The sequence below is a fragment of the Lichenostomus cassidix genome, chromosome 5 (genome assembly GCF_008360975.1).
Source record: "Lichenostomus cassidix isolate B80296 chromosome 5, HeHo_3.0, whole genome shotgun sequence".
In the NCBI taxonomy this organism is placed as follows: domain Eukaryota; kingdom Metazoa; phylum Chordata; class Aves; order Passeriformes; family Meliphagidae; genus Lichenostomus; species Lichenostomus cassidix.
Genome location: NC_139486.1, coordinates 9,525,588 through 9,593,124, shown reverse-complemented (window position 1 = coordinate 9,593,124; position 67,537 = coordinate 9,525,588). Strand labels below are relative to the sequence as shown.

Below are 67,537 nucleotides of genomic sequence, written 5' to 3'. Positions count from 1 at the left end.
CTGCTCTCTGTGGTGGAAGATGAGCTCCCAGTTTTGAAAATCTGGAAGCAAGCAAGTGGGAATATGGCAGGGGCTATTTTGAGAGAGATTCCTGTGGAGAGAATTAATGGTCTCATATGACTTTTCTGACTTTGCAAGCACTTGCTGGTGCAACATTGAGAAGAGCTACAAAGAGAGCAAAAATATGTGCTCCTTTCCCACAACACTCACCTGGCTCCCTGCAACCTACAGCTCAGGGACACTCTCATTTAGGGGTCATATCTGTGTGTTTAGTAGCCCTGGGCATATTTGCCTTCAGTGAGTTTGACTAATTCTTCTTGAGCCTGTGTAACCTTGGGGTGACGTGTGCCAACCTTCATATTTGTGTTCAGGGAATGTGCAGGCTGTCTCCTCTCTGCTCACTTGGATTTCAGAGTCCTGCCCCATTCCCCTGTGTTGCCCTGAGCACTGGCTCTTTGCCTGGGCCAGGACCATCTCCTGGGCCAGGGACAGGTATGCTGGGAGGAGAGAACAAAAGAGGAATAGGTCCAAGTCCTCAGCCATTAATGGAAACACAGGGGCACGAGGAATGTAATTAGCATCTTGGCATAGTGTTTGGGAAAGCCAGAGAGGCACGTCAGAGAGGGGAGGAGAAAGGGATCAGGGGATAAGCCAGGGAGCAGAGATCACAAAAACAAACAGCAAAGCACAGGGCCAACATTGTGAGACCCTTGAAGGCTTGGGCAGCTCCACCGTGCCTCTTCTGGTGGCTTCAGGGACCTGTGAGGCCTCTGTGGATATAGGAGACAAAGCCTACGGTGTGAAAGGATTCTTCAAGGACCTTGGAGTCCTTTCCAAACCCCTTCTACCTGAATGCCACTTCTGTAGTTTCCATGGAAATGTTATCACCGGGAGAGTGAGCAAAGGTCCCCACGTCCTGGGTGGGAAGGGCAGGACCAGCAAGAGCAGTCTCACTATCTTGCACCTATTACAAGTCTAAGCAAGTACATAGATGCAGATTAGATAGGAGAATTTCTCACTGCCCTGACACTTGCAGGAAGCACTGTGGAGGTTTACACATGAGACCTTTGCATGCTGGAGAACGGCAAGAGGAGATGGAGAGTGAAGGGAATGGAGAGCTCCTTACCACCTCCAGCTGAGCTCCCCAGGGGCAACATAGTCCAAAACAATGAGAAAACAACCACTTTCTACCCTCAGTTGCATAAGCAGACCTTCAGCAAAGCTTTGAGTTGGTTTAAATTGCAAGAGTGAGCTGCAGCTCAGCTCGCCATGGCCACTTGTCCTTGCTCCCTCCTCCACACCGCAGTCTGTCACCCCAGCACTGCCACTGCCTCGCGGGACAGGGACAGAGCAGTGGTGTGACAGTCTGCAAACAGAAGAGAGAAGGCTTGGACTTCACTGCTGAGTGTTTATTTGCAAGATTCTGTTGTGTTTGGATAGAGCTCCAGGCAGGATGTGTCTGCAGTAAACACAGGAAAAGGGCTGACGCTGGAGTTGAGTGGAAAGGCTGGCGACAGTCTCAAGTTTTAATTAAAATGGCCCCTCTTGGGGTAGCATGTGATTCCTGAACAATGGCTGATAAAGGCAGGCCAGCTGCCGAGGGCTGCCTCCTCAGGGTGCTCTGGAGGTGCCTTGGCCTTCTGCGTTTTCTTTCTAGGAATGGCCTAAGGAGACACCAGATACATCTGGGAAAATACACCCATTCATTTAAACACTGAAACATCTCCTGATAATTTCCTTCAACCTCAAAACCAAGTGTGTATCTGAGTCAGAAACAAAGCCTACATTGTGCAGAGAGAGTTGTGCACAAGCCTCTCTCCATTGCAGTCACCATTCCCAGACAGGGAGCTCGAGGGATGTTAAAGAAGCTCCAGGCTGCTACATCAGGCCCTGCAATGTCACAATTTCCATGCTCAAAATGGCTGAAGGACGGTGGATGGATTTTCCATGGAGCACTGCCCCCTGCTGTGGGCTCACCATTCCCACAGGTTTCACTCCTCACAAAACCTCCTGGTAGGAAAAAATCTGCAAAATCATGGTGGCCTCACAAAACTCTGGGCCATTCACTGCCTGTGTGTCTGCTCGATGTCCTGGGGATCTACCACAGAGCAGAGGCTACCTAAAAATGTGAGGAAGAATTCCTACAAAATTATGCATAATGTTCATTAACAACTTGGATGCAGGACTGGAAGGAATACTAAGTTTGCCAACAGTAAATTAGAAGGAGCTGTCAACTCCTTTGAGGGCAGAGAGGCCTCAACAAGTTAGAGATGGGCAATCACCAACTGCATGAAGTTTAACTAGGGTAAGGGCTGGATTCTGCACCTGGGATGGGGCAACCCTGGCTGTGTGTGGACTGGGGCGTGAGAGACTGGAGAGCAGTGCTATGGAAAGGGACTTGGGGGTCCTGGTCGATGGCAAGTTGAATATGAGCCAGCAGTGCCCTGGCAGCCAGGAGGAACATCCCTGTCCTGGGGTGCTCTGGGATCAGAGCACCTGCCAGGGAAGGGAGGGGATTGTCCCACTCTGCTCCGCACTGGGGTGGCCTCACCGCATGTCCTGTCTGCAGTTTTGGGCACCAAAATATAAGAAAGACATAAAGTCATCAGAGAGCTTCCAAAGGAGGGCCTGAGGATGGTGAAGGGTCTGGAGGGGAATCCTTATAAGCAGCTGAGGTCACTTGTTCTGTTCAGCCTGGAGGAGACTGAGGAGAGAGCTCATAGTAGCCTTCAACATCCTCACAAGGGACAGCAGAGGGGCAGATATTGATCTCTTTGTGACAGGACCCATGGAAACAGCATGAAACTGAATTGGGTGGTTTATGTTTGATATCAGGAAAAGGTTGTTCACCCAAAGGGTGGTTAGGCACTGGAACAGACTCCCTAGGGAAGTCACAGAGAATCCTCACAGAGTTCAAGAAGCATTTGGACAATGGTCTCAGCCACACAGTGAGATCCTTGGGGTGTCCTGCTCAGGGTCAGGAACTGGATTCAATGATCCTGAAGGGTTCCTTCCAACTCAGTATATTCTGTGATTCTGTGAAAACAAAAAGGAGGAACGAGGGATAAGGAATTCAGTCAATGTATCCCCTTACCTCCACAATATCCCCAGCTGATACCTGAGATCTGGGGACATCTGGGTCTGCAGCAGCTGCAGCCCAAGCCCTTGACACCAGGACTTACCCTGCAGCGAGGCACACAGCGTGTCTAACACAGCCGGTGGCGACAGATGGGACCAGTTGAGCCCAGCTGCAGATATCACTGTGGCAAGCCCACATGGATGTGAAGAGCTTGATTTTTCTGCTCAACAGGGATGGAGAAAATACTCACCTCTAAAGCATCCCTCGCCCTAGTGGTAGCGAGGTGCTGGCACCAAGTTGGACCTTCAGCTACGGTGCTTGGGGAGTTACAGCCCTGCACAGCAGTGGGAGAGGCACCCCTGGAATGTTCAGGCTGCTCACAGGGAGCTGCTCTCTAGGAGCTGTTGTTTATCACGGTCCGTCAAAGCAGAAAGCTGTGTCCAACAAAATGCTGCTGTCACCAAAATTCTCCCAACCAGCCAGGACATAAGAATGCCCCCAATGACATTTGCAGCCACCAAATCTCTTGCTGCTGTGGAGCACATTCATTTGGAACAACAACATGGTTTTCATACTATGATTCTTTACTCAGCATTTGCCAGGACTAATGTGTAAAGCTCAGGGTAAGTGTGGTAACTCAAAAGTCTGATTTCTGGTAACTTGATCTGCTGTTGAGTGAGTGGTCTGGCTGCAGCTGTGCTGCTGGACAGCCTCATTTTTACGGTGGATAATGTGTTTCAAAGGTGCCCCCATATCCCATGGAGGTGATGTTGGTCTTCTCATTTCTGGTAGATGTGCATGGTAGCTAAAGACCCAGACCTTCACCTGCTGAAGTCCATCACAGCTTTGCCCTTGTCTTCAGAAGAAGCTGGTGGCAACTTTTAGTTAAAGAAGGAAAAGGTAGAAGAATGAAATAAAGTCCTGTTAGAATCCAAGCCGCAGGAGGAAAAGCTGGTATTTTTATAAAGAAGACACAGAGATCACAGGAAATTTTGGAAACCGCATACATTTTAGATTAAATGAGCTTAGTGTGCATTTACTCTGAATAAACCATGAAATATCTTATCAAAAGTCTACCCTACAGTAGATTGTAAAGTATTATATGGTAGATTATAAAATGACTAGTGGGAGAATACCTTGATTGGCAGATAAGAAGAGGTGGCTGCTGTAGTGAGATTCACAGAACGAAGCCCCGGGGCACTGCTACCTACAAAGAGCAATTCCACCCACACCACAAAGACATGGCTTCCAGCAAAGGGAAGGGAGAGGAGTTTTACACGGCTGTAATTGGGACCTTGGGGAAGCAGAGATGGAGATGGCTCTGAGAGAGAATTTTTTTAGCCAGGAAGAAGGCTTTTTTGGTTGACGTTCATACTTGGAAAACCTGTTGGTGTTGGTGAACTGCCAAACACTCTGAGAACCATTGCATCATTCCTTGTTGGTTTGGGAGACACAAGGTTGGATTCTCCCACCTGCCTTCTTATTCCTTATGTCAGCAACTCCCAGCAAAAGGTTGAAAATTTATCTTTGCAGTGATATCTACAGCTGAGCTAGGAGCTGAAATAGCAGGTTCTGAGTAACCGCTCTGCTGGCCTGGAAAAGTCACCAAGGTTGTGCAGTGTAAAGTGTATTTCTGCATCCTTCATCCACTTTGCAGTCTGCCTGAGACAGCTAAAAGAAAAGGTTTAGGACTTCTTTTTTATCCCTTCCACCATTTGTTTTCTTGATGTGGCTCAATCTTGTCATTAAATTAAATGTATCCAGGTTATAGGAGAGTGAATTTATGCAGGGATTAAAATAGGCTAACATTATGCCATTGAAAAATTCCTTAGCTTGCTACTGAATGAAAGCTCAGTGCTGACCTGCACAAGTATTTCTGCCCAGGAACAAAAACTGGTCTAAAAGACAGAACTGAGAAGACAGCTGGCAGGATGAAATGAAAAAAGAGAATGTCAGCTGCCTCTCCAGGGATCAGGCCTCTTTGAAATGAGCCTTGACAGACAAAATAGAAGTCTTGTTGCTGGGCTCTAGCAAAATGCTAGCAAAGGCCAGATCCTGTAAGCCTCAAGGCTGGGGTATATCACTGTAAGATAAAAGTGGTAAGAGTGGGTGGAATGTGAATGCTCCAACTCAGTACTAATGCTCATGTCTCACTGGTCTCTGGTCCTCAGCACACCCAAGAGAAAAGAAGCATGTTTGCCATGGCCCTAGGACTGGCACCCATCAATGCTGAGAGCAGTCCCTGGTGTCTCCCTTGTGTTACCCCCTTGCAAAGGACCAGGGGCAAGGAATTGTGCCCAGGGCATCAGGAAGATGAGAGGGACAGCCAGGATGGGTGTTCTCCCCACAGTGCCATGATGATCTGCCTCAAGTTTAAATAGGGTTTCTCACTGAGAAGCCACTCCGTTAGCTGGTGTAGGCGGACTCCACATGAGCTGAGGAGCTTATTGAAATTCCACCAAAGAAGAGAAAGGTTTTTCCTTTATCTGGTATGACTGAAATCTTAAAGCCAGAAGGGGTTTGGATGGAAGGAAGGATCATAACCTACCTCTGGCCAGAATTACCTCAACACAGTTGTTCAGACAGGGCATGGGCACTCCTTGTCCTGCCATAATTACTTTTGCAAGGTAGTTTTTTTTAATTTATATACCCTGGAAACAAACTATATAGGAAGTTCCCTGTTATAGGATTCACATTGCTAGCCATATGGGTCCATACTGTGTCTGCTACATAGGACAGATTAATAATAAACCTGTACTTACTTCTGTATGGATAAGAATAAATATTCATCCCACTAGCTGGTAAATCCCATTTCAACTACCCTATATAGTTATATGACTAATTCCCTTAGTGCATAAATTGTTCTGGTATAATGAGTATATGTATTTTAGACAAGAAGAGTTATTTCATTTATCTGCATGAGTAGATATCCCAATACAGATGTATTTATACCAGCACATCTGCAAGAGAGCAGACCTACCCCACTGAAAAGGAGTTTTACCATGTTAACTGTGTGCAAAGCTCAGCATGAGGGCACCTTCCAGTCAGCAGAAGCTGTCAGAGAAAATAGTCTGCTACAACACGTGCTCCTCTGCAAGACACAGTGAGTTCCTTTCCTCCAACAATACAGAGAGGTGAACAACAAGTAGAGACAGTGTGAAAAAAAAAAATATAAAACAGATGACCTCTCACATCAGGAGAGCTTTCTTCAAAGAAATCGTGTCTTTCCTCCAGTGGGGAAAGTAGAGTTGTTTACTCCTCCTTTGGTCCAACAGCAGTGCGTGTAATTAAGGGCACAGACTGATTTGTTTGACTCATTGACAGCCTGAACAGCCACCTCATGTTTTGTTCGACCATACCAGAAGTCAGACCGTTTTGCAGGCTGGGGTTTAATGGAGCCTAATTCTAAGGAGCCTCTCTTTTCCCCCGAGCCACCATGTTCTTTCAGCATTTGACACTTCCATAGAGCTTCTTTCCCCTGTGGATTTTCCATATTGCTATTTTTGGGAGATTTCAGACTTGCAGCACAACCTTCGCCTGTTCAGCTTCTCTCTGACTGTAATAAAGCCGCCCTGCACCCCTAATCATCTCAGTGTTTGGTATTAAATTATCCATCAGAGCTCCTTTGGTAACAGAGGGAGTTGATTGTACTGTCTTTACAGAGGATAAAAATAGCAATCATTGCAGGCAAGGGCACTGGGGAGGGCTGAGGCAAATGGAGGAAGCATTTCTCCTGTGACTGAAGTTGGTGCCTTCACCTGCAGACAGTGGGGATTGGTAAAAAAAAGGATCCAGTTTCTGTAACAGATTGAAATATAAATGGCTGTGTCTGAATTCATGCTGATGACTTTGATCTGTTAGGCAGGGAACGAGACACTGGATACTGAAAATTTCCCCGCAGTACCCTGAAAACTCCAAGTCACCAGCACAAAAACCCTGCCTGCTTCTTCAGCTGGCTCCCTGCTTCCCTTTCCAGTGCCAGCACTGCACCAAGCTTGCACACCCCAGCCTTCCAGAGGCACGATGAGCTCCCTGGGCTCTGACAGGGGAAAAAACATCTTCTTGGAGTTTCTGAAGCTTTTAAATAAGTGGGACATCCTCCTGTGCTGCCCCGATGAACCCCCACCCGCTGCAAACCCTCTTCCAGCTGCTCCTCTCCTAATCCAGGCTCTGACATCCCTGCTCCACCACGCCCGTTGGTATCATCGATGCAGTGTGGCAGCTCTCTCTCCAGACCTTGCTGACAAACTCACTGTTGCCTGCAGCCCAGAGGCAGTGTTGACATGCAGAGTCAGGAGTCATTTGCTGATGGCATGTCCTGAAGTGGGGAGGAGGTGGGATTTGTCTCCTGAAGTGGGAAGGAGGTGGGATTTGCCTCCTGAAGTGGGGAGGAGGTGGGATTTGCCTCCTTTGGCCCACGCAGCGGAGAGCCCGCAGTCGCCAGGATGTCGTGTGCCGCTTTCCCTGCTCCCTCAATGGGCTGGCCTAGGAGAGCACAGCCATCTGGCAGCTCTGATGTGTGAATGATGCTGCTAAAAAAACGAGGATTTCACATTCAGATCCCTTTTTTTTGCAGAAGTGCCAATCAAGCATGTGCTACTTGGACTGGGAAAATGGCTTAAGAAGTTTGCCAGGATTAATGGAGCTTCATATCAGCTGAGTGGAAAGAAAATCAACAGGAGCACATTTCCCTGCAAGTCCAGCTAATTTTGAGTCCATAGTTCAGTTATTCTGGGGCTAAAGGTGTAGAAAGACCCCAATTATCAGGAGTATTCCAGGAGACAGCACAAGAATACAGTGCACGTAAGTGCAGATCAAAGTACACCTTTGGGTAATGGGTTTGTATCTTTCATCTAGAGAAAGGGATGTGCTCTGGTAGCAGACAAGAATCAGTTCTCCTTTTCACTAGGATGAAGTACTGGTGCCATAAATTTCAGGGATCTGAACCTACATCCAGTGGTACAATAAGAGGAAGAAAAACTAGGTAGTGAATCCTTTTCTGTTTCCTATCACTTTCTGGGTCACTGTCAAAACTTATGCCCCCTCTCAGATACACAACTGTTCATCAGGACCTCACAAGGGGCAAACCAGTTATTGATCTGTGATCACCTTCTTACAATATTAAGCTCCTGTCAATAACTGGATGACTGTGTCTCAGAAATACTGATGCTCTGCTATTTCAGCACTGCACATGCAGCCAAGGCAGTGAGCCCAGTCCATCCCCACCCCATGTGCCTTCTGGGAGTACCTGTGCTCTCCTGGCTCAAGCAGTCTCTGAGAGCACATCTCGTGCTTTCATATGCGAAAAGCTGTGGATACCATTGGAAATGAGACATGGTACTAAATTCCCAAGGACTTGCTTGGGAGGCACAGTGCCAAGCCACTAGTGGCAGTGCTTCAGGCCAGATCCTGAGGCTATGATTCATGGGAAGAGAGCTCAGTGGTCCTGCGTGGGTGCAAAGGAACACAATTCAACATGTGCAGACATCTGCAGTATCAGATGGGACCCAAACAAGGAAAATCTGCCGAGTCCCCCATCCTGCCAACAGCTCAGATGTTTCCAGGGTGAGTGCTGAATGCAGAAGACCCTGGGGTGAGGGGAGTGAGTGGCCACACTTGGGCTGAATTTGGTGCACACAAACTGTGAGAATCTGCCTTTGTGTTGTATAGCTGACCACAAGTTATGTACTCAGCCCTAGCAAAGTTTTTTAACTGATGAAGACAGAGAGAAACAGTCCAAGATGATCCTGCTTTGCTAAAATTTACATCTGCAACTTATAAAGCAAATTGCCATGGTAAATAGCGATCAGTGAGGCTGAATCATCTCCCCATCCTCTGCACATTTTCACTTTGACATTTGTTGTCCTTCTTCTTCTGTTTAATGAGCGAATGAAAGATATTTGAAACTCAGGTCTGTGCCTCCTAGCAATTGAAAAAGTATTCTAAAGAAAAGAAATACTTTTTAAAACTGGTTAAAGCTTCTCAGTGTAAAGAGAGTAAAAAGAATGATTCACCTATGCTATTAGAAATTTTATTCTGGTCTGCAGGAAGTCAGAAATAATAAATCTGAAGATCCAAAGCAATTAATGCACTGTTTTCTCTCTGCCTCTCCTTTCCATCAAGTCCATTAAACTTTGCTTGGGTAAATTAAGCTTTGATACTTCAGCTTTACATATTAGGCATAAAAGAAATACATTGAGATACAGATATATATAATCTCTCTCTCCCTCCTTCTCTCTCTCTCTCTCTATATATATAAAATTTCTGAGATAACGAATGTATAAATAAGTACATAAAATAATAATAAAAATAAAGATACAATTAATATATGTAAATTCTGAGATATATTATTTAGGAGAAAACTAAAGTTTCATTGCACCTGTAAAACAGATGAGCATTTCATACAGATGAGTTTTGTGAAGATAGGAATGTGATGATTGGCCTCTGGTTACTAACACTCCATTAGCCCTTTTTCCAGCCTATTACTCATGTCAGGAAAAATGTGTCTTTCTGAATAATCTTCATTTGAATGCCATGTCACCCAGATTTTCATGAGGCAAATATCAAATGCAAGGAGCAACAGCCACTGGATAAGAGACTTTATATTCTCTGCAAATGTCCCAGTGGTGTGCAGACAATCTCTTTCCTTTTTTAAATGGGAATAAATTGTTGCAGATTCAGGGCCAAAGTCATTGCCAATGCAAAACTAAGCAACTCTTCACTGACTTGAATAACTTCCAATAAAATATGGCAGGACCAAATCAGACCTAAATTCAGCCTGGAAAATATGGAAGAGCCAATGCAGTTTTTGCAAACATAGTCATCAGAGTTGTCAGAGCAATGGCTTGCTCTGCAGAGAGGAGCTGGGACATGATGCATAGAGCTGCAGGCTCAGGTATTTATGGACCCTTGGAAGATTGGTGGGGATCTTTGTCAAAACCTGAGAATGTGTTGAAAACATGGAAAAGAAGCTCATTATACTAATAAGGAGCTCTGCTTGTTACCCAGTGCCAGCAGGACCTCACCTGTGAAAACCTCTAATATGTTTTCCCCGACTCCACAAGGTGATGATCATGGAGCATTGCACTGACACAGAACTAGGTGACTAATGCCACCTATGGAATTACCTGTTCCAGTGTGCAGTGCAGCTGCACGGATTGATTCCATGCCTGTGCAGCCCTGCCTGCCTGGCCTGCAAGAGTTAGTGAGACACTGAATGAAACAGAGCACAACAGTGGCAGGGGAGCCTGTGGGACAGAAATTCCATCCTTGTGACAGCTGTTTGTGGCAAGCAGGAGAGCTGCACAGCCAGGTGGGTCAGCTCAAGGGAAACAATGGTGAATGCAAGTAGGAGAGGAGGAGGGATGTGCGAGGCATGGTCTGAATCAGCTATCACTGTTGCTAAAGTGCAGATTCAAACAACAGGTGGATATACATATTTATAGACAGTGCATAGCTGGTAACTGCCTGCATTTGGCTGGTTCCTCTCTGTGTGAGAAGCAGAAGATGAGCCTGGACAATTATACCTTGAAGGGAGCCCTCCAGGTAAGACTTTAAGTTATTCACTACTTAATTCTAGACACAACCAGCATTCAATTCCCTGAAATTCCAGAGGGACATCAAACTCCTCCTGACACATCCACATCTTGCCCAAAGCTTCAGTGGTTACCATGTCTTGCCCAGTGATATCTCCTTGCCCAGAAGCATGTGCTGCCTCGTGAGGCACAGGAATTGCAGCACTTGAAGCTATCCATTTTCCATGGGCAATTTTGTTCCTCATACCCAGAATGCCCTTTTATTTACAAGGGGAAGAAGAAAGAGTGCTTGCTCCCCAGCCCAGGGAAATGCTGCAGTCAGGTCGTACATCACTGCATAAGAAAGTCAAATAATTATTTTCCTGACAGAGGTATGACACTCTCTTTGCTGAGATGCTCTGCACTTAGTTATTATGCCCCAGGCATCACACTTTTCCAGTGATAACATATGGCAGCATATTTATCCCAGGGCCTGTAGGGCTCCATGTTATTCTTCATAACTCACAGGTATAAAATTTGTCCTTATGACCTCATGACATTTCAAGCCAGCACAAAATCAATAAAGCACATTGAATCATCAACCAACTTAAAAACCTAACCCAGCTGCAAGCATCATTGTAACAGCGACAGATGAGCATTACTATTAAACAGTCAGAAGTGTCATTTGTCCCCAACCTGCTCCATTGCTTTGGTCTTTGGGGTATTTCAGAGCAATTCCTTTCCATCGTGTCACTTAAGCAGTAAAGGGGAATCTTTCATAAGCTGAGAAAGGGCTGTGGTAGCAGCTGACATGATTTATGTTTAATAAGGGCCCTTTAGCGCCAGGAAAGAGGGGCCCTGCCAAATCTCAGGCGTCTCTCGAGCCGCTGCTATTGTCCCTGGGGCAGGAGCACTTTTTAGGTTCCCTCTCCATCCCTGTGAACAAAAGGACAGCTGTACGCTTGGCTGGCTCGGGATGGGGCTCTTTGTGCCCGATTAGTACCCTGTGCACATCATTCATGGCTCTTGAATAAAGATGACCTCTTGCAGGACGGGATGAGGAGAAAAAAGCCTCTTTATTCAGCAGGGCTTGAATTAGCATAAGGACAAGGCAACCGTTCCTTGGAAGTCACAGGATGAGCTAGATAAATAAACAAGCAAACTACAGGTTCCCTGCAAATACTCAGTGTTCAGGAGTTGGGCCTGGGAACTGTACAATCCAGGGGAAGTTGTCCCCACTGGCAGTGGCTCCCGCGTGTGCCACCCTGGCTCTGAGCGCCCTATGGCCCAGATGTTCATCTGCAGCTGCGGAAACAGCTCTGCCGCCGAGGTTGTGGCCCTAAAGGAGGACAAATGAAGCATGCAACATGGCCAACGTGAGCTGATTTCCACCACCTTGATCTTTCCACCTCCCCAGCCCGCTGAAGCGGCGATGGCTCCTGGAGTGGCAGTAATATTTGCCTTTATTTTCCCGTCCTGTGTGCACACTGGCGGGTCAGGCAGCGAGCTATGCAAGCAGACAATGACAGACTGAATTTTTTCACATGCTGGGTTTCCCGGCCGATGAAAGGCAATTCAGCAGCTTATCACCATGTATGCTGCTGCAATTAAGAGCCCTGGGAGCAGTGGCAAATGAAGTTCTCCTCCCCCATCCCTCCCCCCTGCCCATAGAACAGGCTGTCTCTCGCCACCCACCACACCAGCACAATTGCAACCCTTATGCTCCGAGCTGAGCTCCACCGAATACTCTGTGACCCAGTAGCCAGGGGCATGGCAATAAGCACCAGGGTGTCCTCCAGACCCAACCTTCACTTCAGATTAGTTTTCGGCTGAAGTCCTGCTGTGTCAACTGTAATGGCCCTTAGAAACATGAATTTCTCCCCTGGAAATCTTAGCAACAGCAGAGTTAGCTTGGACAAAAATTAGGTAAAGGCAGAAGACAAGGAATGAAACACAGTTTAAAATTAAATTAAATTCCAAAACTGTTTTTAAAGCAGTATTACCACTTTCTTTGGGTTTATCAGTGCTCACTGTAGTTGCTGCATGTTTCACCTCTTGAAAATTATCCCATCCCTCTTTTTTCCTTTTTAATTGCACCCTTTTTGCTGAAAAAAAATTGAAAATGTGGCACTGGCTGTAGCTGGAGGCTCCAAGTGGAGGAGGCAAATGTGAAAAAATATGTATCATTTCTGGACTTGTGATTTTCAAGTCAGTCTCATCACTTCTGGCCCTCTGCGGCCGGCAGAACACTGAACAAATCAGAGTCTTCACTGTTGCTCTTGTGTTCTGTAAAAGTTTTGTGAGTCTCCAAACAATCTGCAGCAGAAAAATTCACAAAAGCACAAAACAAGGCCAGTTAATGAGATGGCATCAGCCTCCTTCAGTGGTCTGGGTTACTTTGGGGTAGAGATTAACACAGGCCAACTCCAGTCATAGGCAACAAAGTGATTTACAGGGGTGGGCATTATCCCCCTCACTCTTAAAAGCACAAGAAACCAAGAGTTTTGCCCCAAGGGTGTGGTTTGTCACTGGAAAACTAAGTAGTTGGACATTACCATTCCATGTAAAACATGCACATACATGGAAGAACGTGACACATTGAACACTTCTGACAGTGGGTGGTCAAGAAATATTGCTGGAGTAAAGACATTTCCTGTTGTGCATTAGTCTTTGTATTTTAAATGACAGAAAATGAGCCATTTGAAAGATATTACCATGTAAACCACTTGCTTGTTTCCTCCCACTCTTGCCTTCTTCCAGCTCCCTACCCTGCACCTCAAACGTGTCTTGTTTGTTTCAGTTCATCTCATGGGGAAAACAAGAGTCTGAGTGTAACTGAGGCTAAACTCAACATCTGCTGCAGGAACCACTGATGGATGTGATAGCAACACACCTGCACCAGTAACAGCCATGCTGGAGCTGCAGCAAACAATGAATGAGTCCACAAAGGAACTGGAATACAATAAAAATTTCTGAATGAAGCTATGAGAAAACTCAAGTGCATCAAAGGGGATGCACTAAAACTGAATGAAGGGACTTCTGAGGAGAGTAGCTAGTGAGAAAAGATCATTAAAAGTGCCTGTTATTTAAGAACATTATTAATACAAGGGAACTCCTGCCATCCTTGGAGGTACTCTGCCTCTCTGTTTCATTATGGAAATGCTTCCCTCAGGCCCCATCTGTCTGGTTTTCTGCTGCAGATGAAGGTGACCCAGAGGGAATTCGTTACCACACATCTCCTACAGCAAAGCAAGCCTTGCTGCAAATCAGGCAGCACAGCCTGGCAAGCACTGCCTGAGGAGGCTCTGACAAGCACAAGGCTGACAGGACACCACCGTCAAAAGATCCCCATGTGACAGTTTGTTCTTCCTCCTCATGCAGCTGGATGTCTTGGCAGCAGGCGGGGAGTTTGGGAGAGTGATATGACTCATGTAGGGCTTTTTCTGGGAACATGCTCCAACAGGACACAAATTATAGTGTATGCTTGGATTGGGTACTATCCTGGATGCAGGCAATACATGAGAACTACATACAAAGGAGATGTTCCTACCCGAGAAATCAGGCAAAATGCTGCAGGTCCCAGTAAGGGAATATATATATTTATGTCTCATTTTCCATTGCTCTTCTAGAAGCATCAACAGATTAACCATGCAGTACAGCTGGGAGTACTAAAGCAAGCTTCACTAGTCAGTGTAAGTAGAAAAAAATGGGGCATAAAATGTGAAGTATTTCATTAAAGGCCAACAAGAAGTCATAAACAGACCTCCTGCCTGTTTTCCAGTACTCATGACAAAAAAAAACCAAAACAACCAAACAAAACCCAAACAGTGGAGTTAGGCTTTGCCAGCTTTAAAGGGAAAGATAAAATACACAGGGACAGACTTGGCAGTAATAGAAAATTCCCAGGTGAGGCAGAGGGGTGATGAGTAAAGCCAGGGCCCACACAACAATCAGATTTTGAATACATGCACCTTTTAAATATGCATGTGAATTAGACAAAATTAATAACCTCTTCGTTTATGTGTGTCATAAATCAGGAACATGAGAGGTGGGTAGCTGTATCCCAAGCACTGACTTTAACATGGAGGATCAGGATTTTCTGGCAACCCTCATGCCATGTACAGCTCACTTGGGTCAAGCAAGAATTTGAAGTGAGTGTCTTGCCAAAAGGCTCAGCCTCATAAAAACTGTTGGTAGTGTTACACGCCCATATGACTCAGGCTCTCAGCTTCTTCAGCTTTATTCCACAACAAAAAGAAACACAGATAGGCCCTTATGGCTTTGGCCAACAGTATTTACAAGGGTCTATCACCCTGCAGGTTGTAGTGCCAGTCCAGCAGCTGACTGACATCTTTCCACTAGTTCTTGGAACTCCAGATGGGATGTTGGACATACAAAAAGGAGATGCTCAATGGCTTTGGGGGACTTTTCTCTAATAAGCCCTGTGGTTCCTCTGCTGCTGCTTCTGCTGCTGAGAGGGCGAGGGCCTGGCAGAGGAGACATGGCATGAGCCAGCAAGTTGCCAGGAGTATTCCCAGCAGAGGATGAGCTCAGCACCTTTTCCGGCAGGATGTCAGGCAAACATCAGTTCAAGAGAGGTTTGGGAAGGAGATTTCCTTCTCCCTCAGGCATGCCTGCTCCAAGCTATGGAACGCCACACCCTGTGGGTTACCCAAGGAAGGCCATTGCCCCCTCTCCAATGTGCAAATAGTTAGCAACATGCAGTACTTGGTTTTTTGACATATCCATGGAGCTGTCTCCCTGTCTGGCAGTTTTCCATCTTTTCTAAACCCCAGCTGAGGGGTGCAGCCTTGTGGGGTACATATGGGAGCAGGGGGAGTAGGAAGGGCAGAAGCAGCATGTGCCCTGCATGGGAAAGCAGAGTATATGCTGGATACTCCACATCACCAGTGGGACAGGCAGCCTGGAAAAATGGGATTTCAAGTGTTGTTTTCTGCAGTCTGGATTATAAACCTTTATAATCTGTTGCAGGGGCAAAATTGTGGTGCTTTGTGTCTCCTGCCAGCTTCATACGGACTTTCTCCAGCTTCTTGAATGTCTAACCTGGCTCTTGCTTAAAAGCCTTGATTTCGGTGTGGGGCCATGAACTTGGCCTGGTCTGTGGCACAAGCCACATGAAGAGCTATGGCAGAAACTTGTGTTTTCTGGTGAGATGGCATTTATGTGTCCCTGGATGGAAAGGGATGTTCAGGATGCACCTCCTTCACTGCCCTTAGCTGTGGCATGTTCAGAGCAAAAACACAGGCAGACTCACACAACCAAACCAGACTTTTTGGATTATGAGTGGTCCTCAAATACCTCATTAGAAAGAGATGTATCTCAAGCCTCAACACAGGTTTTAAAGCGCTGAATCCTAAGCTTTGCTGTAGTATGGCAAATTGACGCAGTGTTTACAAACATTTGCAGGCATAGCAGGATAAAACAAATGCCACCAGTCCTCCAGCAAAATGCACGATTTATTTTCTACTTCACACACAAATATTTGTGCTGTTCTGTCTTTGAGACCTGCTGAGTGAGAGCAGTGAAGCAGCCTCTCCAGCCGGCTGAGCCAGGAGCTCTGCCTGTAGATGACACCTCCAGCCCCATATGGGCACAGAGATAATGTGAGTGGTCAAACTGGGACCCAGCCTGGCTCCCACAGTGGCAAATCATCCTGTAAAAATTCATTTTGTACAGGCTGTTACCTTTCTGAATGGGAGGAAAGTTATATTTATACTAGGTAAAACCCTATGGGAACTTTTTCTTTCTTTTTTTCTTTTTTCTTTTTTTTTTCCCCAAGAAATAATAAGATAGACTTTATAGTTCATCCAGATAGATTTAGTGGCAGATAAATGAGGGAAATTTAATGAAAAGCTTGTAAGCCTCTAAGTCTATGTAAGACTATTCAAAATTCCCCAAACTGTCCAATCCATCCTATCCTTCTCCTACCTCCACTGCTGCCTCCAGCATTGCTCAAAGGGCTGAGGGGCAATGGGGAGCATGCCTGGTCCCTCTGCCTCCAGGGAGGAAAAACCAGCAAGCAAGCATTTAATTTCTTCTCCCACCCTCCCAGCACTGAAGCAGCTCACAGAGGATTGCTGGGAAAGACCGATCCCACAAACCATCAAACCACCAGCTAGAAAAAGTGCAAATAAATGCAAACATGGTTTCCTTCCTGTCCACAGCATTGGTAAGGGGTTTTTGCCACAAGCGGATAGGATGGGATATAAATACATTTGCAGCTCAGGGGAATTTGCTGCATCACCTCCGCTGCTCCAAGCCTCTCTGCAGGCTCCTGTTTTAGGGAGATTATTTCTCCTAGGTCCCAAAGAGGGAGGTTGCCCTTGCCAGGGTAGGATTTATGTGAGTATGTGGCTGCAGAGAGAGGTCAGCTTTGGGAAAGCCTGGCACCCTCACTCCAAAAAGTCATCAGGGGAGACAGGGCAGCAGGATACCAGCACTGAAGAGCAGAACACCCAGCAGGGTTGATGCAGGTCAGTCCAGCATCCACAGGGAGACACGGGATGCAGGGAGGGCTCAGCTCCATCAGTCTGGGGCAGCTCCCAAAGCTTCTTTGGTTTCGTGCAGACAAGAACTTGGCCTCTATTTCTCCCCTAAAGCATATTTCCACTCGTCATCACTTCTGTATCCATGCTCCATTTGCTTGGACTGATGACACGATGCCTGTCTGTGTGGTAACCACTCACATTTACTGACCAGGACAGGCTCAGATGGGGAGGGGATGAATCCCCTCAGATCTCTGCTGCTCACTACGCACTTTGGTTCCCTTCCCCAGACAGACTCAGGCAGCTCATCCCTCCATCTGGGCACTGCTGGGAGGATTAGTTAGCATACATGACATGGTTACCTGAGATAGCCCAGGGCTGGATTCAGTGGCTGAGGAGCTCCCTCTGTTTCTAATGTTTGCACAGACTTTTAAGCCAGAAGCACTATGCACTGCACATAAATGTGCAGGAAACTGTGTTTGCTGAGGGCCAGATGCTTACAGCAAACAGGGATGCAGCTGGGGAATGCTGCCAATGCATATGATGAGCAGTTGAGAGGAAGGGGTTGGAGTCTGTCTGTTAGCAGGAATGACATTACAAGTACAGCTTTGATTTATTTCCCCTTGCAGAAGGTGCATGGGGTGTGGTTTGCACGCCAGGCTCCCTCTATAGCTGTGGTTGCAGCACCCTGGGATGCTGCAGCTCAATGCACCAGGCATTTGACCTGGTGTCTCACCTTCAGTGACCTTCCCCAGGCTACCCACACCTTGCCACCATCTCCGTGACATTGCCATGGCCAATGAACCACGGGGCCCCTGAAGGGGCAGGCAGGAGAAAAGGGGAGATGACAGGGACAGTGGCAAGAGAAAGGGGGTGCCTGAGGGCTGTGGCAGCCTTGTACCCCAGCACCAACTCCAGCCAGGGATTGCTTCCCATAAAGCTTGGGTTATATTAGTCAGACACGGGTGACATTTATTTCTTTTCCTGCCTGAGCTGTGTCTAAGTGCCTGCCCATATGTTGGCTCGCTGGCAGCTCTGGGCACCCGGGGTGCAGTGTGCCTGTGGTCAGATGGCGAGTGGCTTCACCCCTGCAGGGAGCTGGCTCTGAGCTGCATCCTCAGGTGTTGGCTCTGCTCTCCCATCTCCCATGTCACCAGCTTTCACCACAAGCCAGCCCTGATTATGGCATTATGCCCTACCCAGTGTCACTGTGGGACCCTACCACAGCTTCCAGACCTGGCTGTATTCACATATTGGCCTCTTTGAGATGCTTAAAATGAACAGATCAGCCTGCCCTGTTTTACAGAGAGCTGCTGCTGCGAGTCCCAGTCCTGCTCTCACGCTTAACTGGGAATTTGCCTTCCTCCTGTGATTGCTCTGTTTCTATTTCCATGCTGTGCTCCCAACATCCCTGCCTGAAGATGTAAATATCTGTAAAAAGCAAACCCCTTCATTTCCAGCATGTCCCATAACTCTGAATAATACTGAACATGGGACTGCTTTGTGGTCACTATCCAGCTGCGACTTTAAGGGGCCGAGAGGGACGCCATGCTAAAGGTCTTCCCACTCGCTTCCCGGGAAGAAAGGAAAGAGAAAAGAGAACAACTAGCCCTGATTAAAGGCTTTTTTTCTTTTTTTTTCCCCAAGCGATCTCCGCATGCAAAGATTTGGTTCAAGGAGCATTAAAATCACTGCTGTCAGTTGAGAAAGAAGGGGCTGAAGGGAATCTGGGCCATTGGCATTGTGCGAGGGTTGCTATGGCAATCCTGCAGAAAGGCAGCTTAATAGGCTTTCTTCCCAGGAAACCCAAAACTGCAGCTCGCAGGCTGCAAAGCGGCGCGTGCAAAAATATTTTCATGAATAGCATCTCTGTGGAAAATTTTGTTGGCTGTTTGCACCCTCCCTTCGGAAGCAGGGCGGTGAGGAAGGTGGCGGAAGATCACCTAGTGGTGGCTGGTGACACGAGGAGGGGACAGGGACACTGTAGGGACCCACGGCAATGCACAGAGAATGGCAAATCTCTCTGCGCAGCACAGGCGTTGTGAGCGACTTAAAAACACAGACGATGCTGATCCGCCTTGGCACACCAGGAGATGCTTTAGTAAACAGGCAGGACCAACAAGCTGGTTGCCCTGAATTCTCTGTCTCCATTCCGTGTAAAATTCCCAATGCAAAGTTTCGCTGCCTCTCCTCTCTCCCCTGTAATATTTATCATATTAAAAAAATAATGGCATCAGCTAAAATATTCATGAATGCTAGTTGAACACATTGCTTTTTACAGAGGAAGCTTCAGAGAATTCCAGTGATTCAGGGCTTACCTGAAAAGCCCTTAAATATTGTGGATTAGGGAAACATATTTTATCTTAATGGAAGGAAAGGAAGACTGAGGATTAAAACATGAGACTGTGAGAGAGGATATCTCTGGCAGACCTGCATTTCCTGACGTCTGGCGAGTCACATAAATCCCTCTGTGCTTCTGCCCCTCCCTGCCACCTGTAAGCTGGTAATATAACAAGCAGTTATTTACTTTCCTGGGTACTACAAGATTTCGTTGCTTTGATGTTCCTGACTGCGTAATAGTTATATAATATATAATTTAACATAAAGAAATTCCAATCAAATATGTATGTGTCCATCTTGTTGGAGAAAATACAAACAGCCCGCCAGCCTGGCATATGGCAAGGAAGATTCTCCCTTTTCCTTGGCAGTAAATGCTTTGTGCTTTGGAGCAAAAACAGCTGAGCATCTCTTTGCTAAAGCCAGGAAATTCCAGTTTATCACAATGTGTAGCACAGAGCTAACCCACAAGTCTTAAAAGGTCATGAGTTAGGTTTAAGCTGCTGTACTTTTTGCTGTAGCTCTATTTTCCATTTCATCTGCAACTCCAGTGTGGATCTCTCGCAGGGCACCAATAATTCTCTCTCGATAATTAGTGCATTAGCTGAATAAAATCTGCACTGATTTCAAAAGACAGATGTGTGGCCAGGAGAAAAAAAATTAAACCAGAATTACATTATATTTTAAAATCAGAAGAAGCCATAGAAAAAATTACTTGGGATAAGTCAGGATAGGAAAACAACAGATAAGGGTCTGAATGCTTTGCTCCCCACTGAGTTTGCAGCCGTCTGGCAGAATTATGCCATTTCCTCATGTTATGTAAAGGGATTACTGCCTTCGCAACATTAAGAGGAGAGTCTGAGCTCCTAATTTTTAGATCCAAAGTCAGGCTCATGTAATGAAACGGAAATCAGAAAAGGGTGAAGACTTTGGCATCTGTGACACTTTTTTGTAGGCTCATCTCAGTTATAGGGAAGTTTAACAACTAATTACAAGGAAGGGAAAAAAGGGTGTGCATGCTTTTTACTTCTCTCTGTTAACTCAGATGTAGGAAATCCCAAACAAGCTTTAGCAGCCCTTCCTCTGTCACTAGCAGACTGTGGTGCCACGTATGTAACAACACAATAATTTGTAATGGCTGGGGAAAATGATGTCTGGAGGAGCAAAGCAATTCCTCAAGGTCCAACAACCTGTGAAAGTTTCTTCAACTTCTTGAACTTCAATATCGAACTTCTCTCTTAATTCCATTATATAACTTAATGAGATTATGTACTACTAAAAATTCAGAACTTGGTCTATTCTTTAACCTATGAGGTAATGAAAAGATGGCATGGAGGCAGAGCTACAGTTGCTTCACTGTACCCAGGTGTACATTGGGAAAACTACAGGCTGGTTAACTCTTCTTTGTAGTGAATGGCTACAGCACAGTGCCCTCTGTTTATCTTTCAAGCCCTTTCAGGTTGTTAATGCACAAAAGGTATGGGCTAATTGATTTTTCAGGAGCCAGGCAGCACATTAATAATTTTAGCAAAGTCTTCTGCCTTTGAGCCAAAGCTGGAGAAGAGATTATAGACCTTTAGGGACCTTGAGCAGGTCTCTAAATTGAAAGCTACAGTGAATCCAATTGAAAAAAAAATGCAATTTACATGTGATTATAACTCATCTGCATAAAATGCAGTTGTTTCACTGCTATTTTTGGCAAGCTTAAGCTTCAACAAGTCCTTTTCTTCACACTTTCAAAATTACTTATTTGCATTTCTCATTTTTTCACCTTTGATTCCCCGAAGCCCTGAATGTCGGAGGATCAAAGGGTTATCTGGGTTGCTGGCTGCGGGGGTGTCTGAAGCCTACACTGGGACCTTGCTTCCCTGAGCCTCCAAGAGGTGCTGTGTTTGGAGCTGAAACGCCACGGAATTATCTGAATAACCGGGGCTTCCCTGCATTCAGAAAACCTATTCTTACGGCAGCTACGAGCACTTAATCCACTCAGTTTTGCTCCCTGAAGATTCAACCAAAGTTTATCCAGTGCTGGCTTGTCTGAAGGCATTCAGAAATTGCCACAAAACCTCCTTTGGAGCAGCAGCTAAAGCAGCCGGGTGATTACAATGGATGAGCTCATGCTTTTCCCTGTAACAAGCAAGGCTTTGTTCACAGCTCTGGGGATGGGAGCCATGAATGGCAGGGAATACACCAAATACCAGGGTCAGATGACGCAGGAGTAAGGAATTAAATTGTTTTCGGTGGTGAGTAGGTCAGAAAAGTTAAAAAATATGTTTTACAAATATGCTGGGCAGAAGGGGAGAATATTGTGCAAAAACCATTCAGCCCTGCTGTCTTCTGCGTGTGAGTAGTATTTGCCATCTGCTACAGAGCCTGATCTCTCTCCCATTGATGCCAGTTACAAAATCCTGGCTTCAAGCTGCAGAACAGTGATTTTATAGTCTGCAGTGCTGTTCTGCAGTGCTAACCACGAGTCCTTTCATTTCACCCTCCAATTGCTGTCACTACAATTTTTCCTGCAGAAGCCCTAATGTAGAACCAACACACTAATAATAAACAACTGCTAATATATCAAAGTTGAAAATGCTCTACTGCTAAAAAATTGTCAAGGAACAAACCAGGAAGGCATTCGAAATATTATGTTTTTATCTAGATGTGTAATTCTAGAAAAAAAGGCTCTCAAGTGAAATTCTTCCAAAGTGAAACCTCATGCAAAACAATAGCAGAGACTGCAAATACGTTATATGGCTGAAAAGGTTAAGAAGGGATTTATGTGGAAAAAAAAACCCTGGAGATCATTAATTCAGGTTCCTACTTTGAGATCAGCTTCATGATAGGAAATTAAGACAAAGGCACAAATTCAGAACAGATGCCAAGATACGCTAGTTTACTACAAAGAACAAATTGTGGAATTATTCTGCTTTGGGAAAAATATTAAGCCACGTCATAAATATTTAGATAAAGAAACATTAGGAAAACATGTCGTTTCTGTACTTCTTTTCTTAGGACTCCTGTGTATTGAAACAATGCAGTAGCTGGATGATTAATTTTGCAGGAATAAAGAAAGGGAGTTAACCTGAAATGAATCACAGCTCACGAAGTTTATGTCATATTCTTGAATTGAAGGAATTTCCTCCATCCCAGGAACCTCGTGAGTGACATCCCTGCAGAACAGCATGCTTAGAGTGCCACCTGATGGCTAAACCCTGCTTTTTCCTCACCCAGCTCCCTCCAAAATGTAACAGAGCCATCCATCCCTAGGCTCATCACTGTTTCCCTAAGTGACAAGAAAAATATTCTGCTTAATTTGCGAATGCTCCTTTGCTCTGGAAGGAGTATCCTTGGTGTTACATTCCCACCCACAACTGCCAGTCTGATAAAGTAGGCTGGTCCACTCTGGATCTTCAGTGGGAGCATTTGGGGGACACTCAGTGGCACTCAGTGGGCCAGGGACTGAACCGAGGTGGGGGACACTCCACCATCCAGGGAGGACAGGCCTGGGACATCATTCACAGCTCCAGGTGACCTCCAGATGGGAAGGAGACAGCTCCAAGCTTCAGAGAACCAGAGGTCTATGGATTTCAAAAGATACCTCAAAATCCACATTTGTGGATTAAATAAAGACACTCTCAGTTGATACTCCATTCTTCTAAAGATCCCCAGATTTGCAGTTGAGGATGACTTCTGGGAGCATATGCTGGGTGAGCCAGGTCACATCTACTGAGCTGCAGCCTGGATCTGATTCCTCTGTATTGATGTTGGAGGGAAAACATGAGATTGTTGCCCGACCTCTGCCAAGTCAGCAAGAGCAGCCTCTTTATTCCTTCGGCACTCCACATAGAAGTGAGACATGATCCTGTCCTTGAATGCCTGGTGGAAACAGAGCCATGCTCCCACCTTCCCTTGCATTCATCTGCAGGTTTTGACAGAGGGAAGGAGAACATTTTCTTCTCCCACTGAGAACAGCAGGTAGAAACTTGCTTTCTGAGGAGGGGATGTCCAGGTCCTCTTCCAGACAGAGGCACAGTTCTGACCGACTTCCATTAAAAAATGATCTTGTTCCATTTGACACCCAGTTTTAATGTAGAGGGACTCCACTTTGCCACCTGCATGGGCCAGCACCTGGCAAGTCATAATGCAGCCTGAGGTTTGACTTTGTACCAGAACAGCTGCAGAGGCTGCTGCCAGGATACAAAATAAGAATGACTGAAATATTGCTTTGTGTTCTTACATATCTCTGGATCTCGGGAGAAACTGCAGGCAAAGCTTACACACAGCAAGCCATGGTTTTATCTTTCCCAGAAGGCAGCAAGAAAGAAGATCATAATTTTTTTAAAATAACTATATTTAGTCTTTAAAACAGTGTCTCTCATTCCTCTCCTAGGGCATGATCTGATAAGATTTCAGAATAAGCATTCATTATGATACTGTTTGCAGGAAACCAACATCAAGGACAATCTTATTTTAATCCTTGGGGGGTAAAACACAAATACCTCTAAGATCTCACACTCTCTACAGAAAAAAAGAAGAGGCAGCATTCATACAAACCAGGTATAACAGATGAAGATATTGATTCAAGCTGATATATAACAAAACAATATTTCACTATGACAATAGTGGGACACTGGAGCAGAGGCCCAGAAACAGGTGGACTCTTCATCCCTGGAGAAAATTCAACTAGAAAATGCCTTGAGCACCCCGATCTTAGTTCAGTCAGACCTGTTTTGGGCAGGAGGTTGGGGTAGAGACCTCCAAGGGTCCCATGCAAGGTAGATTATCCCCTATTTCCATGATGTGGACAAGGAGACACCCTCTCACTCTGATCAGCAGCCCATGAATGTCACATTGCCTCTCTCTCCAGGGTAAAGTTACACCAACCCAGAGCCACTGAGTCGCTGATTCACCCAGCAGTCATGTCAGGCCAAGTCTGCAGCATCACCCTTTTGGAAGCTCCTCTAGCTGAGGCTGACCAACGTGCCTGTGTGTTGTCCCACATTACAGTAAAGTCACAGAGGTCATTACCATTAAGAAAACACAGTGTTTCAAATCCAGCTGACAAAACAAAGTTTGGGGACTGTATAGCACACCCTTTCCTTTTGAAAATCCCCATTAAATCTAGGCACATTTCTTACTCATCACAGTAGCTTTCCCACGAAACCTTCCTCCAGTCTTTACATCAGAAATTGTCCTCAACATCCAACAGCAAAACTTTTTCATTAACTGCAGCTGTCAGCTCATTCAGATGGGCAAAAATGCAGGTCTTGCTGGGTCTCTGTTAAACTTTCCGCTGCTTAGATGGCCTTTGTCTTCAATTGCTTCCCTAAAGTCCTTCTGAGATGGACAAAATATGAATTTCCAAAAGACTCCTTCCCCCCATTCTCTTACAAAAAACACTCCCAAGGTTCTCTTCAGGTCAGTTTTACATTTATTATCTAAGCTATTCCTGCTTTGTCATTGCAGCCTGTGAGCACATGGCCCTATGAACACAATTACATTTGCACAGTGGATCTCTGCTCTGTGTTTTGACCAGTTTGGATTGGAAAATTCCTGACCTAACACCTTTTTCTGCTCAGTTTTCACTTTACAGTTGCCTGATTGTACCGCTACTCAGAGTTAACCCCTGTGCACTGCAAAGCCCTTTGTGGTCTGAAAACCTCAGAGATGGCCTGTGGAGGGGCACAAGGACATGCCTGGAAAGGCACTCAGTGTCTCCTGATGAATGGATGATGGTTGACCTCACAGATTTAAGCTTCGTGGTGCCCGGAGTGAGCAGGAACCCCACAGCATGAAGCACATGGATGGGTACTTGCTGCAGGCAGGGCAGGCTGGACCTCTCCGTGACTCTGCTGCCACCAGGGCTCCCCAGGATCAGAGTAGATCTGGGTTAAGAGCATCCACTGCCTGCCCTCATGACCCTGCTTAAATTACTCTCACGATGCCAGATATGACTCACAGACCGTGAAAACCAGAGGGAGTGTTGCAGCACTCTAGTGTGACTCCTGAGTAGCCCAAATCAAAGTCTCTTCCTCTAACCCCAGCAGCAGAGAATTATTTTTAACTTGTGATGTGGACAGGTATCTGCTGGGACTTGAGCTCGTGACGTGCTGCCTCACGTAGAGTTACCAATAAGGAAAATGAATGGGCTGTGTGTCATGCTCAGAGTTTAATTAAATGGGTATTGAGTAGCCCAGCTTCCTCAGCCAGCAAAAATCTTCAGGAGGTATTGGGACACATCAACCTCCAGTAATGTGTCGTGGTGACATTGGTCACCATCCTCCCTCACCAAGGTCACCAAAGCATTTGGCAATGCACCAGAGTTTCCTACCCCCTCTGAGAAGAGTGTGACCAGCAGAACCACCAGCTGACACCTTGTTCTTCTTCAAAAATCTTCACGTTTCAATAGGCAAAGGAAGGAAAGAGATGAGCCTGTGTGCCCTGACACTTCTGTTCACTCAGACACAGGTGGCTGAGGGCTTGTGTTTGCTCCTCATCAATGCACACTGGAAACAAACCTGCCAGCTGAAACACCTTGTCCTTCATGCAAGCCAAAACCAGTACCAGCCCTGCAAGCACTGGCTTTATAACTGACTTCACTTCTTTCCATGAGCTCACACAAACAGCCCCAAGCCATCTCCAAAAGTCACAGCCCTGACTTCCACGGAGGTGAAACAGAAATGAGGGAGATAACCTTCAGGAGCTGGTGGCAGAGGAAGCTTGCAAAGGCAATCCCTGGCTGCAGGAGTATTAATATACCCACAGAACATGTTCTTAAACAATTTCAGCTAGCCCCCTACTAATCCTCAATTCTGAAAAATCTGTGGAAAAGCCAATAACCTGTACAAAGTGCAGAAGGGCCAAGGCATGGACAGTTTGTGCTCCTTCAAGCATCCCTAGGGCCCATGGAGCCTCCTGGCCATCATGCCACTGAGGCAGGGTTGAGCTCACCCAGTACTTGGGACTCAGTCTCTCCCTTTGGGGCTGCTGGGGCACATGTCACTCCCCATGCTGATCAAAATAGCTATGGGAGAAGGTGGAAATGCTGGAGGGGACAGAGGCAGGTGGATGAGAGGGCCAGGGTTGCAGTGGAGTGCTTGGCTTGCTTGGCTGTGAGTCTAATGGGCCTAAACACCTTGATTAAACACTGCTGAAAAGCATCTGTCATGTCTGCCACTGATTTGGCTGCTTAATTCAAGACTCCTGAGTAGTTCCAGGGCATTGTCTCAAAACCAGAGAGGATATTACATTTGTTGCTTGCAGTACTAATGAATTGCTGCAAAACTTTTCCTTAGGGGCTTGGGAGATAGAAACCACTTAGAATGGAAAATACAGTGGATAAAAAGTGAACTTAACCTGAAGGATGTAAGTGTGGACTGCCTCATGGGAAGCACAGTGCAGAAAATGCAAGTAGAGGGATTCAGGGAAACACAAATTTATTGCTGCAGCTCATGGCATGGGGGTAAACTTTTATTTTGTACAGAGCTGGTGTTTCTGAGTCCCTTTTTCATTGCAGAGAACAACAGAAAAGGCCATCTGCAGCAGATAGCACATCTCAGGAGAGCTGGAGCCTGGGTGTCCCACGTCACTGGAAGCCCCTGGAACATCCCCAACCTCCTGTGGGCTGAAGGGGCATGGAGCCACACCACATTGGCTTGCACCCATCACTTCCTTTCCTTTTATTGTGGTTTCCTCTTCAGAAAAGAGAGGTGATGGCTGCACCCTCTGTGCAAAAATGCTTTGAGAACCCTGAATGCAGAAGTGCAAAGGGGAACAGGCAGCTGCTTGCTGCTGTGGCTGCCTCTGCTGCTGTCCTTGGAAAGGGAGGCAGGGCCACCAAGCTGAGCCTGATGGTTTGTTAGCAGCTGAATGTGCAAACAATAATTAAATATATCTAAAGCAGAGAACAGGCACTGAATTCCTTTAGTTTATTCTTCAAAAGTACATTAAAAAGGCCTTCAGATTTCAGCCACGGGGAAGAATCCAGGAAGAGTCTGGTTTTCCTTCTCAGCCTTACCTGGTTGTTCATCCTTTTCTGCCTTGACATTTGCCAGGTCTTCTTCATATCCATCCCAGCCACACAAACAAAGCTCTGCTCTCTCTCCATTCCTCCAGTCTCCCCTACCTGGCACTCGAAAGTACAAATACAAAGCTGCTATGTGACTACAGCTGCAGCTGGAGCCACAGCTTGCACAGTGAACAGACCCATCACTCAGAGAATTAAAACCCAGGACAGAAGGACTGTGACATTGCAGAAGACACTCCTGGAAACAAGTGAACCAGTGGTTATCTGCCAGGCCATGCCTGCCCACTTCCAGACTGCTCTGAATATCTCACACCAGAGCTCTAAGAAGCTCTGTGGCTATGCAGGGAATGTGGATTTCCCTCTTGAGCCTGGAGCCACAACCACTTGGTGCCTGCAGCAGGAGTAGCCCTCTCTCCTCACAGGTGGAGCTAATGTGCTAAATGACCTTCGACCATCTCATGTTTGCAGACAGGCCTGTCAGGTCTGGCTGTCACTTGTCCTGCAAAGTCTCTGAGGCAGACCAGTGTTGGCAGAGAGATGGAAAATCGCTGCCTCCCTTCTTAGCTTTTATTCAGGGATGTTAAAAAAAATCCTGCTGCTTACTGGCAAAATTTGTGGAGTTAACTACAGGAGATCAATGACTGCTAGATTTTTGTATTGTTTGAGACTACTCAGCACAAGGATAACAGCTGCTTTTTGCTTCTGAGAAAGGTCTGGAACGAAATCATCACTCAGCTATTCAGCCAGGTGCTTCTCATCAAATGAAAAGTCATTTGCTCCATAGGGAAATGCTTCTAAATTTGGATTCACCTCATCAGGAGGGCACCAGGTACTTGCACACTGTACTGTGAAGGTCAGAAGAAAAATCCATACCTCATGCATTAAATACTGGGCTAGAGAGGGTAGACATTGGTGGGGTTAAAAAATTAGGGAATGCAATTTCAACAAAGGTAAATGAACATTAAGCAGTGCTATGTGCAGTTACCTGTGTGACAGCAGTACACTCTCTGTGGTAAGCCCTGTACAAGCCTATTTTTATCCCTCTTCTTTGAGTCAGAAACAGCAAACACAACACTCCGGCGCCGTCTCCAGACAGTAGGGCTGGTTCTTCAAAAAATATTCCTGTTAAAGCATCTGCACCTCTCACACCTACCCACTTATATTCAGCATCTCCAGAGAAAGTGGGCAGTTTTCCAGCCTCCTGTGGAGGAGCAAGAGGATTCACTTGTCTCAGTGCCCTGGGCATTAGCAGCTGTGTGCAGCCTGGTTGGTGTCACAGAGGCAAGGCTGGGGCTCTCCCAGGGAAGTGGGGATACAGTGGAGGGCAGGGACACCCCTGTGTGAGTGTAACTAATGCACTTTGACTGGCCACTGTGACACAGCCTGAACTCACAGCGAGGGACCAGAGATCACAGTAGGTGAAGTAGCCAGGAATGAATTAGTGAGCAGATAAAGCTCTTTCTGAGGAAACATGAGAGACCTTTGGAGAAACCGTGAGAAAGTTGTTTGTTGAGGAACATGCAGGCTGGTGAAATGTGCCCACATGCCTGAAGACAAAGACCCCGAGGAAACCCTACACAGACTGTGCTGAAACACAAGCCACAGAAACACAAGCCAACCCAGGGGAGGATGTGATTTTGGAGCTAAAGGCCAAAGTCAGCACAAGGACAAATGGTTCGTTGTCAGCAATCATAGGTGGGACACTGCCAGACTGCAGCTGGCAGGAAGGCTTAGGACCAGGGTGATGAGAGTATTTTGGGAGGAGGCTTAATGAGTTAAGGGAGGGGATGTGTAGGAAGTGGCGTTTGCCACAGCCAGGGTCAGCAGGCAGTGATCCCCCAGTGGCAGCCAGCACTACACAGCTGCAGGTTGGCTCTGGTGCCTGGCTGGTGGCTAAGCTCTGTGCCTGGCCGTGAGCCCTCACCCCTCTCTGGCCAATTTCACGTGAAGGGGCTGTGCTCACAGCAGGCAGCTCTGGAGCTGGAGATAGAGCCCAAGAGCTGGAAGGGTGCCCTGGGTGTGTCCCACTGCCTATCACGCCACCAAGGGCCTCCGATTGCCCTCATTTGCTTACCCTGCTATAAAAACAAGATGGACAGCAATTCTTGGAAGTGCTGCCCTTCTCCATATACTAAACCAGCAGGAGTGGAAGAACAAATCAAGAACAATCCCGGGTCAGCATGTTGGGATTCAGAAGTACAAATCAAGCAGAAACTCAGGATCAAATTTTTGACCAAGGCTTCCTGTGGCCCATTTCTGTTCTGGCCATGCTTACATTTTGTTGTTGTTGTTGTTGTTGTTGTAAGGCAAATCTTGTTTTATCATCAATATAGGGTGTTCTTGGTCAGTAAAAGCTGACTTAGTTGGGTCTTCAGTTCATATTGACCCTGAGGTAAAAACTCACAGTCCCAGGCAGTGTTTGTTCTGCTAAGCAGGTCATAATGCTGTCACCATCTGGCCTTTCATGCCATATCCTGTGCATGGGTTTGCACATACAAATGACCTTGCTGGCTGAAGTAATAGGGTTTGCATTTATAAGCCAGAAACAACTGAGAGACAAAAAAAAAAAAAAAAAAGCTGGCCAAGCATTTGTGTCAGGATATCTTCTGAAAGGAGATCTATTAACCTAAACTTCCTTCTGCTCACTGAGTTGGTTAGTGCTTCTGCTGCCATTTACATTTGAGAAGGTCTTTTTTAAAACCCCTTCATTGACAGCATTTATGTTGATGGGTTGTATTTAAGAAATATACTCAGTCTGAAATACTCAGACACATTCATCTTCTTCCATTTTAACGTTTCATTTTTGGAAAATCACAATCTTGTCTTGACTGGGCACACGATGAGAGCAGCTGCAGTGCTCTGTCTGAGACATTTATCAGACCCCTCACAGCCTCACACCTACAGGAATTTAACACCAGTGGCTGAAGACATATCAGCACACTCTAAACGTCTGCCAGTGCTTTCTTGGCACTGAGCAGACAGGTTCTCCTCTCCCTCTGCTCAGACCAGGCCACTTGAGGTGAAGAGAGGCTGAGGATTTTGCAAGACTGCATTCCAGATAACTTTGGGGAACCATGTGTTTAGGGATGAAAGTCAGAGCTGGGTTCTTTAGACAAGTGAAGGACCTGAATCCTCTTCCCTACATAACCACATGCAATAATCCCTCTGAATTCCTGCACTGCCAAAATGCAATGTTTGTTTTATTTGCTCCACTTGTTGTTTTGAAAAAAGGTGAAGCCAACAAAGAAGTGAAAGCCCTGCTTCTTTCAGTTAGAAAAGTGACAAGTCAGGTTGGCAATAAAAGCCCTGATAAAAGCTGAGGAACTGCTTTTCCTGTTCTGCACCCTGTGACAGTACAGCAGCCAATAAGTACTGCAGCTTATTTTGAGAAGTGTGTCATGCACTCCAGTTATAGACAGAAAGCAGCAGATTAGGTTTGCCTTGTTTCTTTCAAGACTCTCATGAGATTTAGGGGACCAGGCACAAGTCTGGTGCCCAAGCACAGGAGCATGGCGGACAAAATGGGTAAGTAAAGAAGAAATGGAGTTTCTCACACCCTGCAAAGCAGGAGCCGTGCACAGCAGAGAGGAAGGAGATGTACAGAAATAGAAAGCTGGTGCTGTGCCTCCCCCTTCCTTCCCAAAGGAAACCTATTTGCACCAAACTGCAGTGACACCTCAACCGGGACCCCGTGGCTTCGTGCTTCAAAATAGAACCATCCTGGTGAGATTAAAAGGTCACAGCAAATGCCAAATCAGAAAGAAAATCAAGGAGCGGCACGAGACACTGCAAGGTGTTGTCAAGGATGGGTTTTCCACCCACACGGAGGAGGAGAGATGAGATATCCTACAGCAGAGTGTTGTGCTGCCTTGAAGGAAAGAACAATGGTCCAGGCAGACAGCAGACACTCCCAACACACCCAGCAGTTCATACAATGCCTGGAAGTATCCAAGTGCCTGTTGTAAAGAGATGAAGGGTTTAACCCTTTGATGTGATGGAAGGGGTTGCTTTTATCCCTAGTCAGAGGTTTCTGCCTGCACGAAGTCTGCAGTTAAGAGTTACAAAAAGGGATGGGGCTGCATTTTGTAGTCCTGCGTTTCTCCAGGTAGGCTGATGCCCTTTGCATCCACAGTGGGAGGAGGGAAGGAGCTTCCTCCTACAAGGTGACTTTATGTGAGGGAGAGGTTGGGATTAAGCTAAGGTTGGCAACCAAAAGCAGGTATTGCAGAGCAGGTCTTTGCGCAGGAAGGTGAGAATTTCATGGAAAGGTCTTGGAGAGACCAAGGCTGACATCTCAATATTCACATTCAAAACTCGTGTTGAAAACAGGTTCAGTGATCTGTGAACTGCTTGACCCCTGGGAAAGGTTGCTCTGCTGCCAGTTGTGGTGGCTTATCTCTGCAGTGGTGGCTTATCTTTGCAGTGCCTCCATCCAGACCCACCCAGGGTTGGAGCTGCAGCAGGACACTGAAGTCAGGCTGGAAACTCCAGTTCAGCCCATGGCTTCAGACTGAGATAGGTACTGAAGTCATGCACAGACATCTACCCTTCTCCCCAGGGTCACCAGTCTAATTCTTCCCTGTGCTGGGTATTGAACAAATAGATCTAATCACTCACCCAGGAACCAGCAACTCAAGGGCCAGTATCAAAAGAAGATTTTCCCAGGCCTGTGGTAATGATTGCCACCCACATCTATATTCTTCCTTTTAAGTATCTTCCCCTTCCAAGGTAGAAAACAGATCAGAAATACAGACAGAATGCACAAAGAAAGCTTCACCTTAAAACACAGCCTGGCAATCGCTAATGCAAGTGGTACAATGCACTGTCTGCCTTAATTCAGAATATATGGAAGGGAATGTCTTAATTGCCAAAGAGCTACAGAAGCCTATAAAACCCCAGAGAGTTCTCATGATTACATGAGCAGAAGAGCATGCCAGAAAGCAGAAGGCACTCCTATTTTCAGCTGCTGAACATGTAACACTAAGGAAGGGTGTGGGAATGAGAAGAAGGCTCAGCAAAATGAAAAGTTTCTAGTGAGTATGGGTATCTCTTTAAGCTCCCTGTTAGAGCTCTCTGAGCAGTTGTTTTTCTTCAGAAGATGTTTGGGAACTATCTCTGAATGAGGCCTCTTCTGGAGGTTTCAGATCAAATAGCTGAAATATGCCTCATTCTCTGGTTAAAGACCTTCCCTTCAGTTGCCCACCTTGATAACTCAAGGAGTTTCAATCTGAATCCTTTCTGCCTTTTGAAATTCCAACACCAGGAGTCCTGCACATGATGGGTGAGATCAGACAGGTCAGGGCTTATGCAGGATCCTGTGCTGAACGTGAGTCAACTCTGTGGTGCTCTTGCAAGGAAGGTGTTCTTGGCTGTATTTATAGGACTGTAATAGCTAAAATATGAAAGGCAATTATACCACGCTACTAATTGCCAATGACTCCCCAGCTGTAGTCCTGTGTCCATTTTTGGGAATAGTACTTCAAGAAATAGGCCCATCATGAGCATCTGTGGGAGTGACACCTCAGCAATAGAAATGTAAATAACATGGGGTTATTCTATGATGGACTATTGAAGCTGTTTGGGTTCTTAGTCTATAAAAGCAACTGCTAAAAGGGTAGCTGAGGAAACAGCTATTTTCTGTGGAAAAATAAAGGATTAGTTATTTATTACTAATAATTACTTACTCTCCAGACTCATGAAGATAGAATAAGGAAAAAAATCAGCATTATTTAAATCTTTAGATGAAGAGTCAAGCTGTTAGGAAAAGAACTTGTTAATGATTGAAGTAAAGAGCTAGAACAGGCTGCCAGCAGAGGATGTGGATTCTCTGAGACAGTTACACAAATATTGGTCACTCATGATCTGTCAATATTAATTCTCTCTTAATGCAAAGGTGTTCATTAAATGCTCTCCTTACATCGCTCCCAAGTTACTGATGCTTTTGTGGTCTAAGTCACTAATTCTGTTACTTAATGTCTGCCAGACTTCTGCTTCCCAGGTTCCTATGAAAAAATGCCTTCATTTGGTAGCTGTGGGCTCCTGCAAAGTTTGCTCCCACACAGACAGCGAAGGCATGTTGGAGATGATCATCTGAATTTTAACATCCTGCATACTGAGTATGGCGCAGCCTCTCTCACCGACTGGTCTCCAAAGCCAGTTAGGAACAAGGAACAATAACAGCCTGAGCTCCCTGGGGGTGCTCTGAAATCGAACTCATCAATGTCAGTGAAATCTGCTGAGGCTGTGATGAAATTAGTAATGGTATATTCAGAGTAGGATTTATATTATTTGCAGGAAATTATGTAAGTGTGAAGCCAGATACTGGATAAGGAGTTTCAGAAGAAACACTGAGTAAGTTTTTATGCATTGTTACTTGGCCACATTAACATCATAGGCTGGCATCTTTTCTGTAAGAATTTAACAGAACCTTACAGCTACTCTGAAATGGACATTATTTTTAAAGCAGGATAGGCTAACTAGAAATATGTGACATGTACTAGCACATCCAGAAAAGACTTAAGAAGGAAGATACTCCAGGACTCAAAGGTTATCTTTGGGGTGATCAAGTCAAGGCAACATCTCCTATAGCTTCCTTCAGAAATTGTCTTTATTATCATTTCCAGCCTGGCTCATTTCTATCTATTTGTATCTTTGCCCTCACCATCCATTAGCTTAAGTGATTATTCTTTCATCTTTGATACCCTATTTAGAGAGAACAATCTTACAGTTTTTTTCTCAGTTATCATTTTTCTGGGCTACAAAACCCAGCTCTTTTACTGCCTTCCACTAAAGCAGGCCCTTCACCCTCCTGGTCTGTGTTGCATCTCTTGTGGTAATAAACTTCTCTGAGTAGGAATGACCAGAAGTGCAAATGATATCTCAAAGGGGAATTCCTTAGCCCCTTGTGCAATGACAGTAATGTTTCCATTTCTGCGATGCAGATATTGTCTCTGGTGCATTCTAGGAACATCTTCATCATCTTTATGTCCATACCACAGGGATAGCTAGAAATACTCCAGAGAGCTCTCTCTGAGATAGTGTCAAAGGATGAAAAAAAAAAAGGATACTGCAGTGACCACACAAATCTCCACATGAAGTTCTGTGCAGCTTTGGTGAGTCAAGATCAATTGGCTTTGCATTATATACAAATATTGCATCTGCTGGTCTTCAGTCATACACCATCATCCTATAAATCATCATCCAATTTAGCATCATTCCACAGTAAGGAAATCAGAATGCAATTGGATCATGAATTTGGATGTGCAGCTGTGTGGCTGATTTTGTATAATATGACCAGAAATTGCATAGTTGCTGAAGGTCCAAATGTTTTCCATGCCTTGAGATATTCAGCAGCTGACTTTGCCCTCTGGATTTGTGGGAATGCAGCCTTATGACCTGAGACCAAAACCAAATTTCTGTCTAAAACATTGTCATCTTTGACTGCTATCATCCTTGATTATTTGGACCTGGGGCCCTGACCCCAATCCTCTAGCTGAGTTCCTGGCCTACCCTTAGACCTGCTTTAGCACCAGCTTTGTCTGGTGATCTGGACTCCTGGCAGAGCCTGGATTTGTCCCAGGACCTGCCCTGCTCTGCTGCCTCCTGGAGCCCCATCCTCTTCTCCATCTTGTCTCCCACCTTCCATCAGCTGAGTATATCAGCAATATTAGTATTTTTAGTCACCTTGTTGGCTGTTCTTCTACCCCCTCATGGTTTCTTATTTGTTGCTGCAACCTCCTAACACCTTCTTTTTCTGTTCCAGGAATGAAGTTCATGAAAGTCCTCCCAGTTGCCTTGTATCTTAAACAGCTTCTTCACAACTGCCAGGGCCTTGGTCCCAGAGATCCATAACACAATAACTCGTGGAAACCATGTATTTTTCAGTTTATCCAGGTCTGACCAAGAGAGGAAAATTTATCTTTGCTAGAGAAACACACCCTGAATGTTAGCTGTGAGGTTTGCACCAGGACAGAGAAATAACTCTGGTTATTTCTCTCACCAATTAAAATAAATTGGTGAAGAGGTGGAAACGGTGCCCACAAAAGAATTAGTAACTTGGGAGGAAACTTGTGCTTGGGAAGAACAAGATGGACCAGATATGATGAAATTTGCCACAAAACTAAATTAATGGTTATTCATGAAAAGACAGAAACAAAACACAGCAGAAACACAATAGCTCTGTAGAAACAAAGGAGAAAATAAATTGGCTTCTGCTTTGAAAACAGGGATGCTGAGAAATGTTCCAAAACACTGAGTTGGAATGAGGCTACTCTGAAGCTTCCTAATACAGCCACTGGCTTTACTGCCTTTCAGTAATCTTTCCAGCTAGTGTTCTGCAGACTGTCAGCAATCCGTGGCATTTTAGAAGCTCCCAAAAGGCAGCTGTGGTCAGCAGATTTTAATTAGCCACATGCATTTTTTGAGTTTATAACTTGAAGAAAGTTGAAAGCCACAGTGTACAACCCATATGAATGTCCACTTGTGTAGATATGTGCAGCAAACCTTTTTTTGAGTTCACTAGGCATTTTTTCTTAACAGTTTACTACTCTTAATAATGAAAATTTGAAAACACATCTATACATTACAGCAATGTAAAGCATTCTTCTACGCTATGTCCACATTCACTAAGCAGTCTCCTGTCTTAACTGATGATTTCAAAGACCTTTGCCATGAATTGGAGTGGACTGTCCCTGAGGAGCCTTTTATCTAGTTTGGCTACTGTTGCACTTGCCTAAGTAAACTCATACTTCCAGTCGAGTGAAACCATCAGCGAGAGGCTCTGATCTAAAAACCACTCACACATAGTTCCTCCAAACAACAACACACCTACTATTGATGCAAAACCACTCAAACGTAGCAGAGGTTGAAAATGTTTCTAACACCCTTCTGCACTCAAAATTACTGATTGCTAGAATATCCAAATAGCAAAGCAAGCTGGGCGTGAAGACAATGCTGTGAAGACAGTACTAAAAATAAGTAATTCAGTTTTACAATTGCACTGCTGCAGAAGTAATACTAATTTTTTTCCATTTCCTTTGAAAAAATAAATCAAACTGTACATGTATGGACTCCAAGTTGGAAGCTTTTGTCAGAACTGGAAAATCTCCTGAAAAAATTGCAAAATACTACGAATTATTTGCTTTGGATTCAGAGAATAGAGATTTTCTAAGGAGCTCAGCCTGTTTGGGTGTATTTGCTTGGTAGCCAAGCAAATCCAGAGCTGAGAGGCAATTCAGCTGTGGCCTATAAATATATTGCAGACTACACGCTAGGGGAGAAGAAAAGCTTCTCATGAATATGTTTATGCTGGAAATTAGAAGGTTACTCAGTCCTCACAGCAATAATGCTTTGGAACAACCTTTCACTGGAGAAATGAGGCAAAGCCATTTAAAGTGGCTTCTTGATTAGCTGCAGGGATGATCCTGTAGTTGTCTGTGACAAGAAATGACAGTGTTTGGGTCTGTCAATTGGCTCCTTTCCAAAACATGCCCTTTCTTGTCTCGGTGGGAACTTTGGATGCAGAGTGTTTTGGAAAATCTGGATTTTACTACACATCTGAAAGTGAGCAGAGGCCATTCATAAATATCCATAGGCAGTGGAGCTCTTCAGACCTCCTTTTCATGTGGTATTAACATGAGGCATGTGGAAGGTAAGTAAGAGACATTTGATCACAGGCTCCAGGTTGATTTGAATAAAACGTTATGAAGAATTTTCCTTAAAAACCTAATAAATTCAGCATAAACACACAAAAGATATCTTACTCAGACTTGCTAGCAGCTGTTATACAATCCCTTCCAATTACCAGTTTATCACAGGATATGACTTTCATGTTGCACACTGCCTTATGCAAGCCATGCTGATATTCAAAGAGGGTGCTAGGAGTTACCACAACCACACATTTCAGAGAGAATGAAGGTAATTATGGTATCCCTGGAGATGGGTGGCACCCTCTTGCCCAAGGGCACTCCAAGACTAACCCCCATCAGCTACACTGTGCCCGGGGGGAGCACGTAGGGTGACATAGGGTGGGAAACAATGTGGAACTTCAGGGTGTAGACAAGGTATAACTGCATGAAGCCAAATGGGAGCTTTGCTTTGCTTGCTTTGCTTGTCATAAAGCTAAACAAAGTTGGTCAAACCTGACACTTGTACTAGCTTTTCATTTTGTTTTCCTCCAGCCTTTCTTGCCTCTCTGCATCTTTGGGGTTTTGATTTGGCTTATAGACTCTTGGTGGCCATGATCACAGATTGGTTTGGGGTGTGTGGTCTGGACCCTACTGAGGATGTTGCATGGCATCCTGGTGTTTCCTCCCTTGTGAGATGCTTTTGATTAGCTGCCTGAAATACAGGTTTCACAAGGAACTCCTGTGGCACAGAAGTTTGTCTGGCAAAACTAATTGAGGAGAAATGGCCCAATTAAGGAACTCATTGTACTTTTCCATTTCTAATGGCGAACTCTACAACAATTTATGTCCTGTAGGAAGAGTTTGCAGACATAGAAAAGGTCCTCATTATTTTTTGAGCTGACAAGCAGCGCAACTAATGCAATCACCTTGCATTAGTTGCTTGGCAGTCCCCAGAACCAAAGGCTGCAGAAAGAGTAAGTGTTGTGTAAAGCCTTCAACAAAAGCACAGCTCATCCTTGGCTTCTTCAGTTAATGACCAGCTTTCAGCTGACATGTACATGCCTACCCCTATAACTGAAAGCGTTATGGACATCATTGTTTCATGTAACAAACCAGAATGACACCCAGGTCAGCCCCACCATAGCTCAGCAAAAGATTTAAACACAAATTTCTCAGCTTCATCTAAAACAGAAAGCCCGAGAGTGTTTCAGGGAATTTGCCCCTAAGAATCTACTTTCTCAATGAAAGCTCATAACAGACACAGACAGACAAAGGAACAGACAGAGGAACAAACACAGAGCTCACTCAAAATATCAGCTCTGAAAAACATTTGGTCATGTCTCTGCTTGCAGTTTCCTCTAGCAGGAATGTTTTGCTGGATCCTGCCATTTAAATGTCTCCTGCTGGCAGCCAGCTTGAACCCCCTGGCCTTCAATCCAAGAGCTCAGTACTAATGTCCTTCCATTCCTTAAGGTTCTCAGCCGAGAATTCTCCAAAGGAGAGGATACACCTACATGGAAATAAAATAGTTTTTCCAGTTAAACCATTCCAGGCACCAAAATCTGCCTGTCCCAAACACACACAAAGAATATTCTTACAACGTCAATTCTCTCCTTTGACAAGTAAACAGGCAATCAAGACAAACAGGTCAGCAGCTGGCTGAGCAACATCTAGAGCCATGCCCATAGAATTTACTGGTCTTTGAAGAATGTATTTTCTTTAAATAAGCTGTACCATTATAAGGGAAAGATGATACAGTGAAGTTGTTACCTACGAGAACATTCAACCTTTATAAACCTTACTCTAATCCAGTATCTTCTAGGTAAGACTTTTCCAGACTCTGTGTAGTACTTTGACATGATGGTACTTTGTACAAAGGTACAAAAAGAGACCTTGGTGGTCTTTTCCAACTTTAACGATACTATAAGGATTCTATGATCACTTGTGACATAATCATGAAAGTGCAGTTGAAAGCTACTGGTTGATTTTCCGTACATGATTCATTTGTATTGCCTTCATCATATCCCATTAGTAAAGCAGAAAATTCCTACTTCTCTGTAGGAGTTGATAGTTGACACCTTTCCTTCCTCCTCCTCCAGTTATTTAACTATGCAAGTTGATCTAATGACTTGCTGCTACCGAAAATCTTACCACTTGCTCCCTAGCCCATGGCTGCACCACCCACCCCTTCATTTTGCAGTAGCTCTGGCCCACATACCTTCCTAAAAGCCATTTTGGCTCATTAAACCCCCTCCTCCATTTTTGTTGTTTGTTTTCTCCTACTTTATTGGATTAAATCAGCTCATTGGAGTTGGCCAACCAGCAGAAACTGCACAAAGCCAGCAGCTTTCTGGGCAGAAACAGAATTTCCCATTTCCATCAGCAGCGAGCCGGTAACGTGGCTCACTGCATCTCAAAAAAACACAGAACAGAACAATCAGGGAACCTGCCTCATGTGCACAGCCTAAAACTAGATTAGCTGACCTCCTGCTAAAGGCTCTGGAATCCACACTGACTTTGCAGGAAGAGACTCACACCATCAGTTTCTCCAGCTCATCTGTTCAGGCAGCATCCTTCAACTGCAAAGTGGCAAGGTGTGAGCACTGCCACAAGCACTGCTGCAGTGATCATCCAAGTGGAACCCAGGAGGGTGCAAAGCTGCTGCTGAAGAATGCAGAGAAAACCAATCGGCACCAGATTTAGCAAGTAGGAGTGGTATCCACACAAAGAACTTTATTTTAATCAATACAGCAGTGAAAAAGCAAACTTTTAAAGAAGGAGGGGAGAAAAAAAAAAGAAGGGACCTTTATGTCTGTATGTTTAATAAAAACACTTGCTCTAAGACAAAAAAAATTTACATTCTGATAACTCACATTCAAAAATAAATAGAGAAAGGCATCAGGGTATAACATTCAAATGAATACCTAGTAAAAGCAGTAATGTATTGGTATTAATAATCAAGAATGTAACACTGCAATATTTAATCTTGGATCTGTTTATACAAATGTCATCTCCTACACAGCAATAACTGAAGACAGATACACCATCAGGAGCACAGACACTGATTTCTGGTAAATTAAAAAGGTAGGAATTGTACTAAACAAAAATCTCCTCCAAACTGGTACTGCAGAAAAACCACTCTGAGTGGCAAACAACAAAAAACAAACACTGAAATAACTAAACAAAACTAATTTTAAAAGAAATTCAGTTAACAAATAGGAATCACGATGCAGAATTACCTCTCCCCCAAATATGCACTCAATTATTTTGCTCTAAGGTACATAACACAGCACAAGAAAAGTTAATTCTATTTTAGTGTAGTACTAAAATGCAGGCTTTTGCCATTTGGTCCATTTACATTTTGGTGATTATTTTAGCCTGCTGTATTGGAAAGGAAAGTTGTGTGTCTCTCAATCTTTGGATATAAAAACCAGAGAAATTACATTCTTCAGCATAAAAGGAAATTTTTGAGAAACCTGTGCATTTCCTCTTTTTTTTTTTTTTTCTTTTGGTTAAGCACATTTATTTTATTACTTTCATTCATGCAGAAACTGTGTAAATTAATCCCATTCCAGATGAGGATTTTACCATAAAATTTAAATAGTCAATTTATCAGACTACAAACAAAGAAAAAAAGCTTAATCCACATAATATCTTGCTACTGAACTCTACTCAGTCAAATTACACTAACCTTACACATTTGCATTCTTAGAGATGCAGGCATAACGATTCATTCAGAAAAACTAAAAGACACATTTAAAATAGAACAGATCTGATAACTATACTTACTCATTTTTATGTAAGAGGCTCAAACATTTACAAAACTACATGTATCCTCCAGAGAACACAGACACTAAATTGTTTAAACAAACTACAAGTAACCACTGCAGACCCAACAGTAATACTAAAAAAAAAATTAATAGTATCATTGCACTATCAAATCCTTATCTTTCCTAAAAACACAAGTGCAAATCAGAAGTTGCAATTCAAACGTTTAGAAAGCTTGAAATGAGTAAAATAATTCAGGTGTTTAACACTATTAATCTTTTGTGTTAGCCACATAATATTCAAATAGAGATTGGAATTTTAATTAGGGAAACTTTTTTTTTTTTAGTGACGGAGAGATAAATTCAATGGGGTTGTGTCTCTGAAGGAGCAGGAAGAATCCTCCAACAAACAATTCTGTCATTGCCAAATTGTGCCTTAGGCACCGCACTCAATTAGGTTGGCTTTGGCAAGCAGATTTGCAAAGCAATCACCTGTACAATCACAAACAAAATCTATTCACACTCTGAAGGTATGCAGCCTTCAATCAACACCTCATAGTATGTTATGGAACAAACACCCTATTCTTGTAGCAATAGGCACAGAAAACCTGCCCAAAGTCCTGCACCTCCACATCAATACTTTAGTTTTTAAGCAGAATCCGTATTTCCCAAGTTTGATAGTCATTCTCAGGACTCTATAGGGCAACTGTCACCTATTCTATTATGTTAACTTGACACGTACTACAGCAGAATTAGATACATACGTGAAAAATCCAGTTTGCAAAGATTACAAATGTATCGAGCTGCCAGTAAACAGTTCCTGTATCTACATATGACGGTGCAAGTTAGCAGTGTCATAAAGGCACTTGTCTCTCACAGACAGTACTGTCTCCTCTAATCAATCAAAAAATAGATCTTAAAAATATTTATTGTAACATCCGAAATGGTTTTACTCCTTAAAGTGGTGCAAATCATCATCTATAGAACAATAATTCATTAGTTCATCATGAAAGAGCTGAGTGCAAATTATCCATAATTCAATATATCTTTATACTAAATCCATTTTAATGCCATGCTCTCAAAAAATGCCAAAAACCATGCTATAGTAGAAATGTGATTGGCACTAGCAGCCACAAATAAAAAAGTAGGTGCATACAATAGTACAAGCAAGCTTACTAATGAAGCTACTAAAACAATTAAGTGAATGAGCTGGAAAGAGAGACATTTGCCACAAGTCTTTTCCAAGACATGCTTATAGCCACACCTGACCATGTAGCACACATTTACATCCTTAGGGACATCTTTATAGCTGGCCACCTAATTTTACAAAAATAACTCCAAAATGCACATTTCACTTCAAAGTGAATTCTGCTTCTGTTTTCACCAAATGTGAAAACCAGATGCAAAACAGCAGAGTTTAAAAAGATACCTAAGCAGCCACTAAATAAAGTTCAGTGCAGTTTTCAAGGGTTTATGGATGGCAGTTTGAAATCCTCAAAATCCCCTTTATCTGTTCGGTATAAATGTACAGATTTTCCTCCCCAAGTCTCAGTACCTTAAAGCAATAACTTGAAAGAATTTCCACCAACAAAAGACCTAGTTTTGCAAATCAAAGGGCTCAGGTATTACAAAAATTGACATAATTAGCTTTGCCCATGTAAATGCTAACTTGCAGCTGGCATTAAAGCTCCATTAACTGAGAAATCTAGATGGTATGCTGGATGGAATAAATCAAGTACAATCCAAAAGCCAGCAGGCTCTCTGCCCTTAGTACTTTATGTCGTAACAGCACATTAAGAGTATATCCAGACTGCTGTGAAGTTGCTGGATGGAGCCTTATGCCTTAATACTAATTTCCATGTCCAGTCTCCTTAAATAGTTTTGCCAGTACTATACCATAAGGAAGTTTCTGTGTCTTTGAAAAACCTGCATTCACTGAACATTGCACAAGGCTATTGAAACAAAAACAAGAAAGAAGAAGAAAAAAAAAAGAAGCTATTTGATCAAGTATTAAGCTATTCCTTCAGAGAATTGCACTTCTTTGCTTAGAGCAGTGACCAGAATTGCTGATGGTGTACTGACAGTTGCCATGGCAAGTGGGTGACTGCGTGGGATAGCAGACATATAGCCAAGTCAACTGCTTATGCAATCTCCACGATTTCAGCAAGCACAGAACACTTTATTATGTGCTGCCAATGATCTTCATAAAGTGCCAAAGGGAAAAATGTTCTTCTGTGTCAGGCCACGGCTGTTTCAGTATTCCCATTCATCTGTTTTCATGTCCAGATAGTAAAGAATATTTTGTGCAAGCTTTACTGCCTGCTTCCTGGCAGCCTTACACCGCTCATCACCTTGCGGATCAACAGCATCCAGGGCTAGAAGTTGTTTTGTAAGAAGTTCTTCCAGTCTCATGTAATTTTTATCTGTTCTGTTTCCATCAAATGAAATCACTTCTTGCTGAATTTGAGACAAGTTTCCAAGAACAGTCCAAACTGCTTTATGAGACTGATGCTCGGCAGCAGTTTGCTCTGGATACATTTGCCTTTTTTCCAGCGCTTCCTTCAAATCAATATAGGTTATAAGAGCTTGAACTTCAATTACTGCTCTTCTCCTGGCCTCTCTAATACAGGGATTTTTTCCTGGACTCACTTCATCTAGGTGGGCAATTAATCCCTGCAATTCTGCTTTGGATCCCAGATACAAATCAGACGCATGCTCTGTTTTTAAAAGTAAAGAATTAACTTCCTTCATCTTCTTGCGGATCTCTTCTATTTTTAGAATGGACTGATTTTGTGCCAAATCGTAAGCGTGAGTAGAATTTGCTTCTTCATCCAAGTCCAGGTATTTCTGCAATTTATTGATCTCTTCTACTACTTCCTTTCTGTAGTTTCTTATTTCCGTGCGACCGCAGACATCTAAAGCATCCAAATCAGCAATGAGGCCGGTGAGCACACAGGACAGATGCCTGCAGGTATCATTACTACTCACTCCCATCAGAAGCGCAATAAGAGTTCCTCTGGCTTTGTTCACCTCACACATTACAGAGTTAATTTTGGAGACAGAAGGATGTGCATCATTAGAGAGTGGCAGGGACAGCTGTTGCTTTAAACCACTCTCTATAATCTCCTGAACAGCACATACCTTGGTCAGAGTGCGGTATCTTGCTTTGCGCAGAGAAACTTTCCCTCCAGTTTTCACCTGGGTGAGCCTCAACACAATGTCCTGAATTCCTTCTTCAAATTCATCACTTATACCGTTTCCTCCTTTGTAAAAAGGTGTGATCTCACGTTCCACAAGTGCCTGTGCCTCCTTGAATAAAGCCTCTATTTCCAGTCTGCGCGGATGGTTTGCATTTTGTTCCAGTTCCTTCAGCAGCCTCTCAGTTTCCTGGGCAGCTCGCTTTCTGGCTTGCTGAATATCCCCCTTCCCTTCGGTGTCTACAGAATCTATTTCAAAAAGCTGTTTAGTGAGGCTCCTTTCCAATTTCTTGTAATCTCGGTCGGTAGACAGACCACTGAAGACAGCCACTTGCTGTTCAATCTCTTTGACTTCTTTCTGTATTTCATGTAACCGTTTGATGGATGGGTGTTGGTTACCCATATCCATTCCTCTCCTCTCGTCCACTTTCAGATGAACTACAAGGAAAATGAGAACAACACCCGCTGAAGCGCTGCACAAGCACACTTTACAACTTTCGCATCCTGAAGCATTTCAGCATTACAGCTATTTTAAGTATAAACACCAACACGAATAAACCGCTGGGCTGCTATTTCACAGCCCTCTAATTTTTACACCTTTCTCCCGGTGGGGCCGCAGGGGCGATGCTTTAGTTGCCACACGCCCAGCTCCCAGCGCTCACCCACAGTTCTCCGCCCTCCCTTCCCCACCTGCTCTGCAGTGAAGCCGCCGCAGAGCAAACCCCGCAGCCCGGGGGAGAACCCGAGCGGGGGGCGAGCAGCGGCCGAACCCGGCCGTCCCCGGGTGCCACAGCCCCGGGCAGCGCTGCCCTCCCCGCACGCACCTCGCTGCCCCTCGGCACTCGCCGCCCCCGGGCTCTCCATGGCCGCAACCTGCCGCCTCCCCCGCGGTGGGCCCCGGCGCAGCGGGAAAAGGAAATGACACCGGGGCCACCGCCGAGGCACCTGCGGGAGGCTCGTCCCCACCGGCCGCGCAGCCGACCCGCGCGGCGCCCCCGCCCCGCCTCGCTCCGGCAGTCACTCACCCGCCGCCCGGCCGAGGAGCCGCTGCCCGGCCCGGCGCTGCGCTGCGCCACGGGCCGAGCGCCGCGAACCTCCCGAGCCCCGCCCGGCCCGGCCGCGAGAGGGAGGCGGAGCGGCAGCGCCCGGCCCCGCCCGCCCGCAGCGCCCGTGCGGCAGCGCCGTAAAGCGCCGGGCCATGGCGGCCGCCCGGGTGCTGCGGGCCGGGAGCTGCTGCTGCTGCTGCCGCCGCCTCGTCTCCTCCTCCTCCTCCTCCTCCTCCTCCTCCTCCGGCGGCCGCACGGCTGAGCGCGGGGAGCGGCATGACAGTGCGGTAAACCCGGGCGGCGGGTGGCAGCTCCCGTGAGGGCCGCGGGGAAGGCTCGGGAGCTGAGCCCTGAGCGGGGAGCGCCCGGCTGCCCCCGGTAACGCGGTGGGGCGAGGGCGGGCCGGCAGCAAACCGCGTCCCCTGCGGCCTCTGTTCTTGATGTGCTTGCCGAGGCCCCGGTGTTTTTGGAGGGGCGCTGGGTTACGGGCTGCTGGGTAGCGCCAGGTGCTCCCGAATCCAGCCGGGGCTGTGTGAGGGCGCGGGGATGCAGGGAGAACGCCGAGCATGGGAAAACTTAGAATCATAGACTCATAAAGTATGCTGAGTTGCGAGGGACCCACGAGGATCACCGAAGTGCAGTTCCTGGCCCTGCACGGGGCGGCCCCAATAGTCATACCATGTGCCTGGGACACAGTTTGGACAACTGAGAGAGCTGTCCAAAGGCTCCTTGAGCTTGCCAGGCTTGGTGGCTTCCCTGGGGAGCCTGTTCAGTGACCATCAGCCCTCTGGTGAAGAGCCTTTAGCTAATGCCCAGCCTCAACCTCCCCTGACATAGCTTCATGTTGTTCCCTCGAGTCCTGTCGCTGGTCACCAGAGGGCAGAGATCAATGCCATAAAAAACTTGCATACTTGCTGGTTTTCTCCATGATATATTTTAACAGAGTATCAGTGAATAGGTAAATGAAAACAAATGCCTATGGTAAAAGAATTAAAGGTGTCTTCTCTGTAGTACATTTGTAAATAAAAGTAAATTGTTAATGTACAGCATTGTATTTGGTCACAGTAAATAAATGTGCCAAATTTCCGAACTGGTCATGCTTATATGCTTTAAGGTTCTGTGGCATTTTGGAATTTATTCAGAAACTCTGCTGCAGCTCTCCTGAGTGCTTTTGTGTGTGTTTGGCAGGGCCTGGGTTTCCGTCCCCCCGCGCACTCGCACAGCGACTGGATCGGCCCCCCGGACAAGCACTCCAACCTGCGCCCCATCATCTTCTACGTGCCCCCCGAGGAGTCGGCGCTGGAGCGGCGCCTGCGGGAGGCCAGGCAGGAGGCGCAGGCCAGCAACCAGCGCTTCTGGGCGCTGCACAACCGTGCCTTCCACCAGGTGAGCCCAGCCTCGCACCTGCTCCTGCTGCTGCTGCTGCTGCTCAGCGCCCACCTGCCCGCCCGAAGCTGGGGGCTTGGCCTCTCTCAGGTGGGGCTCAGGTTTGCCCACTGTTAAGGTGCTCAGGGTCATGGATGAAATGACGGTCTTGTCATTCATTTCTTTAAATGATGCATGAAACTAAAAATCCCACACGTGTTATTGCTGTTCAGCAGCACAGAATCTTTGCCTTTTGCCTGTCTTGCGCTGAAAGTATAAAATTGTAGCCACCCTGCATGCAAGACCTGTCTGTGACTAGGGCAGCTGTTGAAAATTATTCCATGGCTGGTTCTTCTCTTATCATGAGAGAAATTAATTGTCATTACCAAGACTAAATGAGGCTAAATTATTTCACTGGTAGTGTACCTCAGTAAGGCTAAAGTGAGTCTGTCTTCTTTCCTGATTTTAGCATCTCCCAACCAATATGCCATTTTTTGGAAGAACAGTAACAGTTCTTCCCAAAAGAAGATTCACCATCATTTATCGTGTTGAACAGCATATCCTCTCAAAACTTGAAAAGATCCCAGAAAAAAAATTAAGCTTTTTTTTTAATTCCACAGAACTGATTTCAAGTCTGTAAAACCAACACACGAATAATTATTATTGTGCTTCCATCTGAATAATTTAAAGTTTTTTAGGCTGCATGTTTTTCACTATGCTAAAAATCTCAATTATACAGTAGAGCACATTTCCATAGTTTGTCTTATAAACTGAAAGTTTGAATCCTGTCAAGCAACATTGAAGCTTGGCTGTAGCTTTACTCCATGAATCAGTTTTGTAAGTATCAGTAGAACACTTGCATTAATTAATTGATGCATGCAGGTAGCAGGATCTAAGTGACAGCATTACTAGTTTAACTAACTCACTGGATTGAGAAAAGTGTTTAGTTGACACTTCCCAGTACAACAAGTATTGCTAGTTATTTCAGAGGGTGTTAAACACCACATTGCAATGTAATTAAAAACAATGGTTAACTTCAAGGACTGACTACATCAGATTCTAATGCGGAAAAACATGTTTTAGGAAAAAGAAGAATTTATTTATTCAAGACTGAAAGCCAAGGGTCTGGAAATGAGAGATGAATCAGGTTAGTGAGATCTTTGTTAATGCATTAGGATTAGGATGCATTCTGAATTCTGTTTGACTTTGAATTTTGTTAGTTTATGCTCTGTGTTCTGTCACAGGTAAATCTTAGGGGTAGGATTTAGAAGTGTTTTCAGGAGCATGATAAAAAAAGAGGGGAGGAGTTCTTCAGAGATGTACATGTGGGGGGCAGATAATCTTTGCACTGTTCTTCCCCTAATTCCTTCCCCTGTAGCCAGGAGGAATGTACTGAAATCCTAGCCCAGGAATGTAATAATTGTGTAGCCTAAGGAGGAAGGGGATTTTTACTTTCACACCTCCTAACTCAGTGAGCTGGCTGAGCTAAAGAGCATTTGCCTCAAGTGCATATTATGGTTGGGTGGATTAATTCAGTCTTTGGCTTCAGGTCTATGGTGTGTCCAATGAACACAATATTTTTCCTTGAGGCAGAGTAAGACAGCTTCTGGGAAGATGGCAGCTGCTGTCTGCCTGTCTCTGCCTGAGCACAGTTGCTGTAAAATAGTTGTCTTTCTAATTCATTATGTGAAAATGAAAACAAAATGCCTTCATAATAAAAGTGAATTGGGCATTGTAGTATGAGGCTAAACACTTTTTTCACAGAATAATGATTTGTTTGAGTTTAGTGAAGCAACTACTCTGACATTCTATATGACACAAACTATTATTTTTCTTTTCTGTTTGTATCCTGGTGATCAGTGTGTGGTTGAGAAGTAATTTGAATTAAGTTCTATGTTGTTTCAAAAACACTTCTTTAATATTGCTATTTTGATTTTTTGTTTTGTTTTTATACCCTAGAAGTAAAAGAGAGTGACCATGTACTTCTGTTAAAAATGAAATTATATCAACTGCATGCTTTGGTTAACTGTTTTATAAAACAGCTGTGAGTGTATATAAAAATAAAAACATACATGAACAGGTGGAACAAAACTTACTTTCTACATAATGAAGCACTGTCACTGATTACCAGTATGAAGAAACAAATTAACTATTAAACTAATTAACAAATTAATTATAGCTGTTTAGTCAGCAGCCTTCAAATGGTCTTAGAGTTAATTTATCCCATAGTATATTAATCCATTGTAGTATATTAGTTTTGTAAATAATGACAGATAGAACCAATCAATAATTTACATTTCTGTGATCAATCTCAAGAGCCTTAAAATGCATTTTGGAACAGTAACAAGTTGAATATCTCAATTCCATCTCCTCATCATATTCATGTTCCCTGAGGCATTCAAATTTGACTGTCATTTTAGGGACATTTTGTGCCAGAAGGTTTGTGTAGGAATTGTCTGGTAGAGTTGAGAATATTTGCTGGTTCTCAGGATTAGACATCTGTGCTGTAGCCACAGGTCTTCCTGTTCATCCTTTTATATTCTGGTTATGAGTGACATATTCAAAATCATCTTTTGCATTTGCTTCTTCTCAAAGTAATTGCCTACTAGACTATTTGGAAGTCCGACATCTCAGAACATAAACTTTTTGCCTGAAGTTACTTGAAATTTATCAACAATAACAAAAAAATATACATCTGAAAATACCATGTCAGTTGTGGATAGTGTTCTTTTGATATTTATTGACTTGCTTTAGGGGATAATTTAAGTTACTAAATGCTCTTCTTTGTACTGTTTAGTCTCAGCCCTGTGAGAAATCAATTTTATTCAAAGGATAGATACTCCTAGATCTATGGACTTTTTCATAGGGGTTCACTAGTTCCCTGAATAGTCTAAGAGCTGATAAACTTTATCACTTCCACAAGTAATCGGGATATAAGAGCTATGCCAGCTTCAAGATGATCAGTATTTTTAATGTGCTCTGCTCTCTAGATAAGTTTTTAAAAGTTGAAAGATAAAGGTATATTAACTTGTTCAAGGTTACACAGGAAGCTTGTAGGAGCAAGGAATCACATCTAGCACCTGAACCCAGTGTTTTAATCCAAAGAATAGCCTCGATTTTGTTACACCAAAACTTATTTTCAGGTCGAAAAGCAACACTGAATGCAGAAGAAATGGCTGAGTTTTACAAGGACTTTCTGAGTAAAAATTTAAAAAAGCATTTGCAGTATAACAGGTATGTAGAAGGTATCTATGTTGACCATTATACATTACAGTCTAAGTGAAAGGTGTAAGACCAAGTTTAAAATTTGAACTTTTTTCCCTGTAATTAGTAAAACAGCACAACCCCCTGTAATTTTGGGAAAAAAGATATTTAATACTATTATTATCATTTGACAGAAAATTGCATAATTTGAGTTCTGCTGCTGCTTATTGTTGTTTTAGTGGAAAGATAAGCTCATGTCTGAGACAAGATCAGGCACATTTTTCTTAGGGCATGGATCTTTTCATGCTGCTAATTGAAACTGATAAATATGCAAATAAACTAGTTGAAATTTCTGTGTAACAGATTCTAGCTGACTCTTAAATAAGGACTAATAAATATGATTTATCTCAAAGGAAAATCGTTTAATGAGACTAATATTGAATATTCTTGATTCTGGCTTTTTTTGCACATGTATACTAGAAATGCTAGTGATCAGCCTTGAGTTTGGTGAGGCATTAGTAAATTGATCACCTGAACTCATCCTGGGCAGAACCTGAGCTACAGTTTGGTAAACCCCCAGCCACATCTTCACAGCATCTCCTGCATGGTTTCAGTGTTACTGTTTGTATGACAACTGGATAAACTGCACTGGGGCTTTGAAAGGGCTGAAAAGTGACTTGCAAACACACATACCCTGCAAGTAACTTGGGCTAGAAATGAGGGAGGAATGGGAAGTTGGAGGAAGGCAGTACTTAATCCAGGAGTACTGTCCACTGAATATGAAAGCATAACTCCAGTTTCCTCTCTGTGTTGGACTGAGAGATTATTGGGCTCAAAAGTGTCAAGTGTGACTGGGTTCCTGATGGTAGAATTCTCACTAGCATTACACCATTACTGTAACTGATCTATAACAAATTGTGCCTTAAGTTTCTTTGGTTGTATCGTGTTTAAACCATAAAATACTATCCTATAAGAACAATTTAACTGTAACAAATACTAAAAATAAATATGCACATCTTGTCTTGCCCATGAGGGGCCAGGGGGAAACCTTACCATAATCCAGTCATAGCTTGAAAACATGGAAAGTAAGAATTTTTTTTTAGTGAAAGGATTGTCATTTAAATTGCCTATAACTGATAAGTGGGAATGCAAATAGTTCGTCTTAGAACTGGTCACCAGTTGCCATTGTTGTAGTGACCTTATGATAGTGTCCCATCTTCAAGACAAGAGAATTCAGGCTTTGTGCTTAAACATGACCTTCCTTGCTGCTGACTTGTAAAATCAGGTCGTGTCAGCTGCATTGTTGTCGTTTCAAAGTGGAACTGCACAGCCCTGAAAGCAGCAGAGCTTTTTACAGGCACTCTGATTTTGAGGGGGTCATAGTTATAAAAATCTGTTTATGCATTTAGCTGTATGTTCTTTTGCAGTATTGCCAGCTGGCCTGAAAACTGGCAGCTGAAGTGTTGCAATTTCTAAATTTTACTTAAAATTGAAGCAATGACTGTGCATAGATGCCTTGAATATTTAGTTCAGGGTACTTAGAGTGGAAATACAGTGTAGTTTAGGAAAAAATTCAAGGAGTATATAGGAAATTAAGCATGAAAGGGGAGAAGAAACAGTTGCAAGGTTAGCATGATATTTTTATTTAACATGACATTTGAAGGGGTAGCTCAGTGCTGCCTGTCAGTGTGAATTTGGCTACTAGCCTTACTGAGAGGTTGGTATTTCAGGCTTATGTTAGATCTGTACATGCAAGGTTTGCCCCAGACATCTCAAGAGAAGACCTAAATCCCAGTGTTGTAGTTTTAGAATTCTACATATCCTCTAGCTTCTTGTGTGCATTTTAAAACATGGGAATAAGATTCCTGTTAGAAACAAGAAAGAAATTTTTACATTATTTTAATTTGTAACAGGGGCAAGAACTTGAAGCAAGTTCTCAGAGGTTAAAAAGGGCTGATGCAGACTATACTCTGTATAATTTGAATTGGTTCCATAAGCCATGCATGATTCATAAAAATTAAATTATTTAAAGATATAAAGACTAACTTTGGCAATATTGAAGGCATTATCTTTAAAAGATACTGCAGTAGAAAGATAATATTTCCCTTCTTGGGTTATACAGTTAGTCTTTGAAGTGTGATTTGATTTGATTTTTTCCCACCCTTGTATGTGACCAACTCTGCCTTTTTCAACACATGCATCTTCATCCACACGCAGAAAAATCTTACTTATAGCACAGCACTGGCAGGAAGTTAGTCTAGATAGCTTGGTGATCAGCTTTACTTCTGAAATGTGAGACACGGTGTTTACTATTTTATCTTACATGATTTCAAATACAATTGCAGCCCTGTAATCCACATGTAATCTGTTCATGGATGAGGATATACACATAGACTTTTTCATAAGTTATTTAACTCTTATTAGTCAGGAAAAGTGCTATCACAAAAAACAGAAAACACAGGTCATCACTGAAATGCCATTTGTCAATGCCAAAGTATATTTTAATATAGTTGTGTATATTTTTCCTGTTCTTGTTCTGTGTGCTGATGATTTTCTTGGCTTTGGAATCCTAGAGATTGGTATAAACGTAACTTTACAATCACATTCCTCATGGGACAAGTAGCAGTGATGAGAGCTCTGAGGTGGCTTCGTGGGAGAAAGAAAAATGTAGAACAGTAATCACAGCTCCATGAAGAATTCAACACTGGATGCTATAAACTTGTGGTTTATAGTAATGTTCAAAATCTGAATGGTTGATGCAATAATTACTTGAATTTGTTCGTTAAACTATGTAAATAAAAGTCAACACTGGTCTTAATTTATAATCAGTATGTAGATTTCCTTTACTCTTTATTCCAATAATATCTAAAATATTTCTCCACCAAAACACAACTAAGAAAACTTTTAAAAGCTGTTCCTTGTTCATGTCAAATGGAATAGGTAATGACTGTCCTGTTTTTACCATAGAGTTATGGCTGCTAAATAGCATGTGATTCAGTGTGCTTTACTTGAACTCTGCTGTCAGAATGATTTCTCCACCAGCCATATTAGTATGTAAAGACAAAAATGCCTCATTTTGCAGCATTTGCCTGTCTGGGGCAGTAGCTATCCACAAATAATACAAAGTGGGTGAAGAAACAAGTTTGATTAGTGAGCACATATACATTTAATTTGGAATAATCCTCTCTTCAGTGTGATTATTTGCTATTTTTAATAAAGATTTAAGATGTGATTTCATATAAAGTACTAGTGCAATAGGACCTTCTTAGTTTTGGGGTTTTTTTTTTTTAATTAAGAGAAATGCGCCTCTTGGACAAGAGCTCCTCTGACCCGTGATTGGTAAAGATTTTAATTGCTGAGCAATAAAACAAATGTGCTGCCTGTCACTTAGTCTTGGTACGAGAGGAAACTGGTAACTGCTGTATGGAGAACAATTCTACAAGTATGCATTATTTTCTCCTGGTTCATTTCTTCCCAAAAACATGTGCTGTTCTCACCATTTTCTCCAAGGCACTGAAAACAACTTGTCTGAGGGTGATTTTTGTGGCCCCCAGGCAGGTAACATCAATTGGAAGGAGGTTGGTTCAAGCGAAGTCATAAAATGTTATGCCATGTATTTGTAAGTTAAAAGAAGTCTCATTCCTCAGAATGTTCTCTCTGTCCATTTATACAGTTGAAAGATTTTTTTTACCCAGTATCCACTAAGAGGATTCTGTTAAAAAGAATGTATGCTGTCAGATGAAGTGTTTTTCTAAAGCTGTGCTGTAGGGAAGGTTCTGCTTTTGGAAACATCATCTCAGTAGCTATTGACCTGTTTTTCATATCTAAACATGACATGATTTATTCACAGACTTTTTCAACTGGCGCAAAAAGACCTTTGTCCACATCAGCTATAATAATTTCTCTGCAAGGTGAAGTAAATGTTACTGAAACAGTAGCAGATCATAGTGTTTCAAACAACTGTGGTATTATTTGGGCTAAAGGGGACACTGAATTGCGATTTTAATTGTTGTGTTATTAGTAAATTAAAACAGTCATTAATGGTGTTTGCTGAGATAATAACCATCACTTGAAAAATACTTGTGAATGTGATGCTGCATCAGTACTGTAAGGGGTATATATTTATTAAAAATTTATAAAATGCCATGTTTAGGAAAATAAATTTTTGAAATAGACTGCTGTGGGTATGTAATGTAATACTTCAGGCTTTACAGTAAATCATATCTTGCAGCATATAAGCTTTGACCACAATGTGAATGCACACTTTAATAGATAGTTCTGATGTAAAACAATAATTGGATAATACAAGAAAATATCCCAGAAAGGGAGAGAGCAGAGCCCCAGTGGACTGGTGGTTAATGGCCATGTGTTCTGACAGCCTGTGTATAATATCCCTAAGGTAGTTTCACATATGCTTTAAATGGGTAGAAGTCAATCAAAAGCATTTTCATTTTCTGAGCTGTTCACTTCCATTAACACAGACATTTTTGTGTCTGCCTGCTGAACCGGATCAGGAAATTGATTCACTATTAGAACTAATCCAAGGGAAAAACTGTTCGATGTCAGATGAGTTAATGTGCCTCATCGTGCAGATATGTGTTGTTTGGCATGGGGGAGCTGTGGGAATTCAAATGGAAGGTCTGAATTGTGCTTCAGTAAATTCACAGTTAAAACTGTTTTCTGAACATGTAATTTTAGAGTTGGTCACCTAAACCCAATATCAGGATACAATGGGTCATGATAGGATTAAGCTGCGAGCTGCATTGTCTTTTAAATACCTCCAGGGACAGTGACTCAACCATTTCCCTGAGCAGCCTGTTCTGCTGCCTGCAAACCTTCTGGTGAAGAAATTTTTCCTAATATCTCATCTAAACTTCCCCTGGTGCAACTTGCAGCCGTTTCCTCTCATCCTGTTGCTTGTTGCATGGGAGAAGAGATCAACTCTCACCTCTCCACAGCCTCCTTTCAGGTAGTTGTGGAGAACAATAACACTCCAGCACCTCACTGTCCTTCCAGCATTGAGGGGTCCAGAACGGGATGGAGCACCCCAGGTGTGACCTCACCAGTGCCCAGTACAGGGGGATGGCCACTGCCTTGGTCCTGCTGGCCACACTATTGCTGATACAGGCCAGGATGCCATTGGCCTTGGCCACCTGGGCACGCTGTTGCCTCATGTTCAAACACTGTTGACAGGACCTCTGCTTATCCTCGGTGACCCTCACACCATTGGCCTTGGGCCATCAATCCAGCCTGTCCAGATCCCTCTACAGAGCCCTCCTGCCCTCCAGCAGATCACACTCCTGCCCAGCTTGGTGTCATGTGCAGACTGAGGGTTCTCTCAATCCCCTCATCCAGATCATTGATAAAGATACTAAACAGAACTGGCCCAACACTGCTCCCTAGGGAGCACCACTTGTGACTGGATGCTAACTGGCGGCAGCAGCACTCACCAGCACTCTGGGCTCAGCCATCCAGACAGTTTTTAACAGTGTTAGAAACAGTGCACCCATCCACACCATGAGCAGCCAGCTTCTCCAGGAGAATACTGTAGGAAACAATGTCAAGGGCTTTACTGAAGTCTAGGAGGCAACATCCATAGCCTTTCCCTCATCCTCTCTGCAGGGCATCTTGTCACAGAAGGAGATCGGGTCAGTCAAGCAGGACCTTCCATGTCATCATTCTCAGGCATTTCTGTGGTTTCTAATATATCAATATCCTTTGTGTCATTGCTGCCACATGGATCTCCATCCCCCATCTCCATCGAGACAGCAGATGAAAGGACCTCCCCCAGCACACCATCTCTCAAACGCTGGTGTGTTGCCCTCAGGCTATCTCCAGGCCTGGTTTTATCCCCTTCCCTCTTCAAATTCATTAGGATTCTGTGTGGAGTGCTGAGTCCCTTCATCGAAAACCTATTGAGGGAGTGAAGTATTTATCTATTAGGTAAGTATTGAGGTCTGATTTAAAATATCTAATAGAACCACTGCGAAAAGATGTTATTAAAAATAATCCATCTGAAATTTTGAATCTCATTACCAAAAACCATATGCATTTACTGAGATAATTACATTTTCTGAACAGCCAAAAGCCGTATCATTTTCACCAGTGTTGTATTACTTTTGTTGGTTTTTTTCTTGACTCAGAGCAATTGCAATAACACCAGCTGCTTTCAGATATTATTGATCATAAAACCTTTATACATCAAAGGAAAGCCAAGGAGATGCTAAAGACTACTAAAAATAAATTTTTTATATATACAAAGGCCTGCTACAGTAACTGAAGCTAGTGAAATAGATCAAAGAGTGACTTTTCTGTGCACATTTTCTGAGTATACAGCAGAGTGTTCTTATCATTTAAGTATTTAGCTAATCCTGTCAGAAGGAACAGCAGTATTTCATATTTAGTAGTGTCAGCATGTGCTTTTTTAGTCTGTCTCATGCACTCAGTAAGTCCATAATAAAGCCACAGTATTTTGGTAATATTCAAATAGTTTTCATTTGCATTGACTTGGGGTGGTTTTGTTCTGATAATCTGTGAGAAGGTTTGCTATTCACTGAATTTCTCTGCTGGAGCATTAATTTGGATAGCATATGAGAGGAGTAAGAGGTAGTGTCAAATGGGGATGGAGCCGCAGACTGACTAAAGGTTGGGTTAAAATGATTGCAGCATCTTTAATTATGATTAATAAAGACCTGTACATCTTAAAAAACCAAAAAAAAAAGCTTTTCTCAATTTCATTATGAGATTTAAAAGCAATGATAGCAGCTACTGAGGAGACAGCTTCTATGTTTAACTAAACATTCTCGGGGATAATATTAAAATCTAGTTCAAACCTCAGATTTGTTATTTAGAAGCTGACCCTTCTTGGCCCCATTTCAAGTGGACTGTCCTGCTTGCAATTTTTAGCTTCCACTGTCACTAAGCAAGATTGGTACCCTACAGGGTAATCAGATTTAGCCAAACAAGAACTTAATTTACATCCTATGCAGAGCCCACGGGCCAATCTTTTGCATAAAGCCTGGAAGATTGAAATGTTTCCATGAAAGGATAATATATGCCTGGAACTGTAATATGCATGAATAACATTTTCATATTAAAAATTATATCCACTGATCACTGTAAACTGATTCACAGAATAATAACCCCATAATTGAATATTCAAGTTCATCTCTCAAAAAAAAAAAATTAGTAGGGGAAACAGCTCACTTTATTTCTTAACATTTTGTGTCTTCAGAAGAGTTTGTAAGTGCATGGAATGTAATCATCTTTAAGTACATATTCATTAGTATTCATTATTATATAAATCACTTCTTTGTGTCTTGGCTTTGCATTCATTAATGGATTAAGATTTACCCAAGTATTGTGAGATTTACTTGACTGATATATTCAAACAGCAGATGCTGTGGAAGTGCAAAAACAGTTCTTTTGGCTAGAAATAGTAAAGGCAAAAAAATACATAATCCCTTTTCAAGTGTGATCTTACTCAGAGGTATTGCTGTGTAATGACTTACCTACAGTCAAAATCAGTTTTATTTAAAACCCATTTGAGTTTCTTACATTTCACAGGGAAAGGCACAGGGATTTTTCATGCTGGTGTATGCAGGTTCTGATCCTTGGGGTGATCCCAGGTGAGTTGTGACCAGGGCCTGAGATAAAAGGAGGCAGCAAAAATGCCTCTGTGCATCTCCTGAGGCTGTCAGGAGGCAATTAGCACCAGGCTAAGCCAGAGCAACCCTGAAGCCACTGTGATGGACCATGTCTGGCATGAGTTTCCAGGAGCCCCCCTGCCAGTCAAGGCTTTCTGGCATTCAGCAGTGCTCTGTTCACACCGCTGCCTCCAAAGAGCCCACTGATATGATTCAGCTGCAGACTTGGCTGTGATACTTTCATCAGCTGAGCCAAAACACATTAACAGGCAAAACACAAGTTTCAGAATCATAAGAAATTCAGGTCACTATTCATATCTCATTGTAAAAGAACTTCCTGTTGACAAATCGTAAGAAATCCTTGCCATGGAAAAATTCTTATATGATGATCAGGGTGCAGCATACATTGGCTGTTTTTAAAGGGTTCCAGAAAAGCTGTACACTTTAATTTCTGGAATGACTCAACTAATTAAAAGTCTAAATTCTTGGGAGAGAGGGGGGGTATGTGTTGTTTTGCAAAACAGACTTTGTAGTTGAGGCTATTTAAGAAGACAACATCCATGAATTTCAAATTTCAAAAGAGACTGACTGCCTTGATTGCTTTCCAAGTGATTGTATTATCTTGCAGTGTTGTATAGAAAATAGCTGGTATGACACAGCATAAATATCCTGCAACAAACCAAGTCAAGTCAGTTCTGACCTTAGTAGCTCTAGAACTATAAATACTTAGGTAGAAAACACTTATTTGTTCAAAATTGGATAATAATGGAAGGCAAAATGGAAACTAAGTTCCAATGAATATATAAGAAAATGTCTTCTGAATTTATCAATCTTCTCACATTTACCAAAATAGCATTTCACTTTTACTGTCATGTCTGGAAAACCTCCAATTTCCTCAGGCCTCATGAAAAATTCCACCATAGAACACAGAACAAAATACTAAGCTGACATATGAGTAAATAGCCACAGGTACCAATTTATGCCAAAGAAGAATTCCAGCTCACTTCAAAGAAAAAATCAGTTCTGCAATAGGATATTATACACCAACTTGAATTCACAAGAGATGCTCAAAATTAATTCATTTGCTGCCTCTCCCCTGGTGCTGCTTCTGCTGCTGGGGGAAGAGGGCTCTATTCAGTGTGACACCTGGGGGCTTGCTGGGCATGTCTAAGTTACCACAGCATTGCAGCCATAAATCTGAGTGCCACAGGCCAGTGCTGGGACAACGTGGCTGAAGAGCTGCCACTGGGCAGAGCATGTTTCCATCTCAGGAACATTTTTCTCAGGGTTTTAAATCATGAGGTTCACAGTTTCTCTAAGCTGCAGCATAGCAGCTTATTACTTACTGTCTTGAGTCTATAATTTATAGCTATTATCAAACAGCCACTTAGCACTCAATGCTAACTTTCATATGTAATTAACAATGTCATTTCAGCTTTTAGTGCTACTGTATGTTTACGTGTAAATTAGAAAAGCAATCTCACTTGTTTACAATATGGACTTTGGTTTTGGGCACTACCCAACAGAGTTCACAACCAAAAATTCAAAGAGAAGGAAAAGAAGTGAAATTAATGAGAAAGATAGTTAACACAGCATTCCAGCCTCCTTTGGCTGCAAAATGAGTGGGATGGGAAATGACAAATGTGTGAACCATCCTTAAAAGGAATTTAGAGTGCTTTCTGCATTGGTGCATGATAAACCTGGAAGCACCATTTTACAGTTATGTAGTTAATTACAACGATGTGGGGCACATTAATCTGCTGCCCACAACGGAACCATTTATGGGGTAGATTTCTGGTCAGTGTTATACACTGGGGAAGGAAGATACTGTTATTCATCAGCTTATTCTGTGTGAGTCATGGCAGCTTTCAAACATATGGTGATGGTGTACTTTGTGGCCCTACAGCATATAATATGAAGTATAACACTGTGTAGGCAGTACATTTCACTTTCATGGCTAATTTATATTTATCAGTTGTTCCCAGCTTTCTCTTAGTGTTTACTGAGGCATGTGTCAGTTCCTGTTTACAGCTGCATTATCTTCAATAGGTAGAGTTTGATACAAAACTATGTAAAACTGCACTATATACATCTTTGAAACAATTTCAATATATTCAACAATTTCAATATATTTCAATTTCAGCTTTCATTAAAAATAACTATTATTTTAGATACTAAGGAATAATCTCATGTTAAAATACACAGATTCAAAATCTAAAGTACTGCATACGGCATGTTTCAGCAGTTCCCCAGAACTCTCCCAAGAGACTGTAGTTAATTGGTGTGGCAGAGTGAACTGCTCTAATCAAAACACCTCGAACAGTCCAGGTGTTTTAGGTGACAATGGTGTCATACAGAACTGTGGCAGCATGGATTTTTCCTTCAAAGAAATTACTACAAGCACTACTCTGTGAATTTTCCTATGTCCAGCTGGCCACCAAAGTTAAAGGCCAAGGAGTCCTGCTTTAAATTCCTATTTATAATTGTCCTGTAAAGCAAAATTGTAGCCTCAGAATATCTGTAATGACCTACATACCAATGAGGTAACTGCCTTCTTTCTTAGCCAGTTGCTGCATATAATACCTAAATTGAATCTAGTCTTTTTTGGCACAAGGAAAACCTTCAGAACATGATGTGATGCAGCAGTGTCTGCCAAACTTGTCAAACTAATAGCATCCCCTCACTGGTTTTTTCAATTCATATATTGGTCAATAAAACACCTATACACAGATGTAGGAGGAATTGCTTTCCTCAGAAACAGACACCTACACGGATACTTTCTAAGGCTTGCTTTCACATCCCCTGATATATGTGGTTTACTGAATATGGGCAGGCTAAGTTAGAGATGAGCCCCATGGAGGTTCTGGGCAGAACTATCACATGTCAGGCAGGTCCTTGTGGTTGTCCAAATCACACAGGGAGCAGGGAATAGTATAGGTCTGAGAAGGCACAAAGTTGATTTAAAACCGTTCTCTCAAACTCTGCTCATCTGGGGTATCAGCCTCAGTTCTAGAGCTTTTTTTTTGTCCAGAGATTAAGTTCTTCAAGAATATTTGCTCTCAGGTAAGTGACAGACAGGCCTGCAGAGCTAAGACACACCATCCGTCCTGCAGGAGTGAATTACACAATCATCTCACTGATGTTTTCAGTGTAAGCCCTGACACCAGTGATGTCCATATCTTGCTTTCTTCTGGATCATTGTGAAATCACAAGAAATCAACAGTGTGTCTATGGAATGTCGTTGAACTTAATACTTTTCAGGGGATTTATCTGTGGACAAGTGAGAAGATGTATTGTTAAAACAGGTAGAAAAATATAGAACTACAATAGAAAATACAGGAATTACAGTATCTAAAAATTAAGCAAAAATTCCACAGTACATACTTGCTGTAGGAAGAAAGAGGCAGCAAGGAGAGAGGACTCATATCCAAACCCCTGGGAATAAGATCATCTGTCCTTATCCTGCATCTGCTCTGTTTCCCAGGAGACAGGATGAGGAACAAAATATCTAGCACAGGCAGTTCTGTTTGCTATTGATTTTTAGAGTGACTCTGCCCTTCTCGGCCCCATGTCCTGTCTACCATCCATCTAGCCACAGGCATATTCAGAGAAGCCATTTTCTGTACAGACATAATTGGTCATTGGCACAGAAACGACAGAAACAATTGTCACACAGCAGAAACATTTCCATTTCCCTTTCCCTTGGGGCAAACTGTATTACCATGAAGTCCCCAGTCCAGTGCAGCTGGGTACTGCCCCTGAAATACCCTCTTAACTAAGGCAAACTCCAACAATGAAAAGTGGATGTAAAATGGCCTCCCATAAGAAAGGAGAAATTCCAATCAACCTTGGATGCCAAGTGAATTTGGTATAATTCCATACAGAGTATTAGCTAAAGAGGAGAGAAAAGCATTTAACGGAAGAAAGGGTATAAAATTTTGGCAATTACTGTGCCATGTGCAGAAAAGGAATACATCAAGTGAAAGGGAGGTTACTGATAAATCTAACTTGGAAACAAACACTTTGGATAGTGACCATGGCACAAACAATTGCAGCTCTTGAGCTCAAGAAAGATGAAGCAAACAGGAGCAGAAAAGGGCAAATTGAATACTCAGTGAGAAGTAAAATCTCTTTTAAAGAGATTAAGAGTTCAGTTTCTTTAGTCAAGCAAATTGATGGTCATGAGGGGAGAAAGGAGAGCAGAATCTGCTACACAGGTGAGTGGAGGAAGAACCAGCTGAGAGAGTTACCCAGGGAAGAATCTTCTTTTTCTACAGTAATTTAATTAAACATATAAAAGAGAAGTGTTACCTGTGAGGACTTCCTCAGAAATGCAAACACATAGAGAAATGGGGCCAATCACTAGCCAGGGAAAACAGCCAGGAAAAAACCCCATAATTTGGCACAGTATCTATGTGTATATACTACCCTTGAGACTGAACACTGGAGGAGTGATGTTCTTGGGCAGGAAGGGCAAGACGCCTGCTTGGTTTTCAATAGACTTTGATAATTACATTTAAAGACCAGATTAGGTGGTTATCTGTAATGGGTTTTAGACTTTGGAGATTTAGTTGTCTTGCATCAGTAGGTGCAAATTTCTGCTTGGAAAAGGTCACATACAGGCATACACTGGCATTAGCATTTCTTGTGATTAGCTTATGCATGAGCTTTAATAAAAGGCAGCATGTGAAAAATCACAGCTTCCTTCTATAACTGTATGTAGCAACCTCAGTGAGAATAAAGAGAATAGACCTCCTATATCTGTATGAGGAAGCACCAGTTTTCCTGGTGCTGAGGCAAGTTTATGTTTTAGTTTGTGCATCTGCCTGATGTTGTTTGGGAAAAAACAGTATTTTTCCTATATTTTTAAAGATTCATGTCTCAAAATAAGAAGAGTCTCACACTGGTTAATGAAATTATCCCAGATTTACACTGGTATGTGACTGAAATTAGTCACAGCCCTCACAGGTTGTTTGGTTTGTTTGGTTTGGTTTCAGAAAATAGATTTTTCCTAATGAAACTGGAGAATTTAATGAGAAAAGGGTTTCTAAAAGTCTCCCTTGCCAAGGATCCTACAATGGCTTCTAAAATTACCAAGGAAAGAGTCTCACCTAATCTAATTGCAAATAATCTGGCAGCAAAGCCTGATGAATTAGCAGATCTCTGTAAAGGAATGCTGACAAACCATATAGGTAATAAAGAGCTGGTGTTCTAAGAAAGGGAAGGGGATAATGGAAACAGTAATAAAGCAGGCACTTAAAAATCAGAGAAGGTGATCCCTTTTCCCCCTGCTTTTACCTACATGTTCCTGGGTTTGAATAAAGAAACATGATTTTGTGTTTGGAAGAGTCTGTCGTGTTTGTGGAATAAACTTTTTTCCTATCAATACTAGGCCTTATCCCAATAAAAAGGTAAAAAAGTCAGTTGGGAATCACAGTTGGGAAGTAAGGATATGGGAGGATGAACAGAAGTACTGTACCACAGACTGAATATTATTATTCCTGTAGTGGCCAAGACAGATATTCCACCAACAGCATGGCTTTTATTTCCTCTGGAGGACCTAATACACTTCTGCAATGGTTCAGTGGCTGAGGTAGGTGAATAGAGAAATAAATGTAACTTCCTGTGACTCATATGCATAGATTAATAATCCTCATAAATGAGCAACTGAAACCCCAGGAGGGAATAAACTCACTGTGAAGTGAAAGTATGGAGGAAGGAAAGGAGGAGCATAAACGGAATGTTATCTTTCTTCATGCATAAGCACTAAAAATCATGCAGTGTGAATATGGGGAAGAGAGTATTTCCAAGCTAGAAAGCTGCTGGTAGTCAACCATCAGCTGACTACAGAACATGGAAACAAGTGAGGAAGAAAGTTACTTCAGCTTCCAATGAAATGAGAGTATGGCAGAAGTAAAGACAGAACAGAGGTTGCTAGAGCAGCATAGTAATTACATAGTGGTGTAAACATTCCTTCACAGAGATGGGAACTTACTGCTTGAATGTGAGGAGTAAAGATACAAGTCTAATTATCATCAGAAGCTCTCCTCTGTGAACGCTTAACCTGTTCAGAATTTTGATGCCTGGAAGTAGGATCTTGGAAAACACTGACTGTGTCTGTAAACTCACATAGCATAGAGCATTAGAACTTGTCAAAGGATGCAATCCTTAGCTCCTTGATCACTTACTACTTTGAAGATAACAGTGGAAATTTGGATATATAAATACAGCTGTGTTGCTGAAATTGTCTAGTATTTTTCTCAATGTTCACATTGAGAAAATGACATGCCAATTGTCCAGCTTTCCAGTGGTTATTTTAACCGTTTAGAAGTCTGTTTTTCACAACAGAACTGATTTAAAGCTAACTGAATGTGCTGCTTAAACCTTTCAGTCAGTATGTTTTGTTCTTTAGCAGCAGCACAGCTTTGTAATAACTGAGAAATGAAAAAATATCTTGTTAACAAAATGTTAATGTCCAGTGCAAGCATCCTGCTCTGTTTTCAAAAATATGACAGGAATTAACTGTTAAGAGTTGAATTAACACTGCATGTTTTATTTCCTTGTTATTTCTCTGTGGATAGAAAACAGCAGGGAGAAGCAAACTGGCTTTCATTTGTTACAGCTTCCTAGAAATCCTTGGGACTCTGAGAAAGGAGAATTCACTTGCATGTAAATAAAGCTTATTGACTTGGGAAGCAGAATCATGATCAGTGTTTATTTTACTTAGAATTAATGCCTTGCCTTTCAGTGGGCTCCCAATGGTAAGTTCAGGCATTTGACAATGAGTCAACCAAAGCAAAACATTGTCCTTTTACCCCAAAGTGCCTGAACTCCCTGATAAAAAAATAGCTCTGCATGCAGTAATTGCACATATGAACAAAAAAGTTGGGCTAAAATCATGCCTGGGACTGTGTACTTGACACTTCTGAGTCTTGAGCACTGGTTTTTATGTTTCCTCTTTTCCATAAAGGACTTTCTTGTAGGAAATACAAACTAAAAATGTATGCAACTGTCAAGTGGTTGTGATAAAAAGCCAGACAGGTTGCTGAATATGGCCTCTCGATATTTATTATTGCCAGGATGCTTTTAAACAGCACTTTAGCAGCAGTTGAAATTATTCCAATATAGTACTTTATTGTGGCCCATATTTCTAAAAGGAAGTCATAGATTTTATAGACTGTAAGATTAGATTGAAAAAAAAAATTCTCTTTTGGTGGAAAGATCCTCTAAGACAGAAGGATGTATATATTTTTAGCACAATGGTAAAATAAAATGACCCACACTTCTTAAATGAAGTGAACTTTAATTTCTTTAGAGAGGCTTGCCCTGTTTGTGGATGTCAGTTAAGCAGACCTCAGTTTGCTGTGTGTATTTCTCACACTGTTGCACTTCAAAAACCTAAGAGCTTTGTGCTGCATTAGTTGAACTGTTTGCTTTTTGCTCTCCCACTGTGAATTACAAACCTCCCTCTCTCCTCTGGGAGAGCAGGGAAATTGGTATATTGAGACTAAATAATCCAGCATTGTAAATAATGTGTTTTGGGATTTTGTTTTAGTATGCACTCAGATGTCTGCAGAAAACCATGGTGACTTTGCTGGTGATAGACAAAGGATCACAGGAGTCACCATTCTTGGGGGTGTTTAAGCAAAGACTGGACATGGAACTTAGTGTAATGGTCCAGTTGACATGGTGTTTTTCTGTCATAGGTTGGACTTGATGATCTCAGAGGTCTTTTCCAACCTAATTGATTCTGTGATTCTGTAATATACTGCAGACAGCATGTCTCGATAATTTAATCCAAAAATCAGGGCATGCAGCATAACTAGCTCCTTAAGAGGAAATGGAAATGTGGGCAGTGAATAGTTTTTACTGCTAGATGAACCTGGATAATTCTTATGTAGATGAGACAGGAAAAACAAGACCCAATGGAGGGGAACTCTTCCAATATTTCAGGTCAGGCAGTAGCTTGAGGAAAAATCACATTCACCAAGTCTCTCCTGTGTCTATCTTCTGCTGTGTGCCATAAACAGAGAGGAGTAACTCTGCACTTTAGCTTCATTGAGCTAATCAACCTTCCTGCAGGAGGGAGCTTATAGTGTGTGCTGTTTATGTGGGAAATTGCCAGGATGCATATACTTGATTAGCCAGCATATTATGAATCAGGGTCATAGCTGGAGTAGTTGCTTTGTTCAGAGATGCTCACATCCCTTGGGTAAGCAGCTAATTGCAGGAAATCTTTTAAAGCAAATGTGTGATAGGAAGAAAGCAATGAATATTGTTTATTCAAAAGGCAGGAGTGGTTCCTTTGAATCAGTTCTCTTGCATAATTATGTAATTAGGGCATGTTCTATTTTTAATTAAATCTCTTGCATATTCATGAGAATACTCTGAACCTGAGGACCAATTGGCATAACTCTTTAAAATGTAGTTTGTATAAAAGAATGCCCTTCAATTCTCTTTTCCCCCTTTCATATTAGTGTGCAAACACGTATTTCACATTGTTATAGTTAGGCTGTATTGCCTGTCAAAACCCAAATGTGCTTAATTAAACCATTAATATAAAAATGCCAGAGAAAAGTTTTAAATGGAGATGAAGAATGCAAGAAACTTCTGCTCTGAAATACTAGTATCAAATCTGGGTTTTTCTGGACAGCTTGATCTGTGTAAGGTATCAACCAAAGAGTGGAATTCAGTAAGTATACTTTATTTCCCCCAGCTTTTCAAATCCAACAGTGATTCTCTGTATCTGCAGACTGCAGACGATCCATGTTCCCCTAACTTTGTTTTGTTTCTTGTGGGCTTCTGTGACTCTTCCTGTTCTTCTGCCTCTTTGACAACAGCATGAGCTTTGATTCCTCTTCCGACTTCCTGCTTATTCTTAGGGCTCTTGCTTTCTCACCCGACTCTTGTTCTCACATCTGCCATTCTGTAGACTTGTTCACTGTTGTACGTGAGGGCAAACATATGTAAGCTCTGCTTTCCTTGAATATTTTAAATATTGCCACTTGGGTGAGGCTGCATATTTTGATTTACCACTATACCTGTGTGTTTCTATTAGGTTATGATTCATACCCTGTACGTACTGCAGGGACTAGATGGTCATGCAAGTCCCCTCCAACTGAACAATGCTAGTCTATTCTATGTGGAGCTCAGGTGATAATGCACCACAATATAATTCTTTCATAGTTACATTGTCACTATTTCCTGATGATTTATAATGTACATTTCACTGCTTTGCTATATTTAATGTCTTGGGGGATGGTTTGTTGGGGTTTTTTAAAATAATTTTCTTCTATCTTAGACCTCAATTCCTTCCATCCTTCATTTCTGGGCTTAACTTCTACCTAGTGGTAGGTAGGAGAAGAACATGAAGAAAATACTGTGCCATTCCTTCCTCTCTATCAAGAGCAGGAATGAAATTACAAGCTGCAAAGAAATAGTTCTTGCAAGACTTGCTACTGCATTCTCATGGAAGTCTTACTTTTCGTGGGTAGACCTGTAAAAGAGCAGGGATCTTTCACTTAGTTCCATGTGGAATAAAGAAAAGGGCATTGAAATATATTAGCAATACACACTGAGCCCTAAGTGGGGGCCCAGCCTCCACCACAGAACTTGTCTGTCAGCCCATTTCGGTGTGACTTGTTCCATGAGCTGCTGCACACTGTGGAGATTTTCATGCTCATTTCACAGAGTCATGGTCGGAAGAGAGCTTCAAGATCATCCAGTCCAACCATGCACCCAGCACTGCCCCTGTAACCCCAAAACCACTGAACCACACTGCCCAGCACCACATCCACATGCCTCTTGAACAGGGGTGGTGGCTCCACCAGCTCCTTGGGAAACTAACTCCAATGCCTGGCCACACGAACAGTGAAATATCCAATATGAATCTGCCTTGTCCCAGCCTGAGGACATTTTCTCCTGTCCTTCTCAATGGAGGCACAGTAGAGGAGACCAGCCCCCACCTCACACAGGTCATGTAGCTCCTCCTGAGCCTCCTCTTCTCAACACTAAACCAACCCAGGTGCCTCAGCCATTCCTCACAAGACACGTTTTCAAGAACATTCATGAGCCTTATCGACCTTTGCTGGACACACTCCATCTCCTTTTTAAAACGAGGGGAAGATTTTCCCAGAAGCATTGGACTGAGACAGGGGAATCAGTTTCACGAGTCCTCACACGAGTTCACCACAACCCTGAACTTTTTCCAGTGCAGAAGGTCAAACCAAC

General features: G+C 43.2%; 2 protein-coding genes across 5 annotated transcripts; one reads left to right on the top strand and one right to left on the bottom strand.

Moving 5' to 3' along the window:
- Window positions 1-39,780: 39,780 nt before the first annotated feature.
- On the bottom strand, window positions 39,781-45,184 carry BAG5 (BAG cochaperone 5). 2 transcript variants are annotated; one of them, XM_085061269.1, is made up of 2 exons: window positions 45,072-45,184; window positions 39,781-44,484 (listed from the first exon to the last, which is right to left on the bottom strand). In XM_085061269.1, the coding sequence occupies exon 2, from the start codon at window positions 44,453-44,455 to the stop codon at window positions 43,103-43,105; it is 1,353 nt and encodes a 450-aa protein (XP_084917395.1). In that variant the 5' UTR covers window positions 44,456-44,484; window positions 45,072-45,184; the 3' UTR covers window positions 39,781-43,102. The 2 variants fall into 2 exon arrangements, with proteins under 2 accessions (XP_084917395.1, XP_084917396.1); XM_085061270.1 differs by lacking the exon at window positions 45,072-45,184 and adding an exon at window positions 44,871-45,036.
- Window positions 45,185-45,186: 2 nt separating this feature from the next.
- Window positions 45,187-62,658, top strand: COA8 (cytochrome c oxidase assembly factor 8). Of its 3 annotated transcripts, XM_085061271.1 has the most exons (6): window positions 45,187-45,379; window positions 46,281-46,478; window positions 47,541-47,604; window positions 49,601-49,691; window positions 57,228-57,289; window positions 62,305-62,658. In XM_085061271.1, exons 1-6 carry the CDS (start codon window positions 45,245-45,247, stop codon window positions 62,520-62,522), a joined length of 768 nt encoding a protein of 255 aa, XP_084917397.1. In that variant the 5' UTR covers window positions 45,187-45,244; the 3' UTR covers window positions 62,523-62,658. The 3 variants fall into 3 exon arrangements, with proteins under 3 accessions (XP_084917397.1, XP_084917399.1, XP_084917398.1); XM_085061273.1 differs by lacking the exons at window positions 57,228-57,289; window positions 62,305-62,658 and adding an exon at window positions 50,142-50,350 and having other exon boundaries at window positions 45,193-45,379; XM_085061272.1 differs by lacking the exons at window positions 57,228-57,289; window positions 62,305-62,658 and adding an exon at window positions 52,235-52,486 and having other exon boundaries at window positions 45,197-45,379.
- Window positions 62,659-67,537: the final 4,879 nt, after the last annotated feature.

What these genes read in the sequence shown, in the direction of transcription:
- COA8 (XM_085061271.1), top strand. Translation starts at nt 45,245, where the DNA reads ATGGCGGCCGCCCGGGTGCTGCGGGCCGGGAGCTGCTGCTGCTGCTGC. An exon ending in ACAACCGTGCCTTCCACCAG is followed by an intron (nt 46,479 to 47,540) that starts GTGAGCCCAGCC and finishes AACATGTTTTAG; the next exon opens with GAAAAAGAAGAATTTATTTA. An exon ending in GGAAATGAGAGATGAATCAG is followed by an intron (nt 47,605 to 49,600) that starts GTTAGTGAGATC and finishes ACTTATTTTCAG; the next exon opens with GTCGAAAAGCAACACTGAAT.
- BAG5 (XM_085061270.1), bottom strand. Translation starts at nt 44,910, where the DNA reads ATGGAGAGCCCGGGGGCGGCGAGTGCCGAGGGGCAGCGAG. An exon ending in GAGTGCCGAGGGGCAGCGAG is followed by an intron (nt 44,485 to 44,870) that starts GTGCGTGCGGGG and finishes TTTTCCTTGTAG; the next exon opens with TTCATCTGAAAGTGGACGAG.